The sequence below is a fragment of the Vipera ursinii genome (assembly GCF_947247035.1).
Source record: "Vipera ursinii genome assembly, chromosome: 7".
NCBI lineage: Eukaryota > Metazoa > Chordata > Lepidosauria > Squamata > Viperidae > Vipera > Vipera ursinii.
In genome coordinates, this window is record NC_139521.1 from 74,052,210 (window position 1) to 74,123,800 (window position 71,591).

Sequence of the window (71,591 nt, forward strand, 5' to 3'; positions counted from 1 at the left end):
AGAAGAACTAAAGAGCCTCTTGTTGCGGGTGAAGAAGGAGAGTGCAAAACTTGGGTTGAAACTTAACATTAAGAAAACCAAGATCATGGCATCCGGCCCTCTCAATTCCTGGCAAATAGATGGGGAAGAAATGGAGGTAGTGACAGATTTTATTTTCCTGAGCTCCAAGATCACCACAGATGGGGACTGTAGCCAAGAAATTAAAAGACGCTTGCTCCTGGGGAGGAAACCCATGGCAAATCTAGACAGCACACTAAAAAGCAGAGACATCACCCTGCCAACAAAAGTGCGTATAGTCAAGGCTATGGTCTTCCCAGTTGCAATGTATGGCAGTGAAAGTTGGACCATAAGAAAGGCTGAGCGTCAAAGAATTGAGGCCTTTGAGCTATGCTGCTGGAGAAGTCTCCTGCGAGTCTCTTGGACCGCAAGGCGATCAAACCGGTCAGTCCTAGAGGAGATCAACCCTGACTGCTCTTTAGAAGGCCAGATCCTGAAGCTAAAACTCAAATACTTCGGCCATCTAATGAGAAGGAAGGACTCACGGGAGAAGAGCCTAATGGTGGGAAAGATTGAGGGCAATAGAAGAAGGGGACGACAGAGAATGAGGTGGCTGGATGGAGTCACTGAAGCAGTAGGCGTGAGCTTCAGTGGACTCCAGAAGATGGTAGAGGACAGGAAGGCCTGGAGGAACGTTGTCCATGGGGTCACGAGGGGTCGGACACGACTTCGCAGCTCACAACAACAAAGGCCACACTTGGAATACGGCATCCAGTTTGGGTCCTCACGATGTAAAAAAGATGTCGAGACTCTGGAAAGAGTGCAGAGAAGAGCAACAAAGATGATCAGGGGACTGGAGGCTAAAACATGTAAGGAACAGTTGCGGGAATTGGGAATGTCTAGTTTAATGAAGAGAAGGACGAGGGGGGACAGGATAGCAGTGTTCCAGTATCTCAGGGGCTGCCCCAAAGAAGAGGGAGTCAAGCTCTTCTCCAAAGTGCCTGAAGGCAGGACAAGAAGCAACGGATGGAAACTAACCAAAGAGAGAAGCAACCTAGAACTAAGGAGAAACTTCCTGACAATTAGAACAATTAACCAGTGGAACAACCTGCCTCCAGAAGCTGCGAATGCTCAAATGACCCTCACCCAATGTAACCTCCCCATCACAAGACCCATCATAAGCCTCTTACTGATGATTCACACCTGACCCATCACAAGACCCTCCCTCGATACACCCACACCTGAAGCCCTTATAAACAGAAGAACACCGACTCTGACATCCCCTAAACTCTGCTGAAGATGTTACCTAGCCTGGTAACAAAATGTTGGGAAACCAACCCACAGGCTCGGAGAACAACCCTTCACCTTCACAGCTACAACACATTCTGACTGCAATACTCCAGTTGGCCACCAGTTGGCCAGGAATTATTTTACTGTTATTATTTTTTTTCTTTGCTGCCACCTAGTGGTCGCTGGAAGCATTGCAGCCCAGATCTAGTCGCCATAGTTTCCATCCTGAATTGTACTGAATTTAACCCGGTAGGAATACCAACAACAGTTAACTGACCCCAGTTAATCAGACTCGGTTATGCCCCATGTTAAATTAACTGACTTTTGGAGTGCGGTGTCTAGAACAAATAATAATAATACTAATAACAATGACCCTGGCACACTGCAATTGTCATAAATACATGTCAGTTGCCAAGCGTCTGAATTTTGATCAGGTGACCATGAGGATGCTACAACGGTCACACATGTGAAACAACGATCATAAGTCACATTCTTCAGCGACGTGTAGCTTCAAACGGTCACTAAACGAATGATTGTAAGTCAAGGATTAGCTGTAATTGGTTATTTGAATCTTATAATATTGGTGGAGCAGTGGACTAATGCCTCCTTAAGTGACACCAGCTGCCTGCAATTAGTGCAGGTTCGAGTCCCACCAGGCTCAAGGTTGACTCAGCCTCCCATCCTTCCCAGGTAGGTAAAATGAGGACCCAGATTGTTGGGGGCAATTAAGCTGACTTTGTAATAATGCCGCTTGGGGGGGTGTATGAAAGCCCTAATAAGTAGGCATATACATAGAATGAAGGTTACTGCTAAGCACATTGATTTGTGCTTTAGAATTGTAAGCCGCCCTGAGTCTTCGGAGAAGGGCGATCAGGACACGGGCGGTCTTGTCAATGTTACCTGGGAGGAGTTTGATTCTGTGACCCCTGATGAAGTGGACAGGATTATGGGGAGGCTGAGCTCCACCACATGTTTATTGGACCCGTGCCCTTCCTGGCTGGTTTATGCAGCTAGGGAGAGGACACGAGGCTGGTTCCAGGCGGTGATATCTGCTTCCTTGAGTGAGGGTAACTTCCCCTCCGTCTTGAAGGAGGCGGTGGTGAGACCCCTCCTCAAGAAGCCTGCCTTGGACCCAGCTGTGTTGAACAACTTTCGTCCAGTCTCCAACCTTCGCTTTCTTGCGAAGGTTGTTGAGAGTGTGGTGGCGCATCAGCTCCCTTTGGCCCTGGATGAAGCGGATTATCTGGATCCGTACCAATCGGGTTTCAGGCCCGGGTACAGCACAGAGACGGCATTGGTCGCGCTGGTGAATGATCTCTGGAGGGCTCGGGATAGGGGATGTTCCTCTGTCCTAGTCCTATTAGACCTCTCAGCGGCTTTCGATACCATCGACCATGGTATCTTGCTGCGGCGTCTCAGGGGATTGGGAGTGGGAGGCACGGTCCTTCGGTGGTTCTCCTCCTATCTCCTGGGACGCTCGCAGTCGGTGTTGGCAGGGGGGCAGAGATCGGCCCCTAGGTCTCTCGTTTGTGGAGTTCCTCAGGGGTCGGTTCTCTCGCCTCTCCTGTTCAACATCTATATGAAACCGCTGGGTGAGATCATTCGTGGTTTTGGAGTTGGGTATCATCAATATGCTGATGATACCCAACTTTTCTTTTCGACCCCAAACCACCCCAGTGATGCCCTCGCTGTGATGTCCCGTTGCCTGGAGGCGGTTCGGGTCTGGATGGGGAGGAACAGACTTCAACTCAACCCTGACAAGACTGAGTGGCTGTACATTCCGGCATCCCGGGACATTCAAAATGTTCCATCTCTTTCTATGGGGGGTGAGTTGTTACCCCCCGTGGATAGGGCTCGCAACTTGGGAGTCCTCCTAGACTCACGACTTACCTTGGAAGAACATGTAGCAGCTGTGACTAGGGGGGCTTTCGCCCAGGTTCGCCTGGTGCGCCAGTTGCGGCCCTATCTGGACCGGGATGCCCTGTGTACGGTCACTCATGCGCTCGTGACCTCTCGCCTTGACTACTGTAATGCTCTCTACATGGGGCTTCCCTTGAAGACCACTCGGAGGCTCCAACTGGTACAGAATGCGGCCGCGAGAGTTGTCTTGGGAGTTTCCCGGTACTCCCATGTTACACCTTTGCTCCGTGAGCTGCATTGGCTACCAGTTGTCTTCCGGGTGAGGTTCAAGGTCTTAGTGATGGTTTTTAAGTCCTTACATGGCATGGGTCCGGAATACCTCGGGGATCACCTGCTGCCGGCGTCAACTCCCCTCCGCCCAGTGCGTTCCCACAGAGAGGGCCTCCTCAGGGTGCCTCCGGTCAGAGAATGTCGGCTGGTGGCCCCCAGGGGGAGGGCCTTCTCTGTGGGCGCCCCGGCTTTGTGGAATCAGCTGCCGGTGGAGCTCCGGATGGCACCGGATCTCCGCTCCTTCCGGCGCGGGTTAAAGACCCACCTATTTGAACAAGCTGGCCTGGCCTGATGGGGAATTAATTTGGGTTTTAAATATTGCTATATTTTATTGTTTTATCGTGGGCATTAATTTAATTCTATTTTAACTTTTGTAGTTTTGTATTTTTATTATATGCCCTGTACACCGCCCTGAGTCCCTTGGGAGAAGGGCGGTATAAAAATTTAATTAAATAAATAAATAAATAAATAAATGGGATTAAAAAAAATAAATAAATAAAAAAAATAATCTAATACAATACACACACACACACCACGGTTGGGGACATTCAGTCCTGGGTTATGACTTGGCCATATCAAAGCAAAGGTCCAGCCTGTGTGATAAAGATGAAGCAAAACACCAGACCTTAGAGAAAGGAGACCCCACAGCAATCTTCTCCTGGCCTCTGCTGCCCCTCTCAGCAGTTATCAGCCAGTTAGGTCATTGCTGCAAATGGCTTCAACAGTTGCATTGGCTTTAAACTGATAGCAAAACTTGCATGAGGTACAGCTTTAATATCAGTGTTGTTTACAAAAGTACACTGACATTTATGAGTCACGAAAAAAATTCTTTGTCAGGGTGTAATGCGACTGGAATATTCCAGAGATAATTCTACAGCTTTCTTCTTCCTTTGAAAAAACAAAATCAAAATACCTCGATGATGATTAATGTCACTTTCCTTTTTTAGGAAAAATCTGGAGAATTGGAGTTCAATTGTCCATTGCGCTTTCTTTACTAAGTCAGGTTTGCTGTATTCCTGGCTAATGTATCACTTAGCCAAAACATACTTCAGCCTTGATTTTAGAGAGTTGTCACCTCTCCTTCCTTCCGCTCTTGAGATTGTATTGTGAATAAACTCAGTTATGGAATATAGAGCATAGGATCATAGGATAGAGGGACCTCAGAGATCTTCTAGTCCACCCCCCCTGCTCAAGGCCGGAGACCTTATACCAGGGGTAGGAAACTTTGGCTCTTTTATGACTCATGAACTTCAACTTCCAGAATTCCTGAGCCAGCATGGGGAACGGTGGCCCCTTTATTTTATTTTATTATTTTATTTTACTATTTTATTTTATTTTATTTTATTTTATTTTATTTTATTTTATTATTTTATTTTATTTTATTATTTTATTTTATTTTATTTTATTTTATTTTATTATTTTATTTTATTATTTTATTTTATTATTTTATTTTATTTTATTTTATTTTATTTTATTTTATTTTATTTATTTTATTTTATTTTATTCCATTTATATCCCACCCTTCTCCGAAGACTCAGGGTGGCTTACAAGCTTAGCAGTAGCCTTCATTCTATGTATATGCCTGCTTATTAGGGTTTTCACACACACCCCAAGCGGCATTATTACGAAGTCAGCTTAATTGCCCCCAACAATCTGGGTCCTCATTTTACCTACCTCGGAAGGATGGAAGGCTGAGTCAACCTTGAGCCTGGTGGGATGCGAACCTGCAATAATTGCAGGCAACTGGTGTTACTTAAGGAGGCATTAGCCCACTGCTCCACCAAGGCTTGTGACTTGTGGACTTCAACTCCCAGAATTCCTCAGCCAGCATGGGGAACTATGACCCCTTTATGACTTGTGGACTTCAACTCCCAGAATTCCTGAGCCAGCATGGGGGAACTAAGACCCCTTTATGACTTGTAGACTTCAACTCCCAGAATTCCTGAGCCAGCATGGGGGAACTATGGCCCCTTCATGACTGGTGGACTTCAACTCCCAGAATTCCTGAGCCAGCATAGGGGAACTAAGGCCCCTTTATGATTTGTGGACTTCAACTCCCAGAATTCCTCAGCCAGCATGGGGAACTATGACCCCTTTATGACTTGTGGACTTCAACTCCCAGAATTCCTCAGCCAGCATGGGGGGAACTAAGACCCCTTTATGACTTGTGGACTTCAACTCCCAGAATTCCTCAGCCAGCATGGGGAACTATGGCCCCTTTATGACTTGTGGACCTCAACTCCCAGAATTCCTGAGCCAGCATGAGGAACTGCGGCCTCTTTATGATGTGGAGCATGGCTGGCTCAGGAATTCTGGGAGTTGAAGTCCACGAGTCATAAAAGAGCCAAGGTTGCCTTTATCAACCTTGTCAAATGGCTCTCCAGTCTCTTCTTGAAAACCTCCAGTGTTGGAACACCCACAACTTCCAGAGACAAGCCATTCCACTGATTAATTGTTTTCACTGTCAGCAAATTTTCTTCTTTATTCTATGGTGAGATCTCTCCTTGATGAGTTTCCATCCGTTGCTTCTTGTCCTGCCTTCAGGTGCTTTGGAGAATAGCTTGACTCCCTCTTCTTTGGGGCAGCCCCTGAGATACTGGAAGGCTGCTCTCATGTCACCCATAATCCTCTTCTGAACCTTTAGAGAATAACAGAGGTGGAAGGGACCTTGGAGGTCTTCTAGTCCAACCCCCTGCTCAGGCAGGAACTCCTATACCATTCCAGACAAATGGTTGTCCCAGTCTCCTATTCAAAACCTCCAGCGTTCGAGCACCCACAACTTCTGGAAGCAAACCTTTCCACTTAATTAACTGATTAATTGTTCTAAATGTCGGGAAGTTTCTCTTTAATTCCAGGTTGCTTCTCTCCTTCATGAGTTTCCATCCGTTGCTTCTTGCCCTGCCTTCGGGCGCTTTCGGACCCCCTCTTCTTTGTGGCAACTCCTGAGTTATTGGCACGCTGCAATCAGGTCACCCCTAGTTACTTAAGTTCGTTGTGAGTTACACAAAGACAATAAAGATATTCTATTCTATTCTTCATTAAACTAGACCAGGGGTCAGCAACCTGAAACAGTGAAAGAGCCACTCGGAACCAGTTCCCTCACAAAAGGAAAAACAGGGAGCTGCAAAAAATGTGTGCATATGCGCGTACATGCGCGCATGCGCAGAACAGGGTTTGACTGAAGAGTGGAGCGAGATATGCACCTACCCTGCATATTTGAATTGATTGGTTGAACTTTTTTAGTCCCACCTTTTTTTTTGGGACTGCACATGGCAGAGGACTGGGAACCGCAGGAGACGGCTGAAAGAGCCACATGCGGCTCCGGAGCCGCGGGTTGCAGACCTGTGGACTAGACCTACCCAGTTCCCTCAGTCGATCACCCTACTACGGTTTTGCCTCCAGTCCCTTAATCATCTTTGTTGCTCTTCTCTCTGCAGTGCCAGCATCTTTTTTTGTGTCACGGTGGCCCAAACTGTGTGCAATATTCCAATAGATACTATACTGAGAGGCTCCCACAAAGAAGAAAGGGTCAAACTATTCTCCAAAGCACCAGAGGGCAGGGCAAGAAACAATGGCTGGGAACTGATTAAAGAGAGAAACAACCTGGAATTACAGAGAAAGTTCCTAACAGTGAGGACAGTGGAACAGCTTGCCACCAGAAATTGTGGGCGCTCCATCAGTGGAGGCTTTAAGAAGAGACTGGACAGTCACTTCTTCTGAGATGGTATAGGTTCTCCTGCTTGAGCAGGGGGCTGGACTAGAAGACCTCCAGAGTCCCTTCCAGCTCTACCCTATTCTATTCTATTCTATTCTATTCTATTCTATTCTATTCTATTCTATTCTATTCTATTCTATTCTATTCTATTCTATTCTTATTCTTTCCTATTCTATTCTATTCTATTCTATTCTATTCATTATTTTATCTATTCTATTCTATTCTATTCTATTCTTATTCTTTCCTATTCTATTCTATTCTTATTCTTTCCTATTCTATTCTATTCTTTCCTATTCTATTCTATTCTATTCTATTCTATTCTATTCTATTCTTATTCTTTCCTATTCTATTCTATTCTATTCTATTCTATTCTATTCTATCTACTTTATTCTATTCGTTTCTATTTTCTATTCTATTCTATTCTATTCTATTCTATTCTATTCTATTCTATTCTATTCTATAGTCCAATATTTATTCTATTCTTTATTTCTATTCTGTTCTATTCTTTCCTATTCTATTCTAATCTATCCTATTTTATTCTATTCTTATTCTTTCCTATTCTATTCTATTCTACTTTATTCTATTTTTTTCTATTATATTATATTCTACAATACATTGCATTTTAATACAGAACGTTACATTATACAGAACCTCACCGGGAGTGTTTCCAGAGCTTACTCATGATGATGAGATCACAGGGTGTGCAAAACATCCTCAAAAAAAGGTATTTCAAGAGCTCCCAGTTCATAAAAATAAACACCGTCACTCCCAAGCTTTGTCCCAACAATAGGATCATCAAAGGAACTATTTCATTCCATTCTGCTTCGAATAATCCACATGGGGAAGAATAAGCATTCAAAGCATGCTCTTCCCTCTTGTTTCATAGCCACAAAACTAATTGGATTAATAAATGGCCTAGGCAAGGATTATTACCTTACCTTCAGGAAAGTTGGCCAAGAAGATTATTTTTACTTCAAAACATAACATCTAGGAAGCATTCCGGGAGGGAGGGAGGGAGGGAGGGAGGGAGGGAGGGAAGGAAGGAAGGAAGGAAGGAAGGAAGGAAGGAAGGAAGGAAGGAAGGAAGGAAGGAAGGAAATGAATCCATGCAGAATTGCAGTCGGAAATGAAGGGAGGGAGGGAGGGAGAAAGGAAATGAATTCATGCAGAATTACAGTGGGGAAGGAAGGAAGGAAGGAAGGAAGGAAGGAAGGAAGGAAGGAAGGAAGGAAGGAAGGAAGGAAGGAAGGATTTCCTCCTTGGCTTTCTTCTACCAGATGCTTTAATTTCCCCAACTACAAGGTTTCCAGGGGCCTCCCATCCAAATGCCCACCATGTTTGACGCAGCTCAGCTTCTTTTGGAACCGCCAACAATGTCCAAGGAAAGCTGCTCTCCAGTCCAGCTGGAGTGTGGCCTGCTGCAGGGACCCACCCCACCTCTGTCCCTCCAGGGGCTGCGCAGGTGTGCAGGATGGCTGGGCAGTGCAGGAGCACCCCTTAGCACCCATCTTCTCCCTGCCCGGTCATCCATGAGAACAATTAACCATTGGAACGACTTGCCACCAGAGGTTGTGGGTCTTGCTGGAGGTTTTCAAGAAGAGATTGGACAACCATTTCTCAGAATGGTATAGCGTTTCCTCCTTGAGCAGGGGGTCGGACTAGAAGACCTCCAAGGTCCCTTCCAACTCTTGTTATTCTGTATTCTGTAAATGTTCAGAAGAGAAGGATTAGGGGTAACATGATAGCAGTCTTCCAGTATCTGGGGGGCTGCCACAAAGAAGAGGGGCTCAACCTATTCTCCAAAGCACCTGAAGGCAGAACAAGAAGTAACAGGTGAAAGCTCATTAAAGAGAGAGCCAACATAGAGCTAAGGAGAAATTTCCTAAAAAATGAGAACAATTAACCAATGGAATGACTTGCCTCCAGACCGTGTGGGTACCTCATTACTGGAGGAGAATAGAATAGAATAGAATAGAATAGAATAGAATAGAATAGAATAGAATAGAATAGAATAGAATAGAATAGAATGGAATGGAATAGAATGGAATGGAATGGAATGGAATGGAATGGAATGGAATGGAATGGAATAGAATAGAATAGAATAGAATAGAATAGAATAGAATAGAATAGAATAGAATAGAATAGAATAGAATAGAATAGAATAGAATAGAATAGAAAATGTGGAATGGAATGGAATGGAATGGAGTAGAGTAGAGTAGAGTAGAGTAGAGTAGAGTAGAGTAGAGTAGAGTAGAGTAGAGTAGAGTAGAGTAGAGTAGAGTAGAGTAGAATATAGAACAGAACAGAACAGAATAGAAGAGAGAATAGGAAAAAATAAGAATAGAATAGAATAGAATAGAATAGAATAGAATAGAATAGAATAGAATAGAATAGAATAGAATAGAATAGAATAGAATAGAATAGAATAGAATAGAATAGAATAGAAAATATGGAATGGAATACAATGGAATGGAGTGGAGTGGAACGGAGTAGAGTAGAACAGAACAGAACAGAACAGAACAGAACAGAACAGAACAGAACAAAACAAAACTAATAGAATGGAATAGAATGGAATGGAATGGAATGGAATAACAAGGGTTGGAAGGGACCTTGTAGGTCATCTAGTCCAACCCGGCGCCCAAGAAGAGATGGCAGCGGGTCTCCTGCTCCAGCGGGGGGGGGAGGAGGGGGGGGTTGGGCTAGATGACCTCCAAGGTCCCTTCCAGCTCCGTTTCTTTTCTTTTTTTTTCTTTTTTTTTCTTTTTTTTTCTTTTCCCCTGCCAGAAGCCCCACCCCCCACCCCCACCCCCACGCCAAGACTCCCGGGGACGGGAGGCTACGGCCGGGCCCAGTCGGCGGCGGCGGCTCCCGGCCCTCGGCTGCCCTCTAGCGCCTGCCGGGAGCCCGGCCGGAGCGCTGGGAATCCTTCAATGGAGCTATTTCGGGCAGCGGCGAAGCCCCGCCCGCCTTCTCGCCGCGCCGCTGCCGCCTCCGCGGAGACAAACGCGGCGGGGACCCTCCGCTCCAGCCTCGCCTCGCCTCGCCTCGCCCCGGCCGGGCACTTGCCGCTCCGCAGCCCCCCGCGCGCCGCACCTCAGCGGCCGCGGCTCCGAGCTGCGCCTCCGCCGCCAACGCCGCCGCCACCGCCACCGCGCCGCCGGCTCCGGGCTTTGCAGGCTGGCCGCGGGAGCGGGGAAACTGAGGCAGGCTCTCGCTTGCCCGCTTTTTGCCGACTGAAGGAGGCTGGAGGGAGCTAGAGAAGGGGTGAGGAGGCTTTCTTTCTGGATTCCTTCCTTCCTTCCTTCCTTCCTTCTTCCCCGCCGTCGACTGTTTCACCCACTTTTTAGCCTTTCTTTCTTTCTTTCTTTCTTTCTTTCTTTCTTTCTTTCTTTCTTTCTTTCTTTCTTTCTTTCTTTCCTTCCTTCCTTCCTTTCTTTCCTTCTTCCCCGCCGTCGACTGTTTCACCCACTTTTTAGCCTTTCTTTCTTTCTTTCTTTCTTTCTTTCTTTCTTTCCTTCCTTCCTTCCTTCCTTCCTTCCTTTCTTTCTTTCCTTCCTTCTTCCCCGCCGTCGACTGTTTCACCCACTTTTTAGCCTTTCTTTCTTTCTTTCTTTCTTTCTTTCTTTCTTTCTTTCTTTCTTTCCTTCCTTCCTTCCTTGCCTTCCTTCCTTCCTTCCTTCTTCCCTTCTATTATTTCACCCTTTATCCTTTCTTTCTCTGGTGCTTGTCCTTCCTTCCTTCCTTCCTTCCTTCCTTCCTTCCTTCCTTCCTTCCTTCCTTCTATTATTTCACCCTTTATCCTTTCTTTCTCTGGCGCTTGTCCTTCCTTCCTTCCTTCCTTCCTTCCTTCCTTCCTTCCTTCCTTCTATTATTTCACCCTTTATCCTTTCTTTCTCTGGCGCTTGTCCTTCCTTCCTTCCTTCCTTCTATTATTTCACCCTTTATCCTTTCTTTCTCTGGCGCTTGTCCTTCCTTCCTTCCTTCCTTCCTTCCTTCCTTCCTTCCTTCCTTCCCTCCCTCCCTTCTTCCCTTCCTTCCTTCTTTCCTTCCTTCTATTTTCACCCACTTTCTCCTTTCTTTCTCTTGTGCCTTTCCTCCCTCCCTCCCTTCCTCTCTTTTTTTCCTTTTCTTCCTTTCCTTTCCCTTCCCTTCTTTTTTCTCCCAGATCACGGAAGGGTAAAGGGCCCTCAAAATAGCTCAGCTGTCAAACATTCCGGTGAAGAGCGCTTGGGGGGGGGGCTGTGCCTTAAGATTTGCTATAACCCGAAGAGGAAAGGAGAATAGACGCCCGAAGGCAGGCACGCCGGTTGGGGAGAAGCCAAGAGAAGGCGGACTTCTTGAGATCCAGCTCCTTTGTGGAATAAATCTGCCCGGGATGTGTGGCTGGAGACTGAGAAAGGGGTGAGCAATGTTTGGACAAAGTCGACCTTCGCAGGAATTAACTGCAAAGGACAGGAGATAGTGAGAGAGAGAGAGAGAGAGAGAGAGAGAGAGAGGGAGGGAGGGAGGGAGGAAGGAAGGAAGGAAGGAAGGAAGGAAGGAAGGAAGGAAGGAAGGAAAGAAAGAAAGAAAGAAAGAAAGAAAGAAAGAAAGAAAGAAAGAAAGAAAGAGGAAGGAAAAGAAAGAAAGAAAGAAAGAAAGAAAGAAAGAAAGAAAGAAAGAAAGAAAGAAAGAAAGAAAGAGGGAGGGAGGGAGGGAGGGAGAAGGAAGGAAGGATTATCTCCACATGCCAAAAAAGGGGAGGGGGCTTTGGGATTTTTCAGCAGGGGTCAGCCTTCCTGCTAGGATGTGCTAGGGGGCGTGGGACAGACGTGGCTGCCCTTCTTCTCCCCGTTGCGCTGCCGAGCCCGTCCCCAATGGAGACTGAGCCGTTTTGAAAAAGAATGACTTTCTCTGACCGGATTAATGCCAGCTTGAATGGGAACCACACAGGAGACCTCGGTGGGATTAACGGGTCCTGGATCAGAGAAGATGTCCACTCCGACAGCAGCAACGCCTCCGCGGCGCCGGGACTGAGCCTTCAGTCGGTGGGCGTGGGGGTCTTCCTCGCCATCTTCATCCTCCTGGCGATCGTGGGCAACATCTTGGTCATCCTCTCGGTGGCCTGTAACCGTCACTTGAGGACGGTCACCAACTACTTCATCATCAACCTGGCCATCGCGGACCTGCTGCTCAGCACCACCGTCTTGCCCTTCTCGGCCACCTTGGAGGTCTTGGACCTCTGGGTCTTCGGCCGCATCTTCTGCGACATCTGGGCGGCGGTGGACGTCCTGTGTTGCACCGCCTCCATCATGAGCCTCTGCATCATCTCGGTGGATCGATACATTGGGGTCAAGTACTCCCTCAAGTACCCCACCATCATGACGGAGAAGAAGGCCGTGGTGATCTTGGGGGTGGTCTGGCTCTCCTCCATGGTCATCTCCATCGGACCCCTCTTGGGTTGGAAGGAAAAGCCTCCGGAAAGCGACCAGTTCTGCACCATCACGGAAGAACCGGGCTACGCCATCTTCTCGTCCCTCTTCTCCTTCTACCTGCCCCTCTTGGTCATCCTGGTGATGTACTTCAACATCTACGTGGTGGCCAGGAGGACCACCAAGAGCCTGGAAGCCGGGGTCAAGAAAGAACGGAGCAAGTCCATGGAAGTGGTGCTCAGGATCCATTGCCGGAACGTCCTGGAGGATTCGTTGGCCAGCACCAAGAGACATACTTTCCGAAGCTCTCTCTCCGTCCGGCTCTTGAAGTTCTCCAGGGAGAAGAAGGCAGCCAAGACCTTGGCCATCGTGGTTGGAGTCTTCATTCTCTGCTGGCTACCCTTCTTTTTCGTCCTGTCTTTCGGTAAGTAGGACCCCCCTCGGCCTCATCACCTTTCCAGGGTTGGTCATTGGATCGGTTAAGCAATTGGTGTAGCCTGGCCGTGTTTTATCTCCGGTTCAGAAGAAATAATTCTCTCTTATAGAAGAGATCAAGCATGGAGATTCTTATTCTCCAGTTGGACCTTCCAGTGTGGCCCAACAAACATTTGGCTTTAAATCCAAATTCAGGGGTCCTGGGGGCTCTCTGAGCTGGGTGGTTTTCTTGCAGATGTTTGATGACCCATCTAGGTGACATCATCAGTGCTAGAAGGGAGAAGGGTTTGTGGAGAGGAGAAGAAGGAGGACTGTGGGGTCCTTGGTGCTCTCTGAGCTTTTTTGCTTTCTTGCAGATGTTTCATGACCCAAACTAGGTAACATCATCAGTGGTAGAAGGGAGAAGGAGGAGGAGGAGGAGGAGGAGGAGGAGGAGGAGGAGAACTGTGGGATCCTAGGTGCTCTCTGAGCTTGGTTGCTTTCTTGCAGATGTTTCATGACCCAAACTAGGTAACATCATCAGTGCTAGAAGGAGAGGGTTGTGCAGGGGGGAGGAGGAGGAGGAGGAGGAGGAGGAGGAGGAGGAGGAGGAGGAGGAGGAGGAGAACTGTGGGATCCTAGGTGCTCTCTGAGCTTGGTTGCTTTCTTGCAGATGTTTCATGACCCAAACTAGGTAACATCAGCAGTGCTAGAAGGAGAGGGTTGTGCAGGGGGGAGGAGGAGGAGGAGGAGGAGGAGGAGGAGGAGGAGAACTGTGGGATCCTAGGTGCTCTCTGAGCTTGGTTGCTTTCTTGCAGATGTTTCATGACCCAAACTAGGTAACATCATCAGTGCTAGAATAAGAGGGTTGTGCAGGGGGGAGGAGGAGGAGGGGGAGGAGGAGGAGGAGGAGGAGGAGGAGAACTGTGGGATCCTAGGTGCTCTCTGAGCTTGGTGGCTTTCTTGCAGATGTTTTATGACCCAAACTAGGTAACATCATCAGTGCTAGAAACCCCACTCCCTTCTGGCACTGATGATGTTACCTAGATGGGTGATGCAACGTCTTGAAGAAAACAAACTAAGCTCAGTCAGGGCCCCCTCACCTCAACCCTGAGCTACACATATCAATCCGAGTTCAACGGGCTACCTTTGGAGACACCAAGAAACCTTCCCGCTAACCACGATCTCCCCCGTAAGATTGCAAAACCCTAACCCTAAACACGTCTATGGAGATTCTCCGTCCTCCAGGTTGTCCCAAAGATGCTTTTTTATTTTGGTTTTTTTTTCAGGAGGCCACTGAACTTCCTTGTTTTTTCTTGGAAGACGTTTTGCTTCTCATTCCAGAAGCTTCTTCAGCTCCGACCGGATGGCGGCGAAGGGAAAGATGAACTGACGAAGCTGCTTGGATGAAAAGCGAAATGTCTTCAAAGAAAAACAAGGAAGTCCAGTTGGGGGGGGGGGGGGGGAAAGCATCTTTGGGGGCCTTCCCTAAAAACACTGTCTTGGGGGACCCAACCGAGATAGGGATTTCCTCATTTAAATCCCTTTTTTAATGGCCACCCACCCGTTCTACCCATCATGAACACCACACTGAGGACGGAAAGATGTAAATAAATAAAGAAATAAATTTTAAAAAAAACCCGTTTCTCTCGCAAAGCTAAGAAGAGACTGGAGAGTCACACCCAGACTCGACTTCTGTTCGACATTTGCCAATAACACAATGCCGAAAGAAAGCTATGGGCTACTTTTGCAGTACGATGAGGCCACACCGCTTTGGCTGGGCGTTTTTTGGCACCCAAATGGCCACAACCGATTTGACATCGGAAACGTCACTCCGTCTGCTTTTAAGACTCAGGACCTTTTCTGTCGATTCTGACCAAGCTAGAAGCTTTGCAGCCTGTTGTTGTTGTTGTTGTTGTTGTTGTTGTTAGTTGCGAAGTCGCGTCTGACCCATCGCGACCCCACGGACCACGTTCCTCCAGGCCTTCCTGTCCTCCGCCATCTTCTGGAGTCCATTTAGGCTCACGCCTGCTGCTTCGGGGACTCCATCCAGCTACAGCCAGTGTTGTTGTTGCTAGTTGCGAAGTCGTGTCCGACCCATCGCGACCCTATGGACAAGGTTCCTCCAGGCCTTCCTGTCCTCTACCATCTTCTGGAGTCCATTTAAGCTAATAATTCGGGAGTTGTGTAGGAAAAAAAAAAGCGCTTGAAGTGCTCACGGGCGTGGAATCTCTCTTGAATGTTTGTCCTGTTTTTAGTGAGAAACCCCAAAGCTTTATCCTAACAAACTTTGGCTAGTTCAGGGGGTCTCTTTCACAGAGGCCTTATCCTATCCCTTTTGTGGACGTTGCTGAGATGCAGCTCACAGATTCCAAAGGGGTCCTTGGGACCCCCACCTGTTTTGCTGGACCCCTCTAGAAACAACTTTGGGACTTATTTGAGCCTGGCTCCTGAAGGATGGGGCTGAGCTGGTCCTGATGGCAAGCTGAAAAGGTCCCCTTTGTCCAGCAGAGAAGTCCTCTCAATTGAGGAAGGTAGATGATTGCAACCAACTAGGAGACGGCCTCTAGTCAACCGGGACCGAACTTGAAAAGGGAAACAGTGATGAGATCTTGTTGAGGTCTCCTAGGAAATCTCCGAGCTGTTGAGTAGACCGAGAAGTCCAAAGAACCTCTTAGAACAAAACCGTGGTAGCCTCCTTCTCTTTTTGGTGCCTAGAAGACTAGGTGGACATCTCCATGAAATTACTAGAAGTCAAGCTTTGCCCTTCTTCCTAGCTCAGAGGTAGGCAACCTTGGCTCTTTTATGACTCGTGGACTTCAACTCCCAGAATTCCTGAGCCAGCCATGCTGAGGGGAAAGGGAGAGAAGTCCACAAGTCATGCTGGCTCAGGAATTCTGGGAGTTGAAGTCCACAAGTCATAAAACGGCCATAGTTCCCCCATGCTGACTGAGGAATTCTGGGAGTTGAAGTCCACAAGTCATGAGCGGGCCATAGTTCCCCCATGGTGGCTCAGGAATTCTGGGAGTTGAAGTCCACGAGTCATAAAAGAGCCAAGGTTGCCTACCCCTGGCCTAGGCTTAGGCCGCTTTATAACTCGTGGACTTCAACTCCCAGAATTCCTCAGCCAGCCATGCTGAGGTGAAAGGGAGAGGTTCCAGGCTGAGCCATGCTGGCTCAGGAATTCTGGGAGTTAAAGTCCATGAGTCATAAAAGAGCCAACGTTGCCTGCCCCTGGCCTAGGCCTAGGCCGCTTTATAACTCGTGGACTTCACTTCCCAGAATTCCTCAGCCAGCCATGCTGAGGGGAAAGGGAGAGGTTTCCAAGCTGAGCCGTGCTGGGTCAGGAATTCTGGGAGTTGAAGTCCACGAGTCATAAAAGGGCCAAGGTTGCCTATCCCTGTCCTAGCTCATTCGGCTGGAGGTGGACCAATTGATTTCAAAGCTAGCCCAGTTTTGCATCGAAGGTGCCTTTGAGCCAGGGGTTGTTATCACTGCAGATCCACTCAGATTAGGCCAAGTGGCTTCCAGATCTCCCTCTAGATCTCCCTGCCCAAAGATCTGCACCCCCTAAGAAGTCCATCCGATGCCAAAGCAGAGATCTTTAGGGGGAAACAGGAACAGATTCTCGTGCCATCCCCTGCTTTAAAAAAAAAATGTTGGGAAGAGGTGGGCTTTGTCTTTTGAGATCTCCCCTCCCCCAAAAAGAGATCCTTCTGCCATCCCTCCCTTCCAAAATCAGATCCAAAATATACCGAGGTGGGGTTGAGGAGAATCTTTTCCTGCAGCTGATCCCTAAATAATGCTATTTTGCTGAGAGCCAAGTCAATAACAGCCTCACCCTAGCGTAAATCTCTTGCAACAGCTAATATTCCCCGGAAATAGATTGTGCCCCCATGTTCAGGCAGTGTGTTTCTGAACAGGGGGGGGGGGGCGGGAGGAGAAGCAGTTACATTTCTTTGCATCCTGCTGATGCATTCCCTTTTTTTAACACCAGAGGACTTTAAATGGACCGACGACGACGTGCTTTTCATTGCATGCAACTGGAAAGCTTGTCGTTCTTGGTGGCTTGCGTGCCTGCAGGTTGGGCAGGGCTGATGGGAGCTGTAGTCCGACCGGGTCTGGAGAATCCCGGCTCTTCCTGTCCTGTTGCATTTCCTGCTTCCTTAAATCAGCGCCGCGCTGAAATCCTCAGTAAAAAAATATCCCTCACCTCACCAAAGATATTTCCCAAAATAATCCAGCCACCTTCTCTCCAAGATCACCAACCTCCCATTCAGATCCTCAGCAATCTGTCCCTTAAAAATGCCTACGGGGAGTCCTCGCCTTATGACCGCCGCAGAGCCCAAAATTTCTGTCACCAAGCCAGACACTTGCTAAGTGAATTTTGCCCCTTTTCACGACTTTTCTGGCCGCCGTTGCAAAGTGAATCGCCACGGCTGTTAAGTCAGGCACACGGCTGTTAAGTCCTTCGGGCTTCCCGCATGGACTCGGGCTTCGTCAGAAGGCCGCAAAAGGGGATCACGTCACTCACACACACACACATACACACCCGGGACACTGCGACCGTCATAAAGAGGAGTCAGTTGCCAAACGTCCTAATGGGTTGATCACGTGACCACGGCGATGCTCGTAAGGGTGAAAAACGGTCCTGTCACTTTTTCCAGTGCCCAAGTTTGAACGGTCCCTAAGCGAACTCTTATAAGCTGAGGACTGCCTGTATTTCCGAACAGCTTCCCTATAATAATAATAATAACAACAACAACAACGATATCTGTAATACCATCAAACATCCACATCTGCCTATCCCAGGTCCTTGGTAAGGACTCGATAGGTAGACAAAAAGGCCAAATCCAGTCTGAACATCTGGCTGACTGTGCGATGATCAATTATTATTATTATTATTATTATTATTATTATTATTATTATTATTATTATTATTATTATTATTATTTTAATTGGGGTTTTAACCGGGGTTTTATATGTTTTATATTTCTTCAGGGATTTAGTTTAATCTTTTTAATTGTTCTTAATTTTTGTATTGACGTTTTTTATGCCCTGTAAACCGCCCTGAGTCCTACGGGAAAGGGCGGTATATAAATTCAATAAAATAAAATAAAATAAAATTATTATTATTATTATTATTATTATTATTATTATTATTATTATTATTATTATTATTATTATTATTATTATTATTATGTACCTTAGAGGTCATCTAGTCCAACCCCCTGTTCAGGCAGGAAACCCTACACCATTTCAGACAAATGGCTGTCCAGTGTCTTCTTGAAAACCTCCAATGATGGAGCATTCACAACTTTTGGAGGCAAGGAATTCCCTGGTTAATTGTTCTAACTGCCAGGAAGTTTCTCCTTAGTTCCAGGTTGCTTCTCTCCTTGATTAGTTTCCATCCGTTGCTTCTTGTCCTGCCTTCAGGAGCTTTGGAGAATAGCTTGACTCCCTCTTCTTTGGGGCAGCCCCTGAGATACTGGAATACTGCTATCCTGTCCCCCCTCCTCCTTCTCTTCATTAAACTGGACATCCCCAATTCCAGCCACCGTTCCTTATATGTTTTAGCCTCCAGTCCTTTAATCGCCTTTGTTGCTCTTCTCTGCACTCTTTCTAGAGTCTCAACTTCAGCACCTTTCAGCTGTGTGGGCTTCAACTCCCAGAATCCCCCAGCCAGCATTCTGGCTGAAGAATTCTGGGAATTATAGTCCCCACAGTTTAAAGCTGCCCGAGCTGAGAAATACTAATCTAAAGATCACTTGGCAATGTCCATTTCTAATCAACCTAAGGAGGCTCAGGTGGGTGGGAGACCACTAAGAAATCCAAGAGCTATAAAGTAGACTGAGAATTTGAAAGATCCCAGGAAAAGGTAGCAGTTGTGTTTGTGTTATGGGTTGTGTAGAATTGTTGGTCAGTTATATGGGGATTGTAGGGACGCAGTGGCTCAGTGGGTTAGGACGCTGAGCTTGTCGATCAGAAGGTCGGCAGTTTGGCAGGTCGAATCCCGAGTGCCGCGTAGCAGAGTGAGCGCCTGTTACCCGTCCCAGCTTCTGCCAACCTAGCAGTTCGAAAGGACGTAAAAATGCAAGTAGAAAAATAGGGACCACTACGGTGGGAAGGTAACAGCGTTCCGTGCGCCTTTGGCGTCTAGTCATGCCGGCCACATGACCACGGAGACGTCCTCGGACAAGCGCTGGCTCTTCGGCTTTGAAACAGAGATGAGCACCGGCCCCTAGAGTCGGAAACAACTAGCACGCACGTGCGGGGAAACCTTTACCTTTACTTTATATGGGGATTGTGATGTGTATTAAATGCAGGGCCCAGTGTCTTAGAAATCTCGGACCCTTTTTAATCTGAAGTTTCTAGTCCATGTTGTGGCAAAAGCCTGCTAGAAAGCGGCTTGCACTAATCTCAGGATGTGAAGCAAGCAGTTCATGGAGAACACGGGTCAGTTTCTTTGGCTCTCCACCCTGCATCGATTTACGACAGGGCAAAAATAATCTACAAAATAGCTTGGGTGGGTTGCAAGAAATAAGGCATCAATAGAAGTAACATGTATTCGGTGCAAAAGCGGAATTTCTAATTAGCTTCACGAAGATGTGGTAACGCCTGAGCCCTTTGGAGTATTTTTAAAAGAGAAAATTGGGTCTTAAAAATATTTAAGCATGGCTTTGCTGGGGACGCGGTGGCTCAGTGGGTTAGGACGCTGAGCTTGTCGATCGGAAGGTCGGCAGTTTGGCGGGTCGAATCCCGAGTGCCGCGTAGCAGAGTGAGCGCCTGTTACTCGTCCCAGCTTCTGCCAACCTAGCAGTTCGAAAGCACGTAAAAATGCAAGTAGAAAAATAGGGACCACTCCGGTGGGAAGGCAACAGCGTTCCATGCGCCTTTGGTGTCTAGTCATGCCGGCCACATGACCACGGAGACGTCCTCGGACAAGCGCTGGCTCTTCGGCTTTGAAACGGAGATGAGCACCGGCCCCTAGAGTCGGAAACGACTAGCACGCACGTGCAGGGGAACCTTTACCTTTACCTTTTTTGCTGGGGAATTCTGGGAGTTGCAGTCCAGCATCTTAAAGCTGCTGAGGATATCAAACACTCCTCTAACGGAGGCTAATTGTCCCAATAGCTGATTTTAAGCATGCGTGTGTTGTGCCATCTTTCACATTCATTTCAATCCAGACTACAATACACAAGATGAAGCACAATGACTTTAAAAGGAAATACAAGTCAAAGGAAATAGCCAGGAAAAAGAGCCACAATTTTTGTCAGCCAAATTTTTGCCCGTTTCTGAAATTTAGGTTTGTTTGTTTGTGTGTTTTTGTGCTTGTGTCCGAGAGAAGGAAGAAAGGAAGGAAGGAAGGAAGGAAGGAAGGAAGGAAGGAAGGAAGGAAGGAAGGAAGGGGCAAGAGGAAAAAAGGAAGCGAAGAAGGAGATAGAAAGGGGAGGAAGGAAGGAAGGAAGGAGATAAAAAGAGGAGGAAGGAAGGAAAGAGAGGAAAGAAGAAAGATGGAGACAAAGAGAAAAGAAGGAAGGAAGGAAGGAAGGAAGGAAGGAAGGAAGGAAGGAAGGAAGGAAGGAAGGGGCAAGAGGAAGAAAGGAAGCAAAGAAGGAGATAGGAGAGGAAGGAAGGAAGGAAGGAAGGAAGGAAGGAAGGAAGGAAGGAAGGAAGGAAGGAGATAGAAACGGGAGGAAGGAAAGGAGGGAGGGATGTGAGGAAGAAAGGAAGAAGGAGATAGAAAGGGGAAGGAAGGAAGGAAGGAAGGAAGGGGCAAGAGGAAGAAAGGAAGTGAAGAAGATAGAAAGAGGGAGGGAGGGAGGAAGGAAGGAAGGAAGGAAGGAAGGAGGGAAGGAAGGAAGGAATTTCCCAGCTTTAAGAGCCAAAATTCATATGGGAGTATAAAATAGAGCGGAATAAATGAGACAGCTCCTGAATTTGAATTTTGAAGGCAACTGCTGCTAGATCATTTTAGGCAACAGAGCTTGTTCCCACCTTACCTGTGGCAGTCTTATGTGGCAGTGCGGTATAGTGGTTAGTGCTGGGTTTGAATCCAATTTCCCCCTCAACCGTGGAAAGCCCGTGGAAAGTCGCTCATGCGCGGGCGCGCACCCACGCTTTCTGCAGGTTTGCACCAGCTCCATCTTATCTATTCCAACAAGCCGGCCTTGCCTGATGGATTTGGGTTTTAATAATTTATTTTTATTGTATTCTTACTTTATTTCTCTGTACACCGCCCTGAGTCCTCCGGGAGAAGGGCGGTATATAAAAACAAAATAAATAAATAAAATAAATAAATAAATAAATCTTAGCACCGTTGACAAAGAAATTCAAAAAGGGGTAACTTAAGTTTCTAAACTGCGGGGTTTCCCAGCCTCGGCAAAACTTGAAGACCCGTAGATTTCAATGCCGGCTGGCTGGGGAATTCTGGGGATTGACGTCTACGTGTCTTAAAGTTGTCAAGGTTGGGAAAGCCTTCTTCCAGATCCAAAACAAAAGTTGAGATGCAATGAGATTATCAGATTTATTTTTATTCCCCCATCCTTTCTGCTCTCTAAATTATCTCGATAAACACAACCACGTCCGTTTGCCTTATGTTTGTTTCCTCTGCGCATCTTTTTTTTTATTGAAAAGTTTTACAATACATTTTTGAATACAAACCCCCCTCCCCCTCCCCTCTCCCCAACCCCCCCAATCCTCCCCTCCCCCCTCCCCGACTTCCCAGAGCAAAATACAGGGTATAAAAATACAAACAAACATAATCTAAAATATGCAAACAACAATAAAATATTAAATCCTATCGCACTTTAACTCTTGGTAAAATAACTACAAGCTAGTTATACATCATATATATCCGCTACTTATTCGAATGCTAAGTGAAACTTTTTAGTCCCATATTTATTCTGGATGTAATCAATCCATCTTCTCCACTCCACAATGTATCTCTGTTGCGATTGGTCTTTCAAATACGCTGAAATCTTTGCCATCTCCGCCAAGTTAGAAACTTTTAAAGTCCATTCTTCTATGGTCGGCAGTTCTTCCTTCTTCCAATATTGCGCTACTCAAAGCCTCGCTGCCGTAATTAAATTCAACATCAACTTAGCGTCCACAACGGTGGTATCTGTGATAATACCCAGTAAAAAGAGTTGCAGAGAAAACTTTATCCTTTTCTTAAATATTTTTTGCATGTTCCACCAAATTTTAATCCAAAAAGCTTTAACCTTCCTCTGCGCATCTTAAACAAGGCAAGGCATCGTCCGGCAATCTCAACCTATCAAAAATTGTGATGCTTCCATGCCCTGTGTTTGGAAATCTTGCCTGGTTTGGGTTGGTTTGGTTTTTCAATACGGCCGAATCTTAAAACGCCTTTCTGCATTCCTGGGGATTGGAAACGCAATTTCTAAAAGGGAAACGAATGTCGAAATACGTCTCCCCAATTGCGTGAAAAAGCTTAGGCAGGAAAGAGAGAGAGAGAGAGAGAGCAAGGGAAGCCCGTAGCAAAACAATTCCTTAGCCCAATTTAATTTTCTTTCTGTTCTTTTACCGTCAGCCAAATTCTGACCTTTGATTTTGGGTGATGATGGCCCAAGAAGTGGATGAAATCATTTACAACAGAGGTCTTCTAGAGGGGAAAAATAAATAAATAAATAAGATTGCGTTATTCATTTGCAACTGAGGGACTGGATAATTGGAATTGTCTTTAGAGCCTCAATAAATGGGATTTTGTGGGTTTTTATGTTTTTTTTTTAATGACACTTGCATGTAGGGACCGGGTGATTTAGAGACTCTGACAGGGAATAAATCCCTCTGATTGTGTAGCTTTCTTGGCTAGTGCTTCAGAAGCAAAATAATCCAAATCAAAATAAAGGCAGTCCTCGACTTACGCCTAAAATTTCCGTTGCTAAGCGAGACGGTTGTTAAGTGAAATTTTTCAACCTTTCTTGCCACCGTGGTTAAGGGAATCCCTGCAGGGGTTGAGTTAGGAACACGGTCGTTAAACGAAACCGGCTTCTCCCCCCCCCACACCTTTGACTTTGCTTGTCAGAAGGTCACAAAAGGAGATCCCGTAACCCCGGAGGACACTGCGACCGTCATAAACGTGAGTCAGTCGCCCAGGGTCTGAATTTCAATCACATGACCACCGGGGATGCTGCAACGGTCGTTAAGTGTGAAAAACAATCTTTCCCGCCCCCCAGGACTAATGTAACTTCAAATGGTCACTGAATGAACAGTTGTAAATCGAGGACTAGCTTTCCTCTTTCCCTTGAATGAAAACGAATCCTTGGAGATGATCATTATAAGGCACTTTGGCTACTCTTGGACACCTGATCTCTATAGCAGGGGTCTTCAAACTTGGCCCTTTGATGACTTGCAGACTTCAATTCCCAGAATTCCTCAGCCAGCTGCTGGCTGAGGAATTCTGGGAGTTGAAGTCCACAAGTCATCAAAGGGCCAAGTTTGAAGACCTCCTGATATAGACTTTAAGAGGAGTGGACTTCAATTCCCAGAATTCCTCAGCCAGCGTGCCTGGCTGAGGAATTCTGGGAGTTGAAGTCCACAAGCCATCAAAGGGCCAAGTTTGAAGACCCCCTGATATAGACTTTAAGAGGAGTGGACTTCAATTCCCAGAATTCCTCAGCCAGCAGCTGGCTGAGGAATTCTGGGAATTGAAGTCCGCAAGTCATCAAAGGGCCACGTTTGAAGGCCTCTGCTATAGGGCATCTGTTTGATTAGTCCTTGTGCGCAATGTGCAGATTGTATACCTGAGGGCTAAAATCCAGCACTCCAATTGTAGAGCTATATGAATTACCGGTATATACAGGTACTCCTCGGACGTGTGACCCCAGTGGAGCCCAAAACCTCTGTCGCTAAGTGAAACACTTGCGACTTTTCTTGCCACGGTCCTTAAGGGAATCCCTGCAGTTGTTAAGCTAGGAACATGGTCGTTAAGCGAATCCGGCTGCCCCATTGGTCGCCAAAGGGGTTCCCGTGACCCCATAGATACGGCTCAGTTGCCAAGCGTGCGAATTTTGATCACCTGACCATCATGGGGATGCCGCAACTGTCGTAAGGGTGAAAAACTGTCATAAGTCCCTTTTTTCCAGTGCCATTGTAACTTTGAGCAGACACGAAATGAACTGTTGAAAGTCAAGCACAAGCTGCCATTTTGTCCTTGCTATTTACTGTATAAATCTTTCTCATAAAAAAAAGGTACAATGGATTTGCAAACCTTTGCAGGCTGGCAACGACAGCAATGCCCTATGAATAATAGCACGCAAGGGGCAAAATGTTGGCATCTCCCTTGAGCTGCTAGCTTTTTTTAAAAAAAATGCAAGCGAGCTCTTTATGCAAAAGACCTCAAGGTTTCCAGGGTCAGACTAGAAGACCTCTAAGGGCCCTCCCAGCTCTAGGAGCCTTATGACTCGTAGACGTGGTTAGCGTAGAATTTGTCCATCGGCTCCACACAGGTAGACTTTGACTCCTAAGCCGGACTGAGCCTAAAATTTCCGTTGGCTAAGCAAGACCATTCTCAAGTGAATTGTGGGGTCCACTTTACGGCCTGTTTCGCCATGTTGCTAAGTGAATTGTTTCATTTGTTCAGCGAACCATGCGGTCCTTAGACCTTGCCAGTTAGAAGCTCCCAAGGACGGTTGCAAATGACGATATAGACAAAGACTCCAGGATGCTGCACTTATTTTAAATATAAAGCTAGTCGCCAAGCCCCCCATAGCTTGATCATCGTGACTGGTGTGTGTGTGTGTGTGTGTGCTGCCATTGTCATACATACGAGGACCAGTCATCAGTCACTCCTTTCAGGGCCGTTGTAACTTCGAACAGGCATGAATTGAACGGTTTAAGTTGAGGATTCCCTGTATTGTACAGATATCAGAAGGCAGTTGTCTGAAATGATATAGGGTTTCCTGCCTGAGCAGAGGGTTGGACTAGATGACCTCTAAGGTCCCTTCCAACTTTACTACTACTCAGGGCTTTTTTTTTCTCATAGAACGCTCAGAACGGAGTTCCGGCACCTTTTTTGGATGGAACCTTGTAGGGTAGGCAAGGCGGGTTGTATGACATGTGTGAGTTCCGGCACCGTTTTCTTTTACAAAAAAAGCACTGCTACTACTACTATTACTGCTGTTGTTGTTGTTGTTGTTATATGATATTCACTGGATCCTTACAGCTTGGAGCATGTTGAAGTACTTCTTTACAAGGCCTTGGCAAGGCCACACTTAGAATACTGCATCCAGTTTTGGTCGTCACGATATAAAAAAGATGTCGAGAGTCTAGAAAGAGTGCAGAGAAGAGCAACAAAGATGATCAGGAAGCTGAGGGCTAAAACATACAAGGAACGGTTGCTGGAATTGGGGATGTCTAGTTTAATGAAGAGAAGGACGAGGGGGGACAGGATAGCAGTCTTCCAGTATCTCAGGGGCTGCCCCAAAGAAGAAGAAGTCAAGCTATTCTCCAAAGCACCCGAAGGCAGGACAAGAAGCAACGGATGGAAACTAATCAAGGAGAGAAGCAACCTGGGACTAAGGAGGAAATTCCTGACAGTGAGGACAATTAACCAGTGGAACGATCTGCCTCCAGAAGCTGTGAATGCTCCAACCCTGGAGGTTTTTAAGAAGAGACTGGACAGCCATTTGTCTGAAATGGTATAGGGTTTCCTGCCTGAGCAGGGGGTTGGTCTAGATGACCTCCAAGTTCCCTTCCAAATTCTCTTTTATTCCATATGCATGGGTGCAGTCTTGGAAAGCATAAAAGCGCCACCGCCAGCTACCCAGTATTTACGCCTTTCTCAAAACAAAGGGAAGAGTGTAGTTATTATCTAAGCAAATCATCTGAGCAGTAAACATCGGCTAACTCCAATTTACTAAAGGTTCCTCGGTCAACAATCTGGCCGGCGAGCTCCTAAAACCCAAGAATTATGGAGCTGCATCGAGCGTTCCCAGCGAGATATATTTAACGTAAGTCTCCTCTCTGATTGAAAAGATGTAAAAGTGACTGAGCTATTTTTACGCAGTCCAGCGCTACAGACATGAGTCAGCTTTCACCTCTCCTGAATACAGATTGGCAGTTCTGGGCTGGAGAGAGGAGATGGCAGTGGGTGGTCCAAAGCCAAAAGAGAGAGAGAAAGGGGGGGTGGGGAAGGAAAATAGGAAGATTGGAGACCCCAGATCTGGGCATTTTTCCCCTCTGCAATGCATCTCCAGGGGCTACGAACTGAAGGGAAGGTCCAAAGCACGGGGGACACACACTGAGCCTCCTTGCCAGGATTTCGTCCCTGCAAGCCCCGTTTGCATCAATGAAAGAGAATGTTTGTAGCTCAGGGTTGAACTGTGGGTCCCTGGGTGCTCTCTGAGCTGGGTGGCTTTCTTGCGGACGTTTCGTGACCCAACTAGGTAACATCATCAGTGCTAGAAGGGAGTGGGGTTTGCAGGGAGGAGGAGGAGGGGGAGGAGGAGGAGGAGGAGGGCGTTGGCACTGGGCAATGCTAACACTGAAGGGTAGGTAACATCGTAAGTGCTAGGTTACATCATCATAGCACCGATGATGTTACCTAGTTGGGCAAGGAAAGGTCCACAAGAAAACCACCAAGCTCAGAGAGCACCAAGGACCCCACAGTCCTCTTCCTCCTCCTCCTCCTCCTTCTCCTCCTCCAATCCATAACCCTACTCTCTTCTAGCACTTAGTTGGGCAATGAAACGTCTGCAAGAAAACCACCAAGCTCAGAGAGCACCAAGGACCCCATGTTTCAGCAGGTCCTGGCTTAGTGCAGTGCATAGACTGTTATCTACCAGGTGTCCTGGTTCCCGACAGATGAAACTCTTCGAAAGAACTTCGAGGCATTGCTTACCTTAAAGATCCTTTTCTTCGAGTAGCATAATATCAGCACTTAGACAATCGAAGCCAAAAACCGAATTCCCCTCTTCCCCTGGGCACCTAGTATCAAAGCACAATTCCCTCCTTCAATTTGCAGTCATAAATCACATCCCCCAATTAGCTTGAAGCGCGGGCTTCCTCTCCAGCCCGCCAATTCTTTATCAGCTCTGGGCTCAGTAACCTTGATTCTCACGCTACGTTTAATGTTGTTAGGTCTAGCTGGACTCTCATTCACACACACACACCCCTCCCAGCATCATCTAACTCTAAAAGCGAAAGGGAACAAGATGGCCACATTTCCATCTGTTGTCAGTGCGAAAGCATCCGACATTGGCAGCGTTGACACCCGGAACTAAGAACCTCTGTGGATGGAGCAGTGTGATAAAGACGTTTTGGATGGGCGAGTGGAGACCACTGTTTTGACTGTCTGTGGATTTGGTTGCGTTTGGTTGTTGTTTTTAAAAAGATCCAGACACACCAAGCTATCCGGAGCATAATCCATCTTGGTTTTTCCGTTCATTTCTGCTCAAAAAGAAGAAAAGGAAAAAAAAGAAAAAAAATCTGCAGGAACTTTCACCAACCTGGTTTGACTGTGCTATCTTGGGAGACTCCAGGTGGTCTTGCAAAATAATCTGGGGAACCATCATGCCATGTCACAAACACACACAGAGACACACACACACAGAGACACACACAGAGGGAGGGAAAGGATTTACGTAAGAATCTTCAAGCCTCGTTTTTGAGGGGTTAACACGTGTCTCTAGGATGGGAGAAAGCCTGGAAAATTTGGAGTAAACCTTTTCATGCCAGCCTGTCCTCCAGACCTGCTAGAGATCTTAGATAGCTTGACCACATTCGTGGAGGTGTCTGAAAGTTGTCTGAAGGCTGCATCCTTGCAACTGGACTCATTTTTTTTGTTGTGAGTTTGTGAGACGTTGGGCTGCCCATCCAGGCAGCTTCATCCGTCAGACCAAGCAAGTTATTTTTGGAATGTACCAGCTTCAACCTCAGAGGGTTCCTTAATCAATCAATCAATCAGAATAGAGCTGGAAGGAACCTTGGAGGTCATCTAGTCCAACCCCCTGCTCAAGCAGGAGACCCTACACCATTTCAGACAGGTGGCTGTCCAGTCTCTTCTTAAAAACCTCCAGTGATGAAGCACCCACAACTTCTAGTGGCAAGCAGTTCCACTGGTTAATTGTCCTCACTGTTAGGAGGTTTCTCCTTAATTCCAGGCTGCTTCTCTCCTTGATCAGCTTCCATCCGTTGCTTCTTCTCCTGCCTTCAGGTGCTTTGGAGAATAGCTTGACTCCCTCTTCTTTTGTTCTTCATATGTTTTCGTCTCCAGGCCTTTAATCATCTTCGTTGCTCTTCTCTGCACTTTTTCCAAAGTCTCAGCATCTTCTTTTGTAATGGTGGTGACCAATACTGGATGAACAGAACCAGAACAGAGCTAGGAGGGACCTTGGAGATCATCTAGTCCAACCCCCTGCACCATTTCAGACAGGTGACTGACTGTCTAGCCTCTTCTTAAACACCTCCAGTGATGGAGCGCCCACGATTTCTGGAGGCAAGCTGTTCCGCCGGTTAATTGTCCTCACTTTTAGGAAGTTTCTCCTTAATTCCAGGTTGCTTCTCTCCTTGATTAGTTTCCATCCATTGCTTCTCGTCCTGCCTTCAGGTGCTTTGGAAAATGAATTGTCCCCCTCCTCCTTGTGGCAGCCCCTCAAATACTGGAATACTGCTCTTGTGTCTCCCCTATTTCTTATTTTCTTTAGACTAGCCAAACCCAGTTTCTGCAACCATTCTTCATATGTTTTGGTCTCCAGGCCTTTAATCATCTTAGTTGCCCTGCTCTGCCCTTTTCCCAAAGTCTCAACAACTTTTTTGTAATGTGGTGATCAAAACTGGATGCCGTCTCCATCCAGTTTTGCCATATCCATCCTCTCCAAAGTGCATCGCAATATGGTGATGAAGATTCTCAACCTTCCAGGTAGAGTGGTCTGAAGATTGAGTCATCTGCAACTCGACTCATTTTTCGTTGTTAGTTTGAGAAACATCTCTCAAAGTAACAACAACAACAACAAGGAGAAACTTCCTGACAGTTAGAACAATTAACCAGTGGAACAACCTGCCTCCAGAAGAGGTGAATACTCCAACCCTGGAGGCTTTTAAGAAGAGACTGGACAGCCATTTGCCTGAAATGGTATAGGGTTTCCTGCCTGAGCAGGGGGTTGGACTAGATGACCTCCAAGGTCCCTTCCAACTTTATATTATTATTATTATTATTATTATTATTATTATTATTATTATTATTATTATTATTATTATTATTATTATTCCACTTGAAATCATTCAGCCTTCACTGGTCAACCTCTTCTCCAAAGACCCCGAAGGCAGGAGAAGAAGCAACGGATGGAAACCAATCAAAGAGAAAAAGCAACCTGGAATTAAAGAGAAACTTCTTAAACGGTGAGGACAATTAATCAGCGGAACCACCTGCCTCCAGAAGTTGTGGGTGCTCCAACACTGGACGTTTTGAAGAAGAGATTGGACAACCATTTGTCTGAAATAGGGTAGGGTTTCCCGCCTGAGCAGGGGGCTGGACTAGATGACCTCCAAGGTCCTGGAATGGATTTCATTATGCTTAAGCTTGGTGTTAGTAATATTGATATTGGTAGTGATACTTTGTAATCGTATATATCTCTTTTGTTTATGTGCAAGCAGCTTTGTAGGTGCTTTGTGTTGACAAGTTAGTGACATAAAAGCAAATGTTCCATGCTTTAGGTACATGAAAAGAGCATGGTAAGGGGAGAGGTGGGGAAGGAGTTATGGTGGAACCTGGGTTGTTGTGTTTGAATCATCATCTAGGAATTATTTTTCTGTAACTTTTGGTTCCTAGTACGAAGACCGGATCTCTCTGTTCTGGAAAGGTATTATTGTGTAGTGGGTTGTTGGCCGCGTGGTCAGACAACAGACAAAGGTTTCAGCATGGCAGCTCTTTATTGGTGGCAGTACTGAAGTGAACAAAGGGGTTACCTGTACCCCTTATATACCTGGCCAGGTGCACTGGCAGCCAATCCTTTATTTGGGTTTTCCCGCCGAGCGCTTACCAGCCAATACTGTTACAGCACAGCGCCACCAGATGGTCACAATGAACTGCTGTTTGTATTTTTATTATCCCCATACATCATCATCATCATCATCATCATCAAGAAGAAGAAGAAGAAGAAGAAGAAGAAGAAGAAGAAGAAGAAGAAGAAGAAGAAGAAGAAGAAGAAGAAGAAGAAGAAGTTGGAAGGGAACTTGGAGGTCATCTAGTCCAACCCCCTGCTAAGGCAGGAAACCCTATACCATTTCAGGCAAATGGCTGGCCAGTCTCTTCTTAAAAACTTCAAGTGTTGGAGCATTCACCGCTTCTGGAGGCAGGTTGTTCCACTGGTTAGTTGTTCTCACTGTCAGGAAGTTTCTCCTTAGTTCTAGGTTGCTTCTCTCCTTGGCTAGTTTCCATCCGTTGCTTCTTCTCCTGCCTTCAGGTGCTTTGGAGAAGAGCTTGGCTCCCTCTTCTTTGGGGCAGCCCCTGAGATATTGGAAGACTGCTATCATGTCACCCCTCGCCCTTCTCTTCATTAAACTACACCTACCCAATTCCAGCAACCGTTCCCTATATGTTTTAGCCTCCAGTCCCCCGATCATCTTTGTTGCTCTTCTCTGTACTCTTTCTAGAGTCTCGACATCTTTTTTACATCGTGGTGACCAAAACTGGATGCAGTATTCCAGGTGTGGCCTTACCAAGGCCTTGTAAAGTGGTATTAGTACTTCACGCGATCTTGATTCTATCCCTCTGTTAATGCAGCCTAGCACTGTGTTGGCTTTTTTGGCAGCTGCAGCACACGGCTGGCTCCTATTGAAGTGATCGTCCATTAGGACTCCGAGATCGCTCTCACAGTTGCTACTATCGAGCAAGGTACCACCTATAACAGGTATAAAAGGTGGAAGACACCTTTCCTGGTTGTTGCCTTCCTCTCTCTACCAGCCACGAAGAGAGATGGGGCCACCCGACTCTATTTTGATCAAAATAAAAGTCGTTCGCTTGCTGAAACCTCCGCCCAGGAGTTTCTTTCGGCTCTTTTAAATTCCTGAGTAACGCTGGGGCAATTGTGAGGCTAAGTGTAAAACCTTACAGTCCCTTCCAAGTCTGTTACTCTGTCATTCTATTCTGTTATTGAGAACCTTCCTCGGAAATCCGTGGAGTTGATTTCCTGTTCCTTACGCAGCGAAGGAGATAGCTCAGCATCTCCGATAGCTATCTGGAAGCTATTTGGTTTCTGAAAAAGAAATATTGGGAGCTGAAGTCCGCTCCGGTTTGGAAGTCTGAACTCAAGCTCCCCTGATCTTTGTTTATTTTCTCGATTCTTAGATTGAGGGTTCTTGGGACGGAAACCAAATTATGCTTGGAATTCTGAACGTGGGGGCTGAACATCGTGGCCTTAACATTTCAGCAAGAAGACTCATGTTTTAGGCATCGCTTTTTCAGGCAACCAAGGAAGCTGCTCTCGGGAACAACATTTGAAAAGGCCAGACATCCTTTTATTTGATTCTGGGTTGTTGTTGTTTTTTTAATCTCTCACTTAAATTGGGGTCCTGAAACGGGGCCTACCTAAGGTTTTAGGACGTGACCAAAATACAGATTCGGCTCCTGAGCTGAAAGTCAGATAAACTGTCTGTAGCTAAGAGGATGAGATTCTCTTTCCCACACTAAAAAAAAAAGGATTTTTTTTTGAGACATCTTATATCAGGTGGATTAAACCGTGAGATCTGGGGCCCTAGAAAGAGTGCAGAGAAGAGCAACAAAGAAAAGGAGGGGTTTGGAGGCTAAAGAATATGACAAACAATGGAGGGAACGAAGCACCAGAGGGAAGGACGAGAAACAATGGTTTTATTTATTTTTATTTATTTAATTCAGTCTATATACCGCCCTTTTCCCGAAGGACTCAGGGCGGTTTACAGGGCAAAATTAAAACAGTACAATATAAAAATTAAAATAAAATTAAATGAAGTCAATAGCCCCCCCCCAAAAGTTTAAAATTAGAATTAAAAAATCCTTAAAAACCCTCAGTCCAGGCCAGATAACTCAAAAAGCCAGGTTTTTAGGTCCTGGCGAAACGAACAAAGGTCGGGGGCGATCCGGAGTTCCACCGGCAATTGATTCCATAGGGCAGGAAACTGACCAAAGAGAGAAGCAACCTGGAATTGAGGAGAAACTTCCTAACAGTGAGGACAATTAACCAGTGGAACTGCTTGCCACCAGAAATTGTGGGCGCTCCATCACTGGAGGTTTTGTAAGAAGAGACTGGACATCCACCTGTCTGAGACGATATACCATTTCAGACAAATGGCTATCCAATCTCCAGCGATGGGACACCCAGAACTTCTGGTGGCAAGCAGTTCCACTGATTAATTGTTCTCACTGTCGGGAAATTTCTCCTTAGTTCTAGGTTGCTTCTCTCCTTGATGGGTTTCCATCCGTTGCTTCTTGTCCTGCCTTCGGGCGCTTTGGAGAATAGCTTGACTCCCTCTTCTTTGTGGGCAGCCCTTCAAGATGCCACATGTTTGAAGCCATCAGCAACATTTGGTGTTCCGGCTTCAGATTCTGCATTGCCCTAATTTGGTTTCTCTGTTTTGGGGTAGAGAACTCAAAATATCATTCATTTTTCCCTATTTTTCCAAGGAATCGTCTTTTTGGCCACGATAAAGCTCCACCTGGTGTTTCCTTCAGGAGCTGTTTGCAACGGGAGCAAACTCCGTCTCCTGCGTTTCCCATCGCTCCCAAATTAAATGCAGCAGGCTGGCTAAAATACCCTGAAATTTACAGCCTGCCAGCTAAATAAGGACTCCCGTTATTTAATATAGGTACTCTGCCCAAGAAAATATGGCTTATCATCAAAAGGCATTTATTTTCTGGAAACAGAATGTCCTCTGTTAAAATACTTTTAATGCTGAACCGCCCACTCTGGCAGGGAGTAATTAAATTAAATTTGGGGACATCACAGAGCATATTAATCCCTCATTACTTTCCAGCGAGCCCAAAAGATACAAACATGGATGGGAAAGCCATTTTTCTGCATTTGTTTGCCCAGACGTATATAAAAGGACGGACTGTTTATACATTTTTTTTACCCTTTATCTCTTATATCGTAATTATAGCAACCTTGTTCATTAAACTAATATCATTGTGGCCTTATAAAAAGAAATACCCTAGGAGTTGAGGGATGGGTAAGTAGTGAAACACATGTAGTTATTTGTCTGTCTGTCTTTCTGCCTATCTATCTATCATTTATCTATCAACTATCTATCATCTGTCTATCATCTATCTTCTATCTATCTATCATCTATCATCTATCTCCTATCTATCTATCTATCTATCTGTCTGTCTGTCTATCTATCTGTCTGTCTGTCTGTCTGTCTGTCTGTCTGTCTGTCTATCTATCTATCTATCTATCTATCTATCTATCTGTCTGTCTATCTATCTGTCTGTCTATCTATCTGTCTGTCTATCTATCTACCTATCTATCTATCTATCTATCTATCTATCTATCTATCTATCTATCTATCTATATCTATCTATCACTATCTGACTTTTATCCTGCCTTTGTAACTTTATATTCAACTCAAGGAATTGAACATATCTAATATTCCTTCCTCTTCCTGTTTTCCCCACAACAATAACCCTGAGAAGTGGTTTGGGCTTGGAGAGAGGGACTCACCCAAAGTCATCCAGACGCTTTCCTGCCTAGCACAGGACTAGAACTCACCGTCTCCTGGTGTTTGGTCCAAAGTCACCCAGCTGGCTTTCATGCCTAAGGCAGGACTGGAACTCACCATCTCCTGGTGATTGGTCCAAATTCATCCAGCAGGCTTTCGTGCCTAAGGTGGGACTAGAACTCACCATCTCCTGGTGATTGGCCCAAATTCACCCAGCTGCTTTGCATGCCTAAGGTGCGACTAGAACTCAGGTTCCAGCCTACTGGGTTAATCATTAATCAAACCGGCATATTGTATTTATATCTGTGTTTCTTAGACTTGGCCCTGTTAAGACATTGTGAATATCAGCTTTCAGAATTCTCCAGCCAGCATAGTCACCTGGTGTCCTCTGCATGATGGTTAGGTAGCCTAGGAATTCAATAAATCTAACCAACATTCCATTAACGAATAATGAAGGAAGGAAGGAAGGAAGGAGGGAGGGAGGGAGGGAGGGAAGGAAGGAAGGAAGGAAGGAAGGAAGGAAGGAAGGAAGGAAGGAAGGAAAGAAGGAGGGAGGGAGGGAGGGAGAGAGGGCAGAAGAAGGAAGGAAGGAGAGAGGGAGGAAGGAAAGAAGGAAGGGGAGAGGGAGGAAGGAAGGAAAGAAGGAACAAAGGGAGGCAGGGAGGAAGGAAGGAGAGAGGGAGGGAGAGGGAAGAAGGGAAGGAAGGAAGGGGAGAGGGAGGTAGAGGGAGGAAGGAAGGAAGGAAGGGAAGAAGAGAGAGAGGGAAGAAGGGAAGGAAGGAAAGAGGGAGGCAGGCAAGAAGGAAGGAAGAAAGGGGAGAGGGAGGAAGAAGGATGGAAGGAAGGAAAAAAGAAAAAAAAAGAAAAAAGGCAATTTACTCCTGCCTTTTTTCAAAATTCTGCGTCCAGAAAATGCCGGTTTTTCCTTCCTTTGCTCTCTGCTCAGAAAGCCTCTGCAACAGTTGTGTGGCGTGTTGATAAGAGCTGCATTTCCTTGTCTCTCCAGCGGGACAAATCGGCCGCTGAGAGGCCCCTATTTATGGACCCCAGCGGCTGGCGGTGTTTCTGCAACCCGGTGCCCACCTAGGATTTGCAACTGGGTTCCCAGCCAGGGCTGAAGTCTCCCCTCTTGCAAACCCACGGCTGTAATTTCGCCCTGAAAACGTAACTTTTTCTCCCGGTTTTTTTCCCCCCTGCCTTCCCCCCCCCCCCCGGTTAGGCGTATTATAACAGTGTGTTACAGGCCATCCCTCCCGTCCTCCTTTGCCTTGATGGCTGAGCTAGGCTCAATATTTTGGAAAGTTTATCAGCGTTCCCTTTTTTTTAGCCTCCTAAAAGGGTCACCCGCGGTTAAAGGGACCGAATTATAAAATTATAAAAGGATAAGGCTATCTCAGGGACGGGGTGGCTCAGTGGGTTAGGACGCTGAGCTTGTCGATCAGAAGGTTGGCAGTTTGGCGGGTCGAATCCCGAGTGCCGCGTAACAGAGTGAGCGCCTGTTACCCGTCCCAGCTTCTGCCAACCTAGCAGTTCGAAAGCATGTAAAAATGCAAGTAGAAAAATAGGGACCACTCCGGTGGGAAGGTAACAGCGTTCCGTGCGCCTTTGGCGTCTAGTCATGCCGGCCACATGACCACGGAGATGTTCTCGGACAAGCGCTGGCTCTTCGGCTTTGAAACGGAGACGAGCACCGGCCCCTAGAGTCGGAAATGACTAGCACACATGTGCGGGGGAACCTTTACCTTTACCTTTAAGGCTATCTCGGGCGAAGGACCGAAGCTGGTGACCCGGGGACAAAGCCAAGGCAGAAACCAGCAAATGTACGCAACCTGGCATTTCAAAATCCTGGCTGGCTGGGGAATGCTGGCCGTTGAAGTCCACAAGTCTTAAAAGTTGCCAGCTTTGGAGACCCCTGCCCTCCAATGATTGACAGCCTGAGCATGGCTGGCTGAGGAATGCTGGGAGTTGAAGTCCACAAGCCTTCTTCCTCCTTTGATCCCTTTTTTTCTACGTCTCCCTTCCGTGGGATTGTCTGCAAAGGTTCGACTGCATCCGTCAACAGCTCGCTTAATGACGGATTAAGGGTCGGCGCATCTTCGGAGCCATTCCGGGCCCTTGTCATGCGCTTCCTGTTGGAGGACAGACTGCATCTCTCTCTTGGCTTTTTAAAGGCTTTAGCGTTGCCGTTACAGACCTCTAAAACTGAACTCTTCCCCCAGGCTTATAATTTAACGTTGACTTTAATAGCTTAAACAGTTTTGCGTTGTTGTTTTTTCTTAACATGCGTTGGGATTGCAATTGATCTTGGCAGTCAGGATAAAGAGGCTAATAAACACAAACGCAGAATAATAATGAATAAATATCTGCAAGCAGCAGCGGAGGAGGAGCACGATGCCCCCTCCCTTTGGCGGCAGGATTTTTGGTTAGAGAAAGGAGCGAGATTTTTTAAGGATGGGAGCCAATTCCTCGCTTTGGCACCGAATGGGACATTTGCCTTGTTCACACAAGGAAAAGGCTGCAAGCAACAATCTCAAAGGGGTTCAAGCCCGGGTTTCAATTCAGTTTTCAATTCAGAATAGAGCTGAAAAGGACCCTATAGCATTTCAGACAAATGGCTGTCCAGTCTCTTCTTAAAAACTTCCAGTGTTGGAGCACCCACAACTTCTGGAGGCCGGTTGTTCCACTGGTTAATTGTTCTGACTGTCAGGAAGTTCCTCCTTAGTTCTAGGTTGCTTCTCTCCTTGATGAGTTTCCATCCGTTGCTTCTTGTCCTGCCTTCAGGCACTTTGGAGAAGAGCTTGACTCCCTCTTCTTTGGGGCAGCCCCTGAGATACTGGAAGACTGCTATCGTGTCACCCTTAGTCCTTCTCTTCTGAACTTTTTTAGAATACAGAATGACGGAGTTGGAAGGGACCTTGGAGGTCATCTAGTCCAACCCCCTGCTGAGGCAGAAAACCCTATACCATTTCAGACAAATGGCCGTCCAGTCTCTTCTTAAAAACCTCCAGTGTTGGAGCCTTCACCGCTTCTGGTGGCAGGTTGTTCCACTGGTTAATTGTTCTCACTGTCAGGAAGTTTCTCCTTAGTTCCAGGTTGCTTCTCTCCTTGACTAGTTCCCATCCTTTGCTTCTTCTTGTCCTGCCTTCGGGTGCTTTGGAGAAGAGCTTGACTCCCTCTTCTTTGGGGCAGGCCCTGAGATACTGGAAGGCTGCCATCCTGTCCCCCCCCCCCTAGTTAGTTCTTCTTTTCTCTAAAGTAGACAATTTCCACGAAAATTGAAATAAGTAATCCAGGCAGGGATTTCAGTGAGTGCTTTGGCATTCTTCAACCTGAAAGAGGGCAAGTCATCTTCCAGGAATCAAAAAGAATCCTGAGCACGTGCAGAATGCATCTCGCTCAGCTGAGAACAAAAAGAGATGGAAAATTGTGGAGGTTTTTTTTCAGGGTTTCCAATAAGTCTGATTTCGGAGAGCAGGTAATCGATAAATAGACCAGGATTGCTTTTTGCTGTTGTACTGCTAAGCTTGTAAGCCGCCCTGAGTCTTCGGAGAAGGGCAGGATATAAATGTAATTTAAAAAAAAATAGTAAGCATCAGCAGAGCAGCAGGTAACTGACCTTGGCATCCTGAAAGAGCTGGGCAAGTTCAGATTCAGATCCTGCCTGGATGGGGCACCACTAGGAAATCTCAAAGTGATAGTGGCTTCTCTCCTTTGGTGAGTTTCCATCCGTTGCTTCTTGTCCTGCCTTCAAGGGCTTTGGAGAATAGCTTGACTCCCTCTTCTTTGGGGCAGCCCCTGAGATACTGGAAGGCTGCTATCCTGTCCCCCCTCAGTTCTTCTTTTCCCTAAAGTAGACAATTTCCATGTAAATTGAAATAAGTAATCCAGGCAGGGATTTCAGTGAGAAAAGAAGGACCAGGGATGACATGATAGCAGCGTTCCAATATTTGAGGGGCTGCCCCAAAGAAGAGGCAGTCAAGCTATCCTCCATTTTCACCAGCCCTGACGAGGTTACCTCGTTGGGTCATGAAAGGCCTGCAAGAAATCCACCAAGCTCAAGAGAGCACCAAAGGACCCCACAGGTCAGGCCTGACCTTAAATACTCTCTTCCGTTGAATGATTGACCTGAGGCATCGCCACAGGTTTTATTATCTTGCTGGTCAACTAGCCAACTAATCTAAAAATTTGGCAAATAAAGAAATGCGTAAATAGATACATAAATATCCCAGAGTTGGCAGGAGCTTCTGCAATTGTGAACGGGCCCCGATTTTATCCAGTCTTGTGGTTGTTGTTGTTTCTGAATCTGCCGCAGATCGTGACCTTTTTGGGGATCATCTCCTAAAATCTGTTTGGATTCGGAGTACACAGCTGCTACTTGCTCCTACTCTGATTTCTTTTCTTTTCTTTTTTTTTTATTAAAGAGTTTTACAAAAACAAGGTTTTACAATATATCCCCAAATCCCCCCACCCAAAACCCGCCCACTTCCCAGAGCTAAATACAGGATTATAGTTACAATAATCATATTCTAAATAAAAATTATGCATAATATACAATTAACCAAATTCATAATGTGCTTTAACTCCCCTTTAACATAACTACATAGCAAGTACCAATAACAATATCCCACTAAAATCTACTCATAAGCTAAATGGAACTTTTTAGTCCCATATTTGTTCTGAATATAATTTATCCATCTCCTCCAAACTGAAATATATCTTTCCTGTGAATGATCTTTCAAATAAGCAGAAATCTTAGACATTTCTGCAAGATTCGAAACTTTAATCATCCGTTCTTCTATAGTGGGCAAACTATCCTTCTTCCAATATTGTCCCACCAGTAACCGTGCTGCTGTTATCATGTTCAACATCAAATTAGTTTCTTTAACATCACAATCTACAACAATACCCAATAAAAACAATTGCGGAGAAAACTTTATCTTTCTCTTAAAAATCTTTTGAATGTTCTTGATGCTTTCTCGATCCTCTTTGGCAGCGCTCTCCCCCTGAAAACGCCGAGATCCGTTTTGTTTTGTGTTTTTCCCCCCAGTTATGCTCTCCGTCCACCCTGCTTTTTAATTGCTGCCTTGATTAATTGTCTAATGATTCGGTTGCAACTTGACAGCTCTTATTTATGTCTTTTATTGGATGTCACCCTGACGGCAACTTACACCTTACAGGAATTACGTAAAGTGCAGGGCTTCCCTCCCCCCCCCACACACACACAACGCATCTTGTTTTCCCCCAAATTAATTACACCTGGAGAAAAGGATGTGTTAGGCAGATGTTTAGACCGGATTTGACATGGTGATCCACCTGTTGAGCGCTTCCTTAAGATAGGCAGTTGTGGACGTTTGAGGGTGTTACAAATATTGCGGCAGGATGAAAGCCGTTTTCAGCAAACCTGCCCTCCGCAATTGAGGGGTGATGCTTCTCAGCGCCGAGGGTGCTCCAGATGTTTTGGGATTGTACTGTGTTGCTGCTACATTTGCTTTCTTTGGGCCCCCCCCCCGTCCCCCTGAGCAAACCTGCCCTCCGCAATTGAGGGGTGATGCTTCTCAGCGCCGAGGGTGCTCACCTGGTGCTCCAGATGTTTTGGGATTGCACTGTGTTGCTGCTACATTTGCTTTCTTTGGGCCCCCCCACCCCCCTGAGCAAACCTGCTCTCCGCAATTGAGGGGTGATGATTCTCAGCGCCGAGGGTGCTCATGTGGTGCTCCAGATGTTTTGGGATTGCACTGTGTTGCTGCTAAATTTGCTTTCTTTGCCCCCCCCCCAGTCATTCTGTTTCTGTTTGCAGATGTTTCTCTTTGGTTATCTTCTACGGTTTTCTCTCTTCTTATTTTGGCTCATGGCAGTCAGCCAGATGTTCAGACCAGAATTGGCATTTTTTGGGTCGGCCTACTGAGTCCTTCCCAAGGACCTGGGATAGACAGATGTTGCTGTTTGATGGTGCAAAGAGGTCTCCTTGCGGGATGCTCGCTGTTCCGAGTAAAGCTGCCGCTTGCAACTGACAGATGGTGAACTTGTCAATGCCAGGGTTTGCTGTGATGGCTTGTTACACAGTCAGCCAGATGTTTAGACTGGATCTGGCATTTTTGTCCCCCTCTCGAGTTCTATTCATGGACCTGGGATAGGCAGATTGTGTTGCTGTTTGATGGTGCTGTGGGTGTTGTTGGAGGATGTAAGCTATTCCAAGTAAAGCTGCCTTTTGCAATTGACTGATGGATAATTTGTCAATGACGATGGTATTCAAATGGTGCTCCAGATGTTGCTATCGGTATTACCCCTGCTTGCCTTTGCCACAGTCATTCTATTTTTATTTTATTTATCTTCTCCCGTTCTTTGTCTTCTCTTCTGCTATCTCCAGGCACTGCCTCGTCCACTATCCAGACTTTTGTGTCTTTCTTATCGACAATTGTTAAGTCCGGAGGTGTGAGGCGGCAGGTTTGAATTCTAAAGTCTCAGAGCAGCTGCAAAACTTCTATTTTCTACGACTTTCTCTATTTTATAGGTCCCACCAGTTCTTGCTTGCAGGAAAATGATATTTCTTGCAGATCTTCCAATGCACCATTGTTGCTACTTTGTCAGGCCGCTGCTGGTAGTCAGTCTGTGCGATCTTCTTGCAGCAGCTTACCAGGTGGTCCACTGTTTCTTCAGCTTCTTTGCATAGGTGCCACTTACTGTCTGTTCCTGTCTTCTCAATTCTGGCTTTGTATGCATTTGTCCTTAAGACTTTGGGCCAGTTCACCAGGAGACAGTGAGTTCCAGTCCTGCCGCAGACAGGAAACCCAGCTGGGTGACTTTGGGCCATCGTTCACTCCCTAGAGACTAAAATGGACAATGTGAAATTTGAGCGGGCCCCGAACAAGGAGTATATATCGGAGGTGGTGAGCCTTTGAGAGCTGTATGCAACGAAATTTCATTTTGATGTATGCCGATTGGTGTACATTCAAAGTGACAATAAAGTTATCAGCAGCAGCAGCAGGTGACTGTGAGTTCTAGTCCCACCATAGACATGAAAGCCGGATGGGTGACTTAGGGCCGATCATCAGGAGATGGTGAGTTCTAGTTTCACTTTAGCCATGAAAGTAAGTGAGTAACTTTGGGCCAATCACCAGGAGTTGGTGAGTTCTAGTTCCACCTTAGCCATAAAAGCCAGCTGAGTAACTTTGGGCCAATCACCAGGAGACAGTGAGTTCTAGTCCCACCTTAGGCACAAAAGCCATCTGGGTGACTTTGGGCCAATCACCAGGAGACAGTGAATTCTAGTCCCACCTTAGCCATGAAAGCAAGTGAGTAACTTTGGGCCAATCAACAGGAGATGGTGAGTTCTAGTTCCACCTTAGCCATGAAAGCCAGCTGAGTAACTTTGGGCCAATCACCAGGAGACGGTGAGTTCTAGTCCCACTTTAGGCATGAAAGCCAGCTGGGTGACTTTCACCAGGAGATGGTGAATTCTAGTTCCGCCTTAGGCACGAAAGCCAATTGGATGACTTTGATTTACCTTTAAAGTAATAAAGTCAGGATAAAAATCAAATGAATAAACAATAATAAACAATTAGCTTGGCTGATGAAACCAGTGCTGCCCTCAGCTCAAGAGGCTACATTTAAAGTATCTTTGCTTTCCGCCCGGTCAGAAAAAGACTTTAATTTTTCCTCTGTATTTAAAACTCCCACATCCAATATGCTGCAGTCTTGTGGTTCTTGTGAAAGGTTAAAACTAAAGAGGAAACATCCGTCATTAACAATTGCCGTCAGTTGTCAGAAGTGTGTCTTGTCCATCTTAAACCCCTCTTCCATCTCCTGCCCATCAGAGTTGTGTTTAGATCAGGGGTCTTCAAACTTGGCCCTTTTATGACTTGTGGACTTCAACTCCCAGAATTCCTCAGCCAGCATCCCTGGCTGAGGAATTCTGGGAGCTGAAGTCCACAAGTCATAAAAGGGCCAAGTTTGAAGACCCCTGGTTTAGATTGAAAGCATTCCGCAGCCACTTCCCTCTGCTGTTGTGTGTCTGCCGTGCAGCAGTTGCACAGTGTTGGCTGTGTTTCATTACATTCACAAGAGGCTCCGGGGTCGGTCTCGCCTCAATGGGGGGAGATGCTCAGAGCTGTCGCTTTTGCGCTTACTCGGCTGTTATTCATAAAAGCCAGAAAATGACCACAAAGAAATTCTCTTTCCGAAAAAGATCCAGCTGCCATTTTTTTAAAAAATAAAATAATAAAATAATAAAATAAAATAAAATAAAATAAAATAAAATAAAATAAAATAAAATAAAATAAATAAAAAAATAAAAAAATAAAATAAAATAATAAAATAAAATAAAATAAAATAATAAAATAAAATAAAATAAAATAAAATAAAATAAATAAAATAATATAATAAAATAATAAAATAAAATAAATAAAATAAAATAAAATAATAAAATAAAATAAAATAAAATAAAATAATAAAATAAAATAAAATAAAATAAAATAAAATAAAATAAAATAATAAAATAAAATAAAATAATAAAGTAAAATAATAAAATAAAATAAAATAAATAAAATAAAATAAAATAAAATAAAATAAAATAAAATAAAATAAAATAAAATAAATAAAATAAAATAATAAAATAAAATAAAATAAACAGTATCACTGAGGTTTCAGATGGAGCTTTGAATGTTCAGCCGGAAGGACGATTCTCGAAGAAAAATCTCCAAACTGGAATTAAAAGGGAGGTCCCCGGGAACATTTCCAGTCTTGAAAATTAGGATGGCTGTTTTAAAAAAAAAAAAACAAAAAAAAAAATCTTCCTTCCTCGTTGCCTTCTGCACAATTAGCTAAATCAAAATAAATGTTGTGGCTCTGGCCGCATAAAGCAATCCTTCATTGAATTTGTTATAGTACATTAAGTTTGCTGAGGAGGTGTTCAAAAGACCATCTCCTTTTTCTCGCTTTGCTAATCTTAGTTTGCAAAAAAAAAGAGAGAAAATCAAAAATCAAAAGCAGACGGAAGCCTCAATGAAGGGCCAGCAAGAAGGAAAGGAAAAATAAAACCAAAGCAGAATTAAACTTCCCCCCCCCCTAACTAGAAGGCTTGGGCCTAAATCGTAGCACAGATTGTCCTCACGTTGCCACATTTCATTCAGTGACTGTTCGAAGTTACTATGGCACCGGAAAAAAAAGTGACTTAGGACCGTTTTTCACACTTACAACCGTCGCCGCCTCCCCGTGGTCACGTGATCAAAATCCGGACGGAAGGTCGGAAAACGGGGCAAAACTCACTTAACTCTCTTGCTTGGCAAGGGAAATTTTGGGGTCAATGGTGGTCGTAAGTCAAGGAGGTTCCTGTAGTGAACAATGGGTTCGCTTAACAACTCATAGGTGTTCACTTCACAATTGTTGTAAATAATAATAATAATAATAATAATAATAATAATAATAATAATAATAATAATAATAATAATAATAATAATAAAGTTAGAAGGGACCTTGGAGGTCATCTAGTCCAACCCCCTGCTCAGGCAGGAAACCCTATACCATTTCAGACAAATGGCTGTCCAGTCTCTTCTTAAAAACCTCCAGTGTTGGAGCATTCACCACCTCTGGAGGCAAGGAGTTCCACTGGTTAGTTGTTCTCAATGTCAGGAAGTTTCTCCTTAATTCCAGGTTGCTTCTCTCCTTGATTCGTTTTCATCCATTGCTTCTTGTCCTGCTTTCAGGTGCTTTGGAGAATAGCTTGACTCCCTCTTCTTTGGGGCAGCCCCTGAGATATTGGAAGACTGCTATCATGTCCCCCCTCGTCCTTCTCTTCATTAAACTAGACATCCCCAATTCCAGCAACCGTTCCGTATATGTTTTAGCCTCCAGTCCCCCAATCATCTTTGTTGCTCTTCTCTGCACTCTTTCTAGAGTCTCAATGTCTTTTTTACATTGGGGTGACCAAAACTGGATGCGGTATTCCAAGTGTGGCCTTACCAAGGCCTTGTAAAGTGGTATTAACGCTTCACGTGATCATGATTCTATCCCTCTGTTAATGCAGCCTAGCACTGTGTTGGCTTTTTTGGCAGCTGCAGCACACGGCTGGCTCCTATTTAAGGGATGGTCCACTAGGACTCCGAGATCCCTCTCATGGTTGCTACTATTGAGCAAGGTACCACCTATCCTATACCTGTACATTTGGTTTTTCTTGCCTAAATGTAGAACCTTACTTTTTTCACCATTGAAAAAAAAATCTTTTAAAAAATCTGTCTTGCTTGGCAAGGGAAATTTTGGGATCAATTGTGGTCCTAAGTCAAGGGCTACCTATAGTGAACAATGGGTTCGCTTAACAACTCATAGGTGTTCACTTCACAGAGTTGTAAAATTGGGTTCCGTCACATGGTGCCCTCCTCCTTTATGACTATCGCTACTTATTGACTGAGATTGTGGGTTCGATTACGGACGTAAGTCGAGAACTACCCGCATACAAAGCTGAACTGCTTGGACGGTCCCACAAGCTCCCTTTATGACTGGGCTGATGCCTCACACTTTGCCTGCTTCCTGACGTAACTTCCTGCCTAGGTTTCCACACCACATAAAAGCATGAAGTTGCCAAGGAGTTGTGCCCGCTGAAAACAAACAGAACGAAAGCCAGGCTAAAAAAAAAATAAATTTGCACGTTAATAGCATGTGCTCTGTTACTAACTGATTGGGTTAAATGTTGCGTGAACACTGTGGCTTCAGATGCCCACTCAAGAACAGAGTGCGCATAGGATATCTTAGGATGCATTTCTTCCTGTGCAGTTTTTGAACCACGATTTATATAAAAAAGCAAAATAAGTTCGTTTTTCCCCCACGCCATCACTCTGCTAAACAACTAATTCCCACAACACTGTCAAACTGTCTCGTAAAGCTGCGTTACATTATTCTACTCATCTTTCCTATTACCTATCTCCGCATCTCCTTATGACTGTAACTTTGTTGCTTGTATCTTACCATTTGGATAGTTTTCTTTAGTATCCTAGCATGATTTATGTTGATTGCTTACTTAGTATCCTATGGCTATTACTAGAGTGTTGTTATCTCCCGGTTTATGATAAATGTATTTTTACAATGACTGTGATCACAATTTATCACTTATTCTTTTTATGTACATTGAGAGCTTATGCACAATCACATTGGCCAATAAAGAATATTCTGTTCTGTTCTATATTTTCTATTCTATTCTATTCTATTCTATTCTATTCTATTCTATTCTATTCTATTCTATTCTATTCTATTCTATTCTATTCTATTCTATTGTTTTTCAATTCAATTCTATTCTATTCCATTCCATTCCATTCTATTCTATTCTGTTCTGTTCTATTCTACTCTATTCTATATTTTCCATTCCATTCCATATATTCTATTCTGTTCTATTCTATTCTATTCTATTCTATTCTATTCTATTCTATTCTATTCTATTCTATTCTGTTGTTTTTCCATTCCATATATTCTATTCTATTCTATTCTATTCTATTCCATTCTATTCTATTCTATTCTATTCTATTCTATTGTTTTTCAATTCAATTCTATTCTATTCTATTCCATTCTATTCTGTTCTGTTCTATTCTACTCTATTCTTTTCTTTTCTATTCTATTCTATTCTATTTTCTATTCTATTCTATTGTTTTGCCATTCTATTCTATTCTATTCTATTCCTAATAATTCTTATTCTATTCTATTCTATTCTATTCTATTCTATTCTATTCTATTCTATTCTATTCTATTCAAATAAAATAACATTCTTTCCAAGGAATGAAATGTATTCCTCAGTTCTCCAGCAATCATTTCACTTGCATTGTATTCACATGCTCTTAATTTAATATTTTTCAAACTTGGCAACTTTAAGGCAGGTGGGCTTCAAATCCCAGAATTGCCCCAGCCAGCCAGCCAGCCAGCTTCTGACCAACCAATTCAATGGGAGAAGCCAGCTAGGCTTAAGCGTGGCATGTTTCATTTAATAACCGTATGGGTTGCCTTAACAGCTGTGTGGGGGGGGGAGGTCATAAAATAAGGCGCGGCTGCCTTGCGTAGCCACAGAAATTCTGCTCCTATTGTGGTCACCAGTACAGGATTGGCTGTGTATTGATTTTTCTCTGCAGTTTTTCCAGAGAGATGCTATTTGATTGGTCAAGAGCCCTTTCAGTTAAGAACGACAAAGACATAGTGGTCTCCATGCCATGGCATAATTTATTTAGGTAGGGCCAGGCTTTTCACCCACCAAATATTTCTTTCTCATTTGCACCACAGTAGGAGTCCTCGATGTACGACTACAATCCAGCCTAAACTTTGCTCTTGCCAAGGACGACGGTTGTTAAGTGAGTTTTGCCCCCGTTTTATGACCTTTCTTGGCACAGTTCAGTTTCAATCAATCAGAACAGAGCTGGAAGGGGCCTTGGAGGTCTTCTAGTCCAGCCCCCTGCTCAAGCAGGAGAACCTACACCGTCTCAGACAGGTGAATGTCCAGTCTCTTCTTGAAAATCTCCGGTGATGGAGCGCCCACAATTTCTGGAGGCAAGCTGTTCTGCTGGTTAATTGTCCTCACTGTCAGGAAGTTTCTCCTTAATTCCAGGTTGCTTCTCTCTTTGGTCAGTTTCCAACCATTGTTTCTTTTCCTGCCTTCTGGTGCTTTGGAGAATAGTTTGACCCCCTCTTCCTTGTGGCAGCCCCTCAAATACTGGAACGCTGCTATCGTGTCTCCCCTATTTCTTCTTTTCTTTAGACTAGCCAAACCCAAGTCCCGCAGTCATAATAATAATAATAATAATAATAATAATAATAATAATAATAATAATAATAATAATAATAATAGTAGTAGTAGTAGTAGTAGTAGTAGTAGTAGTAGTAGTTGGAAGGGACCTTGGAGGTCATCTAATCCAACCCCCTGACCAGGCAGGAAACTGTATACCATTTCAGACCAATGGCTGTCCAGTCTCTTCTTAAAAACTTCCAGTGTTGGAGCATTCACAACTTCTGGAGGCAGGTTGTTCCACTGGTTAATTGTTCTAACTGTCAGGAAGTTTCTCCTTAGTTCTAGGTTGCTTCTCTCCTTGGTTAGTTTCCATCCGTTGCTTCTTGTCCTGCTTTCGGGCGCTTTGGAGAATAGCTTGACTCCCTCTTCTTTGGGGCAGCCCCTGAGATACTGGAAGACTGCTATCATGTCCCCCCTCGCCCTTCTCTTCATTAAACTGGACAGACCCAATTCCAGCAACCGTTCCTTATATCTTTTAGCTTCCAGTCCCCTGATCATCTTTGTTGCTCTTCTCTGCACTCTTTCTAGAGTCTCAACGCCTTTTTTACATCGTGGTGACCAAAACTGGATGCCGTATTCCAAGTGTGGCCTTGCCAAGGCCTTATAAAGTGGTATTAAGACTTCGTGTGATCTTGATTCTATCCCTCTGTAATGCAGCCTAGCACTGTGTTGGCGTTTTTGGCAGCTGCAGCACCCGGCTGGCTCCTATTTAAGGGATTGGGCTCATATCTAAGTGATATGTTCGTAAAACATATCTTCCTATGTTTTAGCCTTCAGGCCTTGGATCATCTTAGTGGCTCTTCTCTGAACTTTGTCCAAAGGCTCCACATCTTTTGTTTTTCCTTTTGTTTTTTGTAGCGTGGGGACCGAAATGGGTTGCAGTGCTTGATACTGGAGAAGGAACTGGGAGGGGCGGAGAAGGAGGTGTCAAGGCAGGGGGAGACAATATTTTTGATCCATTGAAGGGTGGGTGCAGTACCCTTCAACTCGGTAGAACTTCCAAGCTGGGTCTTCATCCAAGAAGAAGAAGAACAAGTGGGGGGGCAAAATGTACGATAAAAATGAGCTAAACGTTTTGGTTATCCACATGGGAAAATACGTGGTCGAGAGGCTTGAAATGTACATGGTGTTCCAGTCTTAAAGAGGATTTTTATTTTATTTTATTATTATTTTTTTAAAAAAGAGGTCCCGTTTGTCTTTTGAGCCCTGAGAAATTGCCTAGAATGTATAAAAGGCAGTTTGGGATGTATGCTGAGCACGGAGATAGCATGAAGGGGACATTTGGTCATGTTTGGTCACGGGCGTGTGAAAAGCCAGAACGTTTTGCCTACAAATACGTGCACTAATTCAGAAGATTTTAAAGAGAAATGGAAGAGAACGGGTGTAGCTCAGTGTTGAACGGTGAGGTCCCTTGGTGCTCTCTGAGCTGGGTGGTTTTCTTGCAGACGTTTCCTAACCCAACTAGGGAACATCATCAGTGCTAGAAGAGAGAGGGGTTTGCAGGGAGGAGGAGGAGGAGGAGGAGGATTGTGGGGTCCTTGGTGCTCTCTGAGCTGGGTGGTTTTCTTGCAGATGTTTCCTGACCCAACTAGGTAACATCATCAGTGCTAGAAGGGAGGGGGGTTTGCAGAGAGGAGGAGGAGGAGGAGGACTGTGGGGTCCTTGGTGGTCTCTGAGCTGGGTGGTTCTCTTGCAGACGTTTCATGACCCAACTAGGCAACATCATCAGTGCTAGAAGGGAGTGGGGTTGGAGGAGGAGGAGGAGGAGGAGGAGGAGGAGGACTGTGGGGTCCTTGGTGGTCTCTGAGCTGGGTGGTTCTCTTGCAGACGTTTCATGACCCAACTAGCTGATGTCATCATTGCTGGAAAGGAGTGTGGTTTGCTCTCATTTTGTATAGTAGTGACTTGCCCTGTCAGGATTTCTGGTGGTTCCTTGATTAGATTCTTGTTTGCAGTTTGTTCGTTTCTTTGTCTGAACTGACAGTTTCTTGACTGGGGTATTGTTTATAATGCCAACAAGCTAAAAGCAAAGAACAGGTTAATCAGGGAATCAAATAACTTTATACAATATACTATTGTTTATTTTTTATGATGATGATGATGATGATGATGATGATGATGCCACTAATATATGAGAGCAATCCCACTCCCTTCTATTGCTGATGATGTTCCCTAGTTGGGTCATCAATCGTCTGCAAGAAAACCACCCAGCTCAGAGAGCACCAAGGACCCCACAATGGTCCTCCTCCTCCTCCTCCTCCTCCTCCTCCACTGTGAAAATCCCACTCCTTTTTATTACTGATGAGGTTACCTAGCTGCGTCATGAAACATCTGCAAGAAAACCACCAAGCTCAGAGAGCACTTTTTTTTTAATCCCATTTATATCCCGCCCTTCTCCGAATACTCAGGGCGGTTTACAATCTAAGAAGCACAAATCAATGTGCTTAGCACTAAGGATCCCACAGCTGCCACCCTCCTCCTCCTCCTCCTCCTCCTCCCTCCTCCCTCCTCCCTCCTTCTTCCTTCCCTCTTAGCACTGATGATGTTACCAAGGTGGGTCATGAAACATCTACAAAAAAACAACCAACTTCGAGAGCACTAAGGACCCCACAGTTCTCCTCCTCCTCCTCCTCCTCCTCCTCTTCCTCCTCCTCCTCCTCCGCCACCACCACCGCCACCACCACTCTGCAAGCACCCCCCTCCCTTCTAGCACTGGAGATGTTACCTAGTTGGGTCATGAAACATCTGCAAGAAAACCACCCAGCTCAGAGAGCACCAAGGACCCCACAGTCCTCCTCCTCCTCCTCCTCCTCCTCCTCCTCCGCCACCACCACCGCCACCACCACTCTGCAAGCACCCCCCTCCCTTCTAACACTGGAGATGTTACCTAGTTGGGTCATGAAACGTCTGCAAGAAAACCACCCAGCTCAGAGAGCACCAAGGACCCCACAGTCCTCCTCCTCCTCCTCCTCCTCCTCCTCTACCTTCTAGCACTGATGATGTTACCTAGTTGGGTCATGAAACATCTGCAAGAAAACCACCCAGCTCAGAGAGCACCAAGGACCCCACCATTTTAAAACTAGCATGCACAATCGAAAGCAGAGGCTTTTCTTGCCGGGCTAATGGATAAACGGCTGGAAAAAAAGTATCACAGAATTTTGTTTTTACGCACGATAACTGCAGGGAGGCTATCACGTGTTCCCAAGTGGAAAGATTCAGGGCTGCCCGCATTGGAAGAAGGGTTGGTGAAGATGATAATTTTATAATTTTAGAACTGTAAGCCATCCAGAGTTACTGGGTTGAGTTGGGTGGCTATAGAAACTAAAGGAATAAATAAGAAAAATAAATAAATGACGGGACTTGCAGAGATTGCTAAGGTGGCTTCCGTGATTAGGGGAAAGGCAACTTCTGCGAGAAACCTTTTATAGACTTTTTACACAAATGGCAGAAAAGAGGAACTTTTGATTTATGGTTTGGACGATGAGGAATTATTTGACAATGGAAAAAAGGAAAAAAAAACTTTTTGTCACCATAAATTAAGACATGAAAATTTTGTAATCTTACTTGTATGCGCTAGAAATAAATTCGGAAACCTTTTCTATTTCTGGGTGATTTTCAGCCAGTCACCAGGAGACGGTGAGTTCTAGTCCCGCCTTAGGCATGGAAACTGACTGGGTGGCTTTGGGCCAATCACCAGGAGACGGTGAGTTCTAGTCTCGCCTTGGGTATGAAAACTGACTGGGTGGCTTTGGGCCAATCACCAGGAGACGGTGAGTTCTAGTCTCGCCTTGGGTATGAAAACTGACTGGGTGGCTTTGGGCCAATCAGCAGGAGACGGTGAGTTCTAGTCCCGCCTTGGGCATGGAAACTGACTGGGTGGCTTTGGGCCAATCAGCAGGAGACGGTGAGTTCTAGTCCCGCCTTGGGCATGAAAACTGACTGGGTGGCTTTGGGCCAATCAGCAGGAGACGGTGAGTTCTAGTCCCGCCTTGGGCATGAAAACTGACTGGGTGGCTTTGGGCCAATCACCAGGAGACGGTGAGTTCTAGTCCCGCCTTGGGCATGAAAACTGACTGGGTGGCTTTGGGCCAATCACCAGGAGACGGTGAGTTCTAGTCTCGCCTTGGGTATGAAAACTGACTGGGTGGCTTTGGGCCAATCAGCAGGAGACGGTGAGTTCTAGTCCCGCCTTGGGCATGGAAACTGACTGGGTGGCTTTGGGCCAATCAGCAGGAGACGGTGAGTTCTAGTCCCGCCTTGGGCATGAAAACTGACTGGGTGGCTTTGGGCCAATCAGCAGGAGACGGTGAGTTCTAGTCCCGCCTTGGGTATGAAAACTGACTGGGTGGCTTTGGGCCAATCACCAGGAGACGGTGAGTTCTAGTCCCGCCTTGGGCATGAAAACTGACTGGGTGGCTTTGGGCCAATCAGCAGGAGACGGTGAGTTCTAGTCCCGCCTTGGGCATGGAAACTGACTGGGTGGCTTTGGGCCAATCAGCAGGAGACGGTGAATTCTAGTCCCATCTTAGGCGTGAAAGCTGACTGGGTGACTTTGGGACTGACTTTGAAGGAAAGGAAAGGAAAGGAGAGGAGAGGAAAGGAAAGGAAAGGAAAGGAAAGGAAAGGGAAGGAAAGGAAAGGAAAGGAAAGGAAAGGAAAGGAAAGGAAAGGAAAGGAAAGGAAAGGAAAGGAAAGGAAAGGAAAGGAGAGGAGAGGAGAGGAGAGGAAAGGAGAGGCAAGGAGAGGAAAGGAAAGGAAAGGAAAGGAAAGGAAAGGAAAGGAAAGGAAAGGAAAGGAAAGGAAAGGAAAGGAAAAGATTAAAGGGAAGGGAAGGGAAGGAAAGGAAAGGAAAGGAAAGGAAAGGGGGAGGGAAGGAAGGAAGGACAGAAGGAAGGACAGAAGGAAGGAAGGAAGGAAGGAAGGAAGGAAGGAAGGAAGGAAGGAAGGAAGGAAGGAAGGAAAGGAAGGAGGAATGGAGGAGAAGGAAAGGAAAGGAAAGGAAAGGAAAGGAAAGGAAAGGAAAGGAAAGGAAAGGAAAGGAAAGGAAAGGAAAGGAAAGGCTTTTTAGGCTAAAGTTGATAAAACCCAAAAGAGGGGATTGTATTAGGGAAGGATGAAGAGGTTTAAAAACAAAGTTTCGCCTGTTTCCCCTTTGGCACATGGGCCCTGCCCGGAGCCAATCCTATTCAGGCTGTCCTGTTTTCACCCCTCTTCCCTTCCTTGGCTGGCATCAACCTGGAATGCCACTTCCGAAGCTGTCGCTCCTTCAGCATCCCAAAATAAGCTGGGGGTTTTGAGGAAAGATTTCCTGGGCATCTGGTCTGCCTCAAGGGATCCCTAAGTGGGCTGAAAGGGCAAGCGAGGACATCAGGAGCCCAAGGAGACACCCCCCCGCGCACGCACACACCCCGAAAGACTATGGGAAAATATGTGCATTTTTTCACACGGAATCCATGCGGCCGAAAGCTGGAACTTGGCAAATCACTTGTGTTCTTTTTGGCAAAGGAGCCCTGCAAAGCCTGAAAGAGGAGCATTGGAGGGGTGGAGCACATTTTGCAAAGGTTCCCTCTGCAGCGTCAGTTTCCAGATAAAGCCAGTCTCTCTCTCTCTTTTTTTTTTCTCCCTCCCTTCTTCCTCTCTCTCTCTCCTCTCCCGCTCCCTCTCTCTTCCTGCTTCCTCCCTACATCTCCTTTGGCCCGCCTCCTCTCTCCTCCCTCTCTCTCCTACCTCTCTCTCTCCTTCTCTCTCCTCTCTCTCTCCCTCTCCTTCCCTTCTCCCCCTCTCTCCCTCTCCTCTCTCTCCCTCCCTCTCTCTCCTTCTCTCTCCCTCTCTCTCTCCCTCTCCTTCCCTTCTCCTCCTCTCTCCCCTCTCCTCTCTCTCCCTCCCTCTCTCTCTCCCTCTCCTTCCCTTCTCCCCTCTCTCTCCCTCCCTCTCGCTCTCCTTCTCTCTCCCTCTCTCTCCCTCTCCTTCCCTTCTCCCCCTCTCTCCCTCTCCTCTCTCTCCCTCCCTCTCTCTCCTTCTCTCTCCCTCTCTCTCTCTCCCTCTCCTTCCCTTCTCCCCCTCTCTCCCTCTCCTCTCTCTCCCCCCCTCTCTCTCTTCCTCTCTCCCTCTCTCTCTCCCTCTCCTTCCTTCTCCCCCTCTCTCACTCTCCTCTCTCTCCCTCCCTCTCTCTCCTTCCTCTCTCTCTCCCTCTCATTCCCTTCTCCCCCTCTCCTCTCTCTCTCTCCTTCTCTCTCCCCCTCTCTCTCCCTCTCCTTCCCTTCTCCCCCTCTCTCCCTCTCCTCTCTCTCCCTCCCTCTCTTTCCTTCTCTCTCCCTCTCCCTCTCCTTCCCTTCTCCCCCTCTCTCCCTCTCCTTTCTCTCCCTCCTTCTCTCTCCCTCTCTCTCTCCCTCTCCTTCCCTTCTCCCCCTCTCTCCCTCTCCTCTCTCTCCCTCCCTCTCTCTTCTTCTCTTTCCCTCTCCCTCTCTTCTCCCTCCCTTCTCCCCCTCTCTCTCCCTCTCCTCTCTCTCCCTCCCTCTTTCCTCCCTCTCTCCCTCCCACCTCTCTCTCCCTCTCTTCCTGTCTTCCTCCCTACATCTCCTTTTGCCCACCTCTCTCCCTCCCTCCCTCCCTCTCTCTTTCCCTCCCACTCTCGCTTCCCCTCCCCCTCCCTCCCTCCCTCTCTCCATGGAACAAGAAACGGCTTCTTCCATTTGCTTTCTACCTTGCCAGGGTACCCAGGTATAGTCCAAAAAGGTCAAGATGGGGTCCACAACAGTGTGATGGAAGCTCTGTTGTTGAAGTTGTCCTCACGGCCTTGTTGTTGACCACCCTTTGCAGACAACCCACAAGGGTGAGGTGGAGGTGCTTCCCTTTCAGAGCTGCCTTCCAAAGTTCTCCTTTTTGTTGCCACGTATTTTGAGAGCCACAGTTTCCTGGTGATGGGCTCAAAGTCACCTAGCTAGCTTTCATGGCTTAGGCAGAACTTGAACTCACTGTCTCCTGGTGATTGGCTCTAAAGTCACCCAGCCAGCGTGAAAGCTAAGGCAGAACTAGAACTTACCATCTCCTGGTGATTGGCCCAAAGTCACCAAGCTAGCTTTCAAGACTTAGGCAGAACTAGAACTCACCATCTCCTGGTGATTGGCCCAAAGTCACCAAGCTAGCTTTCACGGCTTAGGCAGAACTAGAACTCACCATCTCCTGGTGATTGGCCCAAAGTCACCAGCTTGCTTTCACGGCTTAGGCAGAACTAGAACTCACCATCTCCTGGTGATTGCCCAAAGTCACCAAGCTAGCTTTCACGGCTTAGGCAGAACTAGAACTCACCATCTCCTGGTGATTGGCCCAAAGTCACCAAGCTAGCTTTCACAGCTTAGGCAGAACTAGAACTCACCATCTCCTGGTGATTGGCCCAAAGTCACCAAGCTAGCTTTCATGGCTTAGGCAGAACTAGAACTCACCATCTCCTGGTGATTGGCCCAAAGTCACCAAGCTAGCTTTCACGGCTTAGGCAGAACTAGAACTTACCATCTCCTGGTGATTGGCCCAAAGTCACCAAGCTAGCTTTCACGGCTTAGGCAGAACTCACCATCTGCTGCTTTCTAGTCTGGTGCCTCAAGCAGTTGAGCAAACTGACTACGGTTATGATTAATCCAGAGAGGGGGGGGGGAAAACTAAAGCCACAACTCATCTTGAATTTCTTCCATCTTTAAAGGAAGGGGTGGAAATGGTTCTTTGACGCCAGGGAAATGAATTTTCCAAATCCCCTGAAAATGGGGACATTTGAAGCTGCAAAAATTCCACCTGCCCTACCAAAGGGACCCCGGCCTTGGTTTGCATCCCAGTTCATGGTGGTTAAAGCAAGTGGCATTGCTTGTGTTGGGGGGAAAAAAACCGTCGAAATTCTTGCAACGGGGCCAAATCGGGGCCCAGATGAGAAACCCCAGAGAGCTGGCGAGTCGCGTTTAACACTGCCGCAACGTATCTACCGAAACTCACTGAGTAGATCATAAATATCACCTGCCACGCTTCGCTGGGGGATAATTTAATTTGCTGCAAAGTTTAACGGCTCCCTCTGGCCCACACAGATTCCGAGGCCAATTTCTCTGCTGAATCGCTTTGGAAGTCACAAGCGATCCTCGGTTTACGACCACAATGGAGCCCCAAATTTGCTTTGCCAAGCAAGACGGCTGTTAAGTGAATTTCGCCCTGTTTTACGACCTTTCTCGCTGCAGCGCTTAAGTGAATCGCTGCAGTTGTTAAGTCAGTAACACGGTGGTTAAGGGCATCTGAGTTCCCACTTTGCTGGTTAGAAGGTCACCCAAAAAAAAAGGGGGGGATCACGTGATCCCCGGGATGCTGCAACCATCATAAATATGAGTCGGTTGCCAAGCGCCTCACTTTTGATCATGTGACCAACGGGGACGCTGCGACGGTCTTGAGTGTGAGGAAGTGTAAGTCGTTTTTTTTCAGTGCCGTTGTAACTAACGGTCACTAAATGAGCCGTTGTAAGTCGAGGAGTACTTATACTTAAAAAAAAATATGAGAGAGACAGAGCCAAGCATCTCCCAGTTGTGAGTCGCGTAGTCCGCGGTGTGTACAGCCGCAAACTTCAGCCCTTGCATTTTGCAGCGGGGAAACAATCCACCCGTGCGCAGTCTTTTCTGCACCACAAAGACCAACACGCCCACTCAAACACATCGACACATACACACACACACACACACACACACACACGCAGGGAGGAATCCTGGCTTTGGCCAAACCAGGAGTTGCGGAATGAATAAAATCTTCATTTTGTTGTGTAACAGATCACTTAGCCCCAGACAAACACAGAAGCATTGTGAAGCAGTGGAGCAGAAGGATAATTTGGCTGGACCCACTGATGTGTTTGTGTGTGTGTGTGTGTGTGTTTCCCCCTATGGGGGGGAGAAATGGGTCTGGAGAGGGAGCATGGCCGCAGCAAAAAAAAAAAAGTGATTTATTTATTATTTTTGCTCCCTTGTTTCTGGTGAGCTTCCGTTCCTTTTCCTTCAGCCGCTTGTGAGGCAGACCCCAGAAATGTGAGAATGGACCTCATCTCGAGGTGGTGAGAAAGGAGGCTGCAAAGCGTCAGTGGTTTTGGCCGGATGGGGAGGGGGGTTGCGGTCATTAAGTGAATCACACGGCCATTAAGCGAATCTGGCTTCCCCCGTTGACTTTGCTTGTCGGAAACCAGCTGTCGCAGATCACTGGACCCCCGAGGTGCTGCAGTCACCTCGTAAATACATGTCGGGCGCCAAGCACCCGAACTCTGATCCTGCGACCCTGGGGATGCTGCAACAGTCGTAAATGTGAAGACTTTGGTCGTAAGTGTGAGGACTGGAAAAAAAATCACTCTTTCGGCACCCTTGTAATGTCGAACCCCCGCCAAACAAAGGGTCGTAAGTCCAGGATGGCCCGTGTTTCTTTACCCACGTCGGTTCCTGCTTTTTGAATCGCAGTGTGTATTTTAGGGTTTTGTTTTTTAAAAAAATTGTGTTTAAAATGCGGGAGACGCTGCTCAGGGTTAGTGTGGCTTGGACGGTCTCAGGCCTCTTTCTGTTCCTTCCAGGAATAAAAAAAAAATTATTAGAGAATTAATCTCCTCACAAGCTACACAAGAGAGACACAGATGGGTGAGGAGAGTGAAAATTCAGCTCCATTTTTGTCCTTTTGAGTCAGAATGAGGGAAAATCTTTTCCTAGGAAGAGAGGAGATTGCATTGCAGTCCCCATTGTTGCCAGCCAATGCGAAAGGAAGCTTGAGAATTCAAAATTAATAGAATTAAGGAGAAATTTCCTGTCAGGGAAGAACAATTAATTGTCTCCGGAAATTGTGGGTGCTCCGTCATTGGAGGCTTTCAAAAGGAGACTGGACAACCATTTGTCTAAAATAGCATAGAATCTCCCGCTTGAGCAGGGGGCTGGACTAGAAGACCTCCAAGGTCCCTTCCAGCTCTATTCTATTCTATTCTATTCTAATTTTTAATTCTATTCTATTCTATTCTATTCTATTCTATTTTCTATTCTATTCTATTCTCTATTCTATTCTATTTTCTATTCTATTCTATTCTCTATTCTCTATTCTATTTTCTATTCTATTCTATTCTCTATTCTATTCTATTCTAATTTTCTATTCTATTCTATTCTATTCTATTCTCTATTCTATTCTATTCTCTATTCTATTCTATTCTCTATTCTATTCTATTTTCTATTCTATTCTATTCTATTCTCTATTCTATTCTATTCTATTCTAATTTTCTATTCTATTCTATTATATTCTCTATTCTATTCTATTTTCTGTTCTATTCTATTATATTCTATTCTCTATTCTATTCTCTTCTCTATTCTATTCTAATTTTCAATTCTGTTCTATTCTATTCTATTCTCTATTCTATTCTATTCTCTATTCTATTCTATTCTATTCTATTCTGTTCTATTCTATTCTCTATTCTATTCTATTCTATTCTATTCTATTCTATTCTATTCTGTTCTATTCCAGATCCAATATCTCATCTCATCTCTTCTCTTCTCTTCTATCCTATCCTATCCTATCCTATCCTATCCTATCCTATCCTATCCTATCCTATCCTATCCTATCCTATTCTATTCTATTCTATTCTATTCTATTCTATTCTATTCTATTCTATTCTATTCACTACCTATTGATGAAGCCTATAGGAAAGTTGCATCCCTGAATCAATGCCTCTCAATCTTGGCTTCTTTAAGATGGATAGATTTCAACCCCCTGTACTGCATTCTAGTACCTTAACATGAAATAATACAAAAAATAATAAAACTATTATGGGGATGGACACCTGTTTCCCCTTCTCGCTTTCAAGATTTTGAAGCTTTCGGGCCTCTAATAAGAACCCATCCCTTTCAAGCCTCTTTGACACTCGGATTTAGCCCCGATACCTCGCTAGCGCCGGCTTTGTACCCATAATATGAATTAACAATACAGTCACGCAAGAGTCATGATTCATCTAAAATTAAAAAGCATTCAGGCTGACTCAGAAAGTTATTCTTAGAATCCCTCAGGGCAATAGCCCAGCAATTTGGAAGAGGGCAAAGGGAGCCCCCTGCTGGAAGAGAGCAGCATTACACTTTGGATTATTTTTAGATAGAAATCTGGCATGACTTTATAATAAATTTGCGCCGCTCAGGTGACCCTGAGGACATAGGTCAACTTCCAAATGGCCTCAACGACTCTCTAAAAGAAGGCAGATGACCAGCTGCCTTCAAGGAGTGAAGCAAACCTAACGGCTGCAGGGATTCGCTTAGGAACTGTGGCGAGAAATATTGTAAAATGGGTCCAAACTGAGCATCCCAAACTTTGGGTGTTTTTTTTTTCCCCGAGGGCCAACTGGACTTTCTTGTTTTTCTTTGGAGATGTTTCGCTTCTGGATGGAAGGATTTAGACAGGTAAACCTCCAAGTGGCCTCAACGACTCTCTAAAAGGATGCAAATGACCAGCAGTCTGCAAGGAGCATAAATCCTTCCGTTTCCCCCACCGTCCAGTCAGACCTGAAGAAGCTTCTTGGGTGAGAAGTGAAACGTCTTCAAAGGAGAAACAAGAAAGTCCAGTTGACTCCTGAAAAATGCACCTTTGCGACAGCCATGACCTGGATGACTGAGAATCTCCGTAGACATTTACTTATAATAAACTTATAAAAGGGGAGGTGGACCATTTTTTTTTCAAACTTAAGACCCTTGTAGCATTCCCCCCATGGTCACGTGACCAAAACTCAGATGCTTGACAACGGATTCATACTGATGACGGTTGCGGTGTCCCAGGATCACCTGGGTCAATTTTGCAGCCTTCGGACAAGCAAAATTCACCGCTCTTGTGGTTGCGGATCGTCAGAATGATCTGGGGCTCCAATCTGGGGTTGCAACTCAAGCCAGGATCGCACAACACTAAATAAAAATGAAATCCAGACAGCTTTTATCGGCAATAAATGTTTATTCCCAAAAGCAAGGAGGTTCGCCTTGGGGACAGCTGCAGAGAAAATGGGGTACAGAGACGCTGTTTTATAGGGGCGCTTGTCCTGATTGTGGAAATGTACACGTGCTGATTCTAAGGTAATATCTGAGGGGCATGGGTGCGTGTACGTAAATAATAATAATAATAATAATAATAATAATAATAATAATAATAAGAAGAAGAAGAAGAAGAAGAAGAAGAAGAAGAAGAAGAAGAAGAAGAAGAAGAAGAAGAAGAAGAAGAAGAAGTTGGAAGGGACCTTGGAGGTCATCTAGTCCAGCCCCCTGCTCAGGCAGGGAACCTTGTACCATTTCAGACAAATGGCTGTCCAGTCTCTTCTTAAAAACTTCCAGTTTTGGAGCATTCACCACTTCTGGAGGCAGGTTGTTCCACTGGTTAATCGTTCTCACTGTCAGGAAGTTTCTCCTTAGTTCTAGGTTGCTTCTCTCCTTGACTAGTTTCCATCCGTTGCTTCTTGTCCTGCTTTCAGGTGCTTTGGAGAAGAGCTTGACTCCCTCTTCTTTGGGGCAGCCCCTGAGATACTGGAAGGCTGCTATCATGTCACCTATGATGCTTATTCTCTTGTGAGCAAGCCGTTCCGTTTAAATTATCTGTGTTTACTGACCTTCTCCTCTGATATGTGGATTGCATCTGGGTAACTTATTTGGGGAAGTTTAAGTAAAAGATTTTTCCCATTGGCTGTTTTTACTTGATTAACTTAGTTTCAGCTCGATTGTCAAGTATCTAGCAGAGATGCTCACTCTCAATCCATGGTGGATTCTGTTAACATTTAAGGGGAGATGGAGAGGGCACAAAGAATAAACTATATTTTGATACAAAACTTCTCACAGAAGGCTCGGCACTCAACCCAACCCCAGCTCCTGTTCAGGAAAGGTATGGAGCTCAGCACTCGAACCCCAGCTCCTGTTCAGGAAAGGTATGGAGCTCAGCACTCGAACCCCAGCTCCTGTTCATGAAAGGTATGGAGCTCAGCACTCAAACCCAGCTCCTGTTCATGAAAGGTATGGAGCTCCCGCTTTGTCCTAGCAAGACCCTTTCACGTTCTCAATTCTTCTTCCATCTTGTTTTCAGGTTCCTTCTTCCCTTCCCTGAAGCCCTCAGGAATGGCCTTCAAGATTATCTTCTGGCTCGGCTACTTCAACAGCTGCGTGAACCCCATCATCTACCCCTGCTCCAGCAAAGAGTTCAAAAGAGCTTTCATCCGTCTGCTCAAGTGCCAGTGTCGTCGGAGGAGGCCCATCTGGAGGGTTTATGACAACCCTTGGCAAAGGGCCTCGGTCAACAGCTCTAGACAAGACTCTCACAGGGAGCCCCGTTCGAGGATCTCCACCCTCAACGGCTCCTTCAGGTTGAACTCCAACAGCTTGGAGCGATCGAGCAAGAGGAGAACTCTGAACTTCAAGAGGTGGAGGATATTCTCTCCGTTCCACCAGCCCACCGTCCAGCTGAAAGAGAAAATGAACAGTCTCTCCCGCAAAATGCGGGGGAGCTCCCTCAGAGGCGGCATGGCGGCCTCCTTCAAAACAGAGGTGGAGTCGGTTTCCATCGGCATCCCCAATGACTTCTTGGAATGCATCGACTATCATATGTACGACGATCTGACAGACTCTGAGTCCTGTGGGCTTAAAGAGACGGATATTTAAACGCTAACGGGGACCGCTCAGGTTTTTTCTGGACTCGGTTCGGTTGGTCTCCATCTTACAAGTGGTTGGTTGACAAAAGGTGGATGCACTCCATGAGTGAGACAGATAGACTAAACAAGGTAGTCATACACACACACACACACACATAAATCGGTAGAATCCGTGCTTTGCATTCAGAAGGCAGCGTTTGGCATTTGACGCACAACGCATAACTTTCTTGGGACCTTGGTCCTCTCTGAGCTGGGTGGTTTTCTGGCAGACGTTTCATGACCCAACTAGGTAACATCATCAGTGCTAGATGGGTGTGGGGTTTGGGGGGAGGAGGAGGAGGAGGAGGAAGAGGAAGAGGAGGGGAAGGAGGAGGAGGAGGAGGAGGAGGAGGAGCATGGGGTCCTTGGTGCTCTCTGAACTGGGTGGCTTTCTTGCAGACGTTTCATGACCCAAGTAGGTAACATCATCAGTGCTAAAAGGGAGTGGGGTTTCTCTCTGTGTTTTTATACAGGCAACCCCCTCCTCTCTAGCATTGATGATGTTACCTAGTTGGGTCATGAGAGGTCTGCAAGAAAAGCAGCCAGTTCAGAGAGCACCCAGGACCCCCCACAGTTCAACCCTGAACTACAAAATATTCTCTTCGCTGGGTATACACACCCTGGTCTCCAAAGAGCAGTCTATCATAACCCTGTTTGGAAACTGAGTCGCAGTTACCTAAAGAAGGTCAGTTGGCCACCATGTTGAGAAGGATAAAAGTACAGATAGTCCTCAGCCTACGACAGTTGAGCCCCAAATTTCGGTTGCTAAGCGAGGTAGCTGCGAAAGGAATTTTGCCCCATTTCACCACTTTCCGCCGTCGTTCAGTGAATCACTCCCCTTGTTAAAATTAGTAACGTGGTTGTTCAGTGAATTGGGTTTCCCCATGGACTTTTGCTTGTCCAGAATGCTGGCTGGGGAATTCTGGGAGCTGAAGTCCACACATCTTCAAGGTTGCCAATAACGACATTAGGGGAAGGAAAATCAACCATAAAATAGTTCCTGCCTGTTGGGACTTCAGCTGATGCATTAAGTTAATTTTTTTTTTTAAAAAAAAAAAGACCAAACAGCACATCAGAATCTGCAGTACAGCCATGGATGGGGGGAGCCAAGTTAATAACTTATTGAAATGATTATTTCTACTTTATTTAAAGTACTAGATGTCCTGGAATTGTCAGCTCTAAGTTAGCCCAAAATAATTGTCCCCAAAAAATATCCCACTTGTACTAGAACAGGGACTCGCTCAAATCTATGGACATTGTACTTTGCCAAGTCATTTGGCACGAGGATTCCTAACTATCCCACGTAATTAAAAATAAATGCAGAATAACAAGAATAACAGAATTGGAAGGGACCTTGGAGGTCTTCTAGTCTCTCCCATTCTGGACAAAATCCATGATGCAGAATTCAACGACTCATCATAAATTGCGTCTCTGTTTTCGGGCCCGGCACGAGACACCCCCTCCCCCCAAATCAGTGGCCGAACTTGGCTACTTGACTGACTTAGCAGGAAGGCCAACCTTGAGAATAGGGACAATAACATTGACACAAAGACTTAATTATAACTCGGTCAAATTTTGTGAAGCGCTTTAAGGAAACCCCCTCCTGCAATCTTCTAAATCAGGTTTTTTTTTCTTTTTTTTTTTGTTTTGTTTGTTTTTTCAATTTTGGCAACTTTAAGACGGGCGGACTTCAACTCCCAGGATTCCCCAGCCAGAATTCCCCACTGTTCCAAATGCACCTTTCCTTGGATGCTGCTTTGTGCAACTTTAGCATTTTCAAATAAAAGAGAGCCAAAGAGATCAAAATATAACCCCTCCGAATTTCCCTGCAGCCCTTATTCCAATTACCCCAGGACCAGCATCTGGGGCCATGAAGTATATATATAAATATATATATATATTTCATTGCACTTCACACAGCTTGGTGGAGACTTTTTCCTTAAATCATGTGTTTCCTAAATCAACAATCTATCTCAACGTTTCCCTTTGGGGGTTAGGTCATCAAACTGCAGGAACCGGAAGGTGATCATTTGCTCAGGTGAAGATTTAAATAAAATGAGTGTGTTTGGGTTTGGTAAATCCACTGATAGCGCAGTGATTTTAACTTTTTGAGCCCAAGAGACACGGTGACACCTTTGAATGGGATGCTGGAGATCTAAATAGTTAGAGGTACACAAGGAAATTAAATTGGAGTCTTTTCCTTGCAGCGTCCTGTAGTGGCGCAAATGCACATTTGTCTTGTTTGAGAACTGCATTGAGAAATACAGTGTTCACTTGAATTGTGTGCCTGTCTTCAGCTGAGAGAACTTGCAATCATTTAAGACTTTTAAGAAATCTGTCCTTAAGGTCTTCACATTATATAGTTCGAATAATACCACGATGTCATAGATGTATTATCTATCATTGGAAAAGAACATCTTCCACACTCCTTTTTTAAAAAAAAAATTCTGGGGGGAAAAAACAGTTTTGGGGGAAAAAAATCAGGGGAAAAAACCCCCTCTTTTTTCTCCCAATTTTTCCATTATTTTTTTTTCCAGGCCTCCCATCTCTAGTAAAAAGAGGTCTCCAAACTTGGCAACTTTAAAACTTGTGGACTTCCAACACCCAAAATTCCTCAGCCAGCCATGAATTCTGGGAGTTGAAGTCCACCAGTCTTGAATTTTGGAATTGTGGGTTGTTGAAGTCCACCAGTCTTAAAAGTTGCCAAATTTGGAGAACCCTTGGCCTAGAGCAGGGGTAGGCAACCTCGGCTCTTTTATGACTCATGGACTTCAATTCCCAGAATTCTAGGAGTTGAAGTCCACCAGTCATAAAAGGGCCAAGTTTGAAGACCCCTGGCCTAGAGGACCGAGTGGGTAGCCCTAGGCCAAACCTCAATTAATGTAAAAGTGAATTATCATGGATTCAGTTCTATGAATAACGCATATCCTTCGTGTAATTGTTCATTTCCTTGTTCTGTCACCCTGAGGATGTCAACCTAGAGGCAGCTTTGGTTAGAGTTATTTGGTTATTTGGTTTCGCACTTTGCAAGCAGCTGCAGGACCCCCATATTGTGCATATTTGTTGGGGGTGTGATGCAGGAGTGTTGAGTTCATTTTGGAAAAATCTGTCCCCTGACGTATGTATGAGCAGCATTGTCAAGAAACCACGGCAATGTGAATGGATGCAGTCAGGCTATCATGGAATTGAATCCCGACTGGACTTTCTTGTATTTCTTTGAAGACATTTCACTCCTTATCCAAGAAGCTTCTTCAGCTCTGACTGGATGGTGTGGAAGGGAAGGATTTATACTCCTTGCAGACAGCTGGTCATTTGCAATTCTTTTAGAGAGTTGTTGAGGCCACCTGGAGGTTTATCCTGATGCTGAGGACACAGATAAGCCTCCAAGTGGCCTCAATGACTCTCTAAAAGAATTGCAAATGACCAGCTGTCTGCAAGGAGTATAAACCCTTTTCCCTTCTCCACCATCCAGTCAGAGCCGAAGAAGCTTCTGGGATGAGGAATTGCTAAACTTGTAAGCCGCCCTGAGTCTTCAGAGAAGGGCGGGATATAAATGGAATTAAAATAAAATAAATAAAATGAGAAGGGAAACGCCTACAAAGAAAAACACGAAAGTCCAGTTGCCTCCTGAAAAAAACATTTTTGGGACAACCCTGACCTGGATGAAGGAGAATCTCCACGCGACCAATAAAATGAAGACTCCTGAATCTAAGGAATGATTTTATTTTATTTTTTTGAAGAATCCTGAATCTAAGGAGGGGTCAGCGGACTTGCACACTTAGGGATTGGTGGGGAAAAGGATCTGTGGCTGCATGGGCGAAGTCCCGATGCAAAGAATGCTTAGGACAAATTTACACGCCCGTTGCAAAGTCCTCTAGATGCCGCAATTTCCACTGGTGAAGAGGCGAGCCATTTTTGTTGTTGTTGCTGTTGTTTCCCCACGTTCAAAAAACCTGCCTCTTTGACACTGGGAATTTCTTCTCCCCTCTGGGGGGGCCAAAAACAAAAGAGGGGGGTGGAAACAGCCCAAGTGGAGATTTTATTTTCAGCTACAGGCGAAGAATGCAGACGAGAGGAGCTGGAGAGAGGCGATATTGTACTCAAAGAAGAAATGGACGCTCGATCCTCAGAAGTACAATATGGAATTCTAAAATCTCTGCTGAATGTTTTATAACCTTTCTATTTTATTGTTTACAACTCTGTACATCGAGCAGATCTTTGGATATCCTATGCCCAGTTCTTTGGCCCCTTCCTCCTTAAAAACCTGCAAGTGTATTTATTCGCTGAGGAGAACCGACGGATCAATTCCTGTCGACTTTCCCGCACAAAAATGTACATTAAATACTGTTTCTTTGTACCAAATACACGCACAACTCTTTGTTCGGCGCATCGTTTCTGGCACGGTGTCAGTTTTTCCTTTGTGGACGGCTCGGGGGGGGGTTCTCCCACTTGACCCACAAAACAGAAATGTGTAGTTTACCTCTTTGGGGGGAAAAAATATCAAGAAAGCCAGCATACACAACAACACAGGGGTCCCTGGCTTAGAACCACAATGGAGCCGACCTTTCTGGACTTCAGCTGTTAAGTTAGGGACAGGCTTCTTAAGCAGATCTGGCTCTTCCCCCCCCCCCCCGTGGAATCTGCTTGTCAGGCGGTCGTAAAAAGGGGACCACGTGATCCCAGGACATGCTACCGTCATAAATATGAGTCAGTTGCCAAGCGTCCAAATGTTGATCACGTGACCCGGGGGGGGGACATGCTGCAACGGCCACGCGAAAAATATTCATGTGAATTTATTTTTTTTATCCCATTTATATCCCGCCCTTCTCCGAAGACTCAGGGCGGCTTACAATCTAAGAAGCACAAATCAATGTGCTTAGCAATTTTGATTCCTTGATCGTGGAGGGAATGCTGCAACGGTCCTAAGTGTGAAAAAAGGGTCCTAGGTCACTTTTTCAATGTTGTTGTAACTTCGCACGGTCATTAAGCAAGCTTTTGTAAGTCGAGGACTATCCTGTACCAGCAAACCTGCCCTTGGCACGTCTGTGAAAAATACTGATTTAAAACTTTCCTGCGCAACAATTTGAGGCACCAGCCTCCAAACGAGGGCCAGAGTTGCACAGCCTTCCCCTTTTTTATTAAGGCCACGCTTGGAATACGGCATCCAGTTTTGGTCCTCACGATGTAAAAAAGATGTTGAGACTCTAGAAAGAGTGCAGAGAAGAGCAACAAAGATGATTAGGGGGCTGGAGGCTGAAACATATAAGGAACGGTTGCTGCAATTGGGTATGTCTAGTTTAAGGAAGAGAAGGACGAGAGGGGACATGATAGCAGAGTTCCAATATCTCAGGGGCTGCCCCAAAGAAGAGGGAGTCAAGCTCTTCTCCAAAGCACCTGAAGGCAGGACAAGAAGCAACGGAGGGAAACTCATCAAGGAGAGAAGCAACCTAGAACTAAGGAGAAACTTCCTGACAATTAGAACAATTAACCAGTGGAACAACCTGCCTCCAGAAGCTGTGAATTCTCCAACACTGGAAGTTTTTAAGAAGAGACTGGCCAGCCATTTGTCTGAAATGGTATAGGTTTCCTGCCCGAGCAGGGGGTTGGACTAGAAGACCTCCAAGGTCCCTTCCAACTCTTATTCTATTCTGTCCTGTCCTGTTCTGTTCTGTTCTTTTTCTATGTTCTGTTCTGTTCTGTTCTGTTCTATTCCGTTCCATTCTATTCTATTCTATTATTTCTATTTCTATATTCTATTCTATTCTTTTTCTATGTTCTATTCTATTCTATTATTTTTATTTCTATATTCTATTCTATTCTATTCTTTTTCTATATTCTATTATTTCTATTCTATTCTATTCTTTTTCTATGTTCTATTCTATTCTATTATTTCTATATTCTATTCTATTCTATTCTATCCTATCATTATTCTGTTCTGTTCTGTTCCGTTCCGTTCCATTCCATTCCATTCTATTCTATTCAGCATATGGCAAAAATGTTTGTAAGCACACCAAAATTACATTCTCGACCAGCCAATATGAAATGATTTACTACAGAGTAAATGCCCTGCTACTCACACTAACACAGTTTTACCATTAGCGATCAAGCAGCTGTTCATCTCATTACAGATGAGGCCTCCACTTACCACCACAATGGGAGGGCAAAATTTCCACCGCTAAGGGAGACGATGCTTAAGTGAGCTTCGCCCCAATTTTACAACCGTTCCTGCCACTGTGGTTAAATAAATCGCCGTTCTGAAGTTAGTAACACGGCCGCTAAGTGAATCGGGCTTCCCTGTTGAATTTGCTTGTCAGAAAAGTCGGGGAATCACGTGACCCCGAGACACCACAGCAGTCTTAAGTGCATGCCAGTTGTCAAGCATTGAATTTGCTTGTCAGAAAAGTCGGGGAATCACGTGACCCCGAGACACCACAGCAGTCTTAAGTGCATGCCAGTTGTCAAGCATCCGAATTTTGATCATGTGATGCTGCGATGGTCGTAAGTGGGGGGGAAAAATGGTCCTAAGTCTCTTTTTTCAATGCCGTTGTAACTTTGAACAGTCACTAAATGAATGGTGTTAAGGCGAGGACTACCTGAGCTGGGCCACAGGCTGTTCTGTGGAGGGGGGGAGGGTCTAAGGGTGGGCTTGGCTTAAATGCTGTCCTCATTCAGTATTAGTGAGGGCTGATCTTTTCTTTCCACACTATATCAGCTTTTATGATGCAACTCAATCTCCCTTCCTTGGAAGATTTAATGGGTAAGGGGGGGGCAGGTGTCTTAAGACCCCTCCCATGGTTGATTTGGGGTTTGCCCAGCTGGATTTATGAGATAAATAAGAATCAAGAAAAGTAGATTTTATTTATTATCATTTATTGTAACAGACTTTTTCTATTACCCCCAGCTCTGCAACGAACTGGGAATTAAAGGGGGGGATTCATTTATTTATTTTTCCATCACAAGTCCTACAAAGATAAGGTCCCAGCCGATTGCCTGTCCAGTCTTTGGAACATAATTTTTGTAATCCTGTCTGGAGGAAATCTCTCCAGATGGCCATTAATATCTGACGCCAACTTAATGATAAATAATCAATCAATCAATCAAACATAAGCCTGGCCTGAAAAATGAGGCAGCTATACCAGATCTGGCTGCAAACATCCACAGGGCCACCAGAGGGCGCAAGGCTGAAGCGTTAAAGTTTTCCATTTCTCTTCATTGCAATCTGCATAGGGATAAGGCCCCCATTTACCACACTTCATTTAGTTCAAAGTTACAACAGCACTGGAAAAAGTGACTTACGACCGTTTTTCACACTTACAACCGTTGCAGCATGCCCACGGTCAAGTGATCCAAAATTCAGAGGCTTGGTAACTGACTCATATTTGTGACAGCTGCGGTGTCCCTGGGTCGTGTGATCAAAATTCAGACCTTTGGCAACTGACTCATATTTTACGACGGCTGCAGTGTCCCGGGGTCATGTCATGACCTCTTGTGATCTTCTGACAGGCAAAGTCAACTGGGAAGCCGATTCACTTAAACAACCGTGTTACTAATGTCACAACTGCAGCAATTCACTTACCAACGATGGCAAAAGAATGCCAGAAAATGGGGCAGAACTCACTTATCAACGGTCTCACTCAGTGACAGAAATGTTGGCCTCTATTGTGGTGGTAAGTGGAGGACTATCTGTATTTGCAGCTCAGATCTAATAGCTGGAGTCTAGAATGTGTGTTTTTTTAAAAAAATATGTCCATAAACATACCCTGATTTTTCTGTTATACATGTGAACACCAGAGGGCAGGAGTTAACCATTTTTGAATTAAATAATTCTGTGTGAAAAGAATTGAAAGAAGTGAATTAGACAGTCTTAAAATATAACCGATTTATTATCCTGCAAGAAAACTAAACATTCTTGAATATTCCTCAAATGCTGAAGAGGTTTGTCTATTCTATTCTATTCTATTCTATTCTATTCTATTCTATTCTATTCTATTCTATTCTATTCTATTCTATTCTATTCTATTCTATTCCATTGCATATTTTCTATTCTATTCTATTCTATTCTATTCTATTCTATTCTATTCTATTCTATTCTATTCTATTCTATTCTATTCTATTCTATTCCATTGCATATTTTCTATTCTATTCTATTCTATTCTATTCTATTCTATTCTATTCTATTCTATTCTATTCTATTCTATTCCATTGCATATTTTCTATTCTATTCTATTCTATATAATCTAAAATTCACAAGATCTGCATAACAAGCTGGACCATCCAGTATTGCCCATAGAACTAAATTCAGTCATTTCAGAGATGAAAAAGAAGCAAAAAGAACCATGACAATTATTAATGGGATGAAGCACTTACCCTATGAATTATCTCAGCTGTTTAAAAAAAATATTTATAATTCAGATTTAGCAAGCTTATCCCGCTTGACATGGACTTTGGGCAGCGTTTAACTAAACTCAATGCAATAACTAAAATCAGCAAGATATCCTGACATAGAACAAGACATAACAGGCAAAACAATGTATCATGGCCAAATCTTGAAGACCAATTTGGTCTGGCGGTCAAGGCATCAGGCTAGAAACACAGAGATGGTGAGTTCTAGTCCCACCTTAGGCATGAAAGGTGGTTTGGTGATTTTGGGCCAATCACCAGGAGACGTAGTTCTAGCCCTGTCAATCATGAAAGCCACCTGGATGACTTTGGCCCAATTACCAGGAGATGGTGAGTTCTAGTCCCGCCTTAGGAACGAAAGCCACCTGGATGACTTTGGCCCAATCACCAGGAGATGGTGAGTTCTAGTCCCACCTTAGGCACGAAAGACAGCTGGATGACTTTGGGCCAATCACTAGGAGGCGGTGAGTTCTAGTCCCAACTTAGGCACAAAAGATAGCTGGGTGACTTTGGGCCAATCACCAGGAGACGGTGAGTTCTAGTCCCACTCTCCAGGTGGTGCCCCCTCCAAACAAATCCCAGATCTGATGCTGCTTAGCTTCGGCGATATCTTCATATGAAGGGTTTGATGCTGTCACCCAGCATGATTGTATGTATGACGAGATGAAAATATGAAAGCATTTCTTCCATCCTGGATTTATTTCAAACGGCAGCCCTTCCTCCCACGACTTCCAAACAGGTCTAATTTTAAATGATCCGGCTGTAAACAATGGCTAAATTTAGGGCAGCAGGAGAAATCCATACCCATCATGAAGGGCAGATTGTCCCTTAGTGAACTTACCAGCCAGATAATGTTATATCTGGGAGACAAAAATTAGAGTAGGTGAAGCAGCTTGGTGCCCAAATTAAGGGGTGCAAGGAGAACTCTCTTTTTTTTCTTCTCCAAGTGTTTTGAGACTAGCAATTATATTGGGTGGCCACCAGCATCAGGACTCATAGCAGAAACTGTATAGTAATGCAGTGTCTACAAACCATAGCACTCCCACATAGATGACCCAAAGCATGGATCCGGTATATACATAGGCCAGGGGTGGGAATCTCTGGCCCTTTTATGATTTGTGGACTTCAACTCCCACAATTCCTGAGCCAGCATGGGGAACTATGGCCCTTTTATGACTTGCGGACTTCAACTCCCAGAATTCCTGAGCCAGCATGGGGAACTATGACCCCTTAATGACTTGTGGACTTCAACTCCCAGAATTCCTGAGCCAGCATGGGGAACTATGACCCCTTTATGACTTGTGGACTTCAACTCCCAGAATTCCTGAGCCAGCATGGGGGAACTAAGACCCCTTTATGACTTGTGGACTTCAACTCCCAGAATTCCTGAGCCAGCATGGGGAAACTAAGACCCCTTTATGACTTGTGGACTTCAACTCCCAGAATTCCTGAGCCAGCATGGGGAACTGTGGCCCCTTTATGACTTGTGGACTTCAACTCCCAGAATTCCTGAGCCAGCATGGGGAACTGTGGCCCTTTCATGACTTGTGGACTTCAACTCCCAGAATTCCTGAGCCAGCATGGGGAACTATGACCCCTTTATGACTTGTGGACTTCAACTCCCAGAATTCCTGAGCCAGCATGGGGAACTGTGGCCCCTTTATGACTTGTGGACTTCAACTCCCAGAATTCCTGAGCCAGCATGGGGGAACTAAGACCCCTTTATGACTTCTGGACTTCAACTCTCAGAATTCGTGAACAAGCCATGCGGCTCAGGAATTCTGGGAGTTGAAGTCTACAAGTCATAAAAGGGCCTTAGTTCCCCAGCTCTGACCTTTGTCACAATTTAAAAGAAAAAAGAAAAAAGGAACAACTAAGGAAGACACATGACAAAATCAACAACATCTTCAAAGGAATAAAATTCACAAAGGAAGAAGAAATCAACACCACACCACCCTTCCTGGATCTCCTTATCAGCCGAGGAAATGACGGAAAATTAGAAACACAAGTCTACTGAAAAACAGCCCAGACTACGCAAGTGCTCCACTCTCAAACTAACAAACCTGTGTAGTTTCTAGCAATTTCTAGTCCCACACCTCAGCCATGACAGCCAGCTGGGTAACTTAGGGCCAATCACCAGGAGATGGTGAGTTCTAATCCTGTCTTAGGCATGAAAGCTGGATGGGTAACTTTGGGCCAATCACCAGGAGACAGTGAATTCTAGTGCTGCTTTAGGCAAGAACGTTTGGGCCAATCACCAGGAGACAGTGAGTTCTAGTCCTACTATAGGCATGAAAGCCGACTAGGTGACTTTGGGCCAATCACCAGGAGACGGTGAGTTCTAGTCCTGCCATGCACATGAAACCCAGCTGGATGACTTTGGGCCAATCACCAGGAGACGGTGAGTTCTAGTCCTGCCATGCGCATGAAACCCAGCTGGATGACTTTGGGCCAATCACCAGGAGACGGTGAGTTCTAGTCCTGCCATGCACATGAAACCCAGCTGGGTGACCTTCTTTGACTTTATGCTGCAGGCTTAACTGGAACCAGGGGATTCTCAAAACAGCTTCATTCTATCAACCGATCTCTACATCTGTCTGACAATGATGATGACATTATCCATTCAGCCGTGTCTGATTCTTGGTAAAACTATGGGCCACATCTCTCTACACAGCTTCTGACCTTGCACTATTTCTTTTGAGTCGTTCTAGGCTCTGGCTGGTGTCATCTTTGAGGGTGTCCAGCCACCATGTTCTTTGATGGTCTGAATAATAATAATAATAATAATAATAATAATAATAATAATAATAATAATAATAATAATAATAATAATAATAATAATATAATTTAATAATAAATTTGGAAGGGACCTTGGAGGTCATCTAGTCCAACCCCCTGCTCAGGCAGGAAACCCTATACTATTTCAGACAAATGGCTGGCCAGTCTCTTCTTAAAAACCTCCAGTGTTGGAGCATTCACAGCTTCTGGAGGCAAGTCGTTCCACTGCTTAACTGTCCTCACTGTCAGGAAGTTTCTCCTTAGTTCTAGGTTGCTTCTCTCTTTGGTTAGTTTCCATCCGTTGCT

At 45.3% G+C, this 71,591-nt stretch overlaps 1 protein-coding gene across 1 annotated transcript; it reads left to right on the plus strand.

Annotated features, from left to right (window-relative positions):
• The first annotated feature begins 11,427 nt into the window (after positions 1-11,427).
• On the plus strand, positions 11,428-60,249 carry ADRA1D (adrenoceptor alpha 1D). Its single transcript, XM_083367165.1, has 2 exons — positions 11,428-13,027; positions 59,507-60,249. The coding sequence occupies exons 1-2, from the start codon at positions 12,076-12,078 to the stop codon at positions 60,076-60,078; spliced, it is 1,524 nt and encodes a 507-aa protein (XP_083223291.1). The 5' UTR covers positions 11,428-12,075; the 3' UTR covers positions 60,079-60,249.
• Positions 60,250-71,591: the final 11,342 nt, after the last annotated feature.

Bases quoted from the DNA above. Each gene is read 5' to 3' on its own strand.
- ADRA1D (XM_083367165.1), top strand. From the start codon at position 12,076: ATGACTTTCTCTGACCGGATTAATGCCAGCTTGAATGGGAACCACACA. The intron at 13,028-59,506 runs GTAAGTAGGACC...TCTTGTTTTCAG, and splicing joins CTTTTTCGTCCTGTCTTTCG to GTTCCTTCTTCCCTTCCCTG.